This window comes from Symphalangus syndactylus, chromosome 2 (genome assembly GCF_028878055.3).
Source record: "Symphalangus syndactylus isolate Jambi chromosome 2, NHGRI_mSymSyn1-v2.1_pri, whole genome shotgun sequence".
Taxonomy (NCBI): domain Eukaryota; kingdom Metazoa; phylum Chordata; class Mammalia; order Primates; family Hylobatidae; genus Symphalangus; species Symphalangus syndactylus.
In genome coordinates this window covers 145,553,890-145,625,291 of record NC_072424.2, presented here as the reverse complement: position 1 = coordinate 145,625,291, position 71,402 = coordinate 145,553,890, and the positions used below count along the sequence as shown (strand labels likewise).

At 48.1% G+C, this 71,402-nt stretch overlaps 1 protein-coding gene and 1 pseudogene across 2 annotated transcripts; both read left to right on the top strand.

Moving 5' to 3' along the window:
• The first annotated feature begins 29,745 nt into the window (after positions 1 to 29,745).
• DACT2 (dishevelled binding antagonist of beta catenin 2) lies at positions 29,746 to 52,007 on the top strand. 2 transcript variants are annotated; one of them, XM_063623871.1, is made up of 5 exons: positions 29,746 to 29,997; positions 36,416 to 36,548; positions 37,263 to 37,541; positions 51,737 to 51,808; positions 51,970 to 52,007. In XM_063623871.1, the coding sequence occupies exons 1-5, from the start codon at positions 29,746 to 29,748 to the stop codon at positions 52,005 to 52,007; spliced, it is 774 nt and encodes a 257-aa protein (XP_063479941.1). The 2 variants fall into 2 exon arrangements, with proteins under 2 accessions (XP_063479941.1, XP_055125655.2); XM_055269680.2 differs by lacking the exons at positions 51,737 to 51,808; positions 51,970 to 52,007 and adding an exon at positions 38,548 to 40,742.
• A 3,269-nt stretch (positions 52,008 to 55,276) lies between these two features.
• Positions 55,277 to 57,889, top strand: LOC134733950 (cTAGE family member 2-like; annotated as a pseudogene).
• The last annotated feature ends 13,513 nt before the right edge of the window (positions 57,890 to 71,402 follow it).

The following is a 71,402-nucleotide window of genomic DNA, read 5'->3' as shown; positions in this document are numbered from 1 at the left end:
AACAATTGCTCTAGGAAAACTATCCAACGACAGATGGCAAAAGCTACAGAAATACTATGTCCTTTACCTGTTAAATCCACACAGAGGAATCTCAGCTAAGAAAAAATCCTAAGTATGGAACGTCATTACACATAAAATATGTTCATCAAAATCCCATTTCTAATAAAAGTTCTTCAAAAATTCTTTGAAAGCCTTAAAGTAGGGGTAATGCAACTCTACTGAGTACCTCCACTCAGTGGAATATGGTCCAGGCCTTAAGATCTGGGTTCATCATTGTATACAACATAGAAAATGCCCTTTACTGCATTTGTGACTATGTAAAATATAGGCATAGGAAAACAAAGCTAGAAGAAACCGAGCCAAAATCTTAGTGTATTTGTGTTCCAATAATGAGATTCTAGCTCTTCTATTCTGGGCTTTTGAAATTGTATGTGATATGGATTTATTTTAATTGACAATTGGAAAATAAATAAAATGTATTTCTTTTCTAAAATAGATTTTAAATTGTACTATTATGAGAATATTGACTGTTGCTCAATAGAAAGCCAAGATCTACCGTGACCAAGTCTACACCTACAAGAGTGCATGAGACAGAGTGCTCCCCAGAGTGACGACGTGCAGGGCTGGCAGTAAAATAATGGCAGCCAAGGCTGGGGAGAGCCTGTGGTCCCACTCCGCAGCCCAGGGGAGGGAGGCGGCATCAGGGTCGGTAGGGAGCAGAGGACTCCTGGGCAAGCTACTTCCCTCTGCTCTGCATCAGTTTATCCGCCTGTAAAAGGGGTGTGAGAATATGCCACACCTTGTGAGCTTTTTGCAAAGATTCAAATGAAATAATTCATACTGGGCCAGGTGCAGTGGCTCACACCTGTAATCGCAACACTTTGGGAAGCCAAGGCAGGTGGATCACGAGGTCAGGAATTCAAGACCAGCCTGACCAACATGGTGAAACCCCAGCTCTACTAAAAGATACAAAGAAATTAGCCAGGCATGGTGGTGCGTGCCTGCAATCCCAGCTACTCCAGTGGCTGAGGCAGGATAATCGCTTGAACCCGGGAGGCAGAGGTTGCAGGGAGCCAAGATCACGCCATTGCACTCCAGCCAGGGTGACAGGGCGAGACTCCATCTCAAAATAAATAAATAATAAAAAAAGAAAGAATTCATATTAAAACTCTTGTATAAAAGATGATTACAACAAAAAAATATCCATAGCAATAGATGCACATCAGGTTTCCTCTTCCAGGTGACACAATACTAATTCATTCATTCACCAAAAATGTCTTTGTCTTATCTAACATGCAAAGCATCCGCCAACGTGCTCGGCACTGAGGACCTGAAGATGTCTCAGTCTCATCTAACATGCAAAGCATCCGCCAACGTGCTCGGCACTGAGGACCTGAAGATGTCTCGGTCTCATCTAACATGCAAAGCATCCGCCAACGTGCTCGGGACTGAGGACCTGAAGACGGAGGAGACGTGATTTCTTCCCTTGAGCATTTTACAAAATCCATATGGAAAAGCCAAGAGGATCTTCGACAACTAAGTCTAACGCCGTGCTTCTCTGGTTGGGGATGTGCCCGTGCTTCTCTGGTTGGGGATGTGCTCTACATGTTTGCATCAGCGGAAGCAACCTCGAAGTAACTTTATGTCACCCCATACTGCGGTAATTTCTTGATTTTTAAATTAGTGTGAATTTTTGTTTCTTCCTGGATTGTTCTGTAATCACCCTTGTTCTCTGAGAAAAGAAGCACTTTCCATTTTAAAGAGGAAAACAATTTTTAAATTTTGTTTATGTGGTTAACATGGTTATGTGGTTAAGTGGCAAATAAAAAAGACAAATGAATTTCCTTATTTCCAGATAACCTCAAGTAAAGGTGAAATGCTTGAGGGTCATTCCTCCTCCAGTGTGGTTAGTCTGTGGATATAATTTGCCTCTGTCTGCCTTGACTAGATGCTCCCAGGGGCCCCACCCATTCTCTGGTGTCCGAAGGGTTTTTTCCCCTGCTCTTCATTCATTTTGGCATATTAAGAAATTGGGTTTCATGTTCCACCTAAAACCACAGGCAAGGTAGTTCTCTCGCACAGGCGTGTAGCTCTCTCGCCTTGCAAAGCAGCACACACTAGCACACTCCCCAGGAGCCCGGCCGGGTTCGGGTTTGAATTGCACTCTGGGTTTCTCTCCAGAGTAAAGATGACTTCATGGTGGCAGCAGGGGCTTCACAGTCACTTGGAAAATCCTACCAAGAAAATTGTTCTATTCATTCTGTGAACCTCGTTATTCCATTTTTAAGTGCATTACCCTCTTCTGAAACCTCACAGTTGCCCCTAAGAATCCACACAAAAAGCCTCGTGTGTGTGTGCTTGGTCATCGGGCAGTCATGCCAGTTCTATCAGTGATAAGTAGAGGCGTGTATTCCCACTTTAGAAGGCTTTGCTCTCTGTGTACCCGATGACAAAAACAGAAAAGCAAAGAGCTTGTTTCTGTCGTTTATTATAGCAGAAGAAAAGCATTCAGCCAACATTTGCTATCTTTCGACTTCCAGGTAACAGCCCTTCTAAGGGATGTGAGGTGATATCTCATAGTGGTTTTGATTTGCAACTCCCTGATGGCCACTGATGTTGAACACCTCTTCCTATACCTGTTGGATATTTTTATGTCTTCTTGGGAGAAAATGGCTATTCAGATCATTTGCCCATTTTTTAATGGGGTTTTCTACTATTGAGTTGTATGAGTTCTTTATACATTTTGGATATTAACCCTTGATATGGTTCAGCTCTGTGTCCCACCCAAATCTCATGTTAAATTGTAATCCCCGATATTGGAGGTGATTAGATCATGGGGGCAGAGTTCTCATGAATGGGTAGTGTCATCCCTCAGTGCTGTTCTGGTGATGGTGAGTGAGTGAGTTATCATGAGATCTGGTTGTTTAAAAATGTGCGGCACCTCCCCCCACCTCTTTCTCCTGCTCCAGACATGACACGTGCTGGCTCCCTGTTGGCCTTCCGCCATGACTGTAAGTTTCCTGAGGCCTCCCCAGAAGCTGAGCAGATGCCAGCACTGCTCCAGCCATGCCATGTGCTAGCTCCCCGTTGGCCTTCTGCCATGACTGTAAATTTCCTGAGGCCTCCCCAGAAGCTGAGCAGATGCCAGCACCATGCCTCCTGCACAGCCTGCAGAACCGGGAGCCAATTAAATCTCTTTTCTTTATGAATTAAGCAGTCTCAGGTGTTTCTTTATAGCCATGTGAGAATGGACTCATACAGCCCTTAATCAGGTCTATGGTTTCCCAGTCCATGGGCTGCCATTTTATTTTGTTGATTATTTCCCTTGCTTTGCAGAAGCTTTTTAGTTTGATATAGTCCCATTTATTCATTTATTTATTTATTGCTTTGTAGCCTGAGCTTTTGATGTGACATCCAAGAATCACTGCCAAGGCCAATGTTAAAGAGCTTTTAGCTTCTGTTTTTTTCTTGTATTTTTATGGTTTCAGGTTTTACATCAAAGCCTTTAATCCATTTTGAGTTGATTTTTGTGTTTGATGGAAGATAAGTGTCCAATTTCATTCTTTTTCACATGGAAATCCAGTTTTCCCATTACCATTTGTTGAAGAGACTGACTTTTCTCCACTGTGTCCTCTTGGTGCTCTTGTCAAAAACTAGTGGACCATCCATGTTTGGATTTATTCCTGGGCTCTCTGTTCTGTATCATTGGTATATGAGCCTGTTTTTATGAAAGTACTGTACTCTTTTGATTACTATAGCTTTGTAATATAATTTTAAATCAGGAAGTGTGATGCCTCCAACTTCATTTTTCTTTCTCATTCTTGTTTTGGCTATTTGGAGTCTCTTATGTTCCATATACATTGTAGTTTTTTTTTTTCTATTTCTGTAAAGAATGCCACTAGGATTTTGATAGGGGCTGAATTAAATCTGTCCATTGCCTTGGGCAGTGAGGACATTTTTGCAATATTCATCATTTCAAGTCATGAACACAAGATCCTTCAATTTATTTGTGTCTTCTTCAAATTTCTTTCATCAATGTTTCATAGTTTTCTGCATACAGATCTTTCACCCCTTTGGTTAAATTTATTCCTTGGCATTTTATTTTTTTCTATGCATTGTAAATGGGATTGTTTTCTTGATTTATTTTTCAGTTAGGTTATTATTTATATATCCTACAACTTAACTGGATTCATTTATTAGTTCTAACACTGGTTTCATTTTGTGGAACTCTGGGGTGTTTTACACATATGATCATGTTCTCTACAGATGGAAATAATGTTACTTCCTCGTTTCTGTGGATGCCTTTTATTTCTTTTTCTTGTTTGATTGCCCTTGCTAGGACTTCCATGCTGTGTTGAACAGAGTGGCGAGAGTGGGCATCCCTGCCTCATAGCAGATCTTGGTGGAAAAGCTTTTAATTTTCCCTGTTGTACACAGTTGGTGGATATGTAGATTGGTACAGCTATTATGAAAAACAGTATAAGCTTCCTCAAAAAATTCAAAATAAGAACTACCATATGACTCAGCCTTTCCTCTGCCGGATATAGATTCAAAATCCATGAAGCCAGTATCTCAAAGAGACGTCTGCACCTGCATGTTTATTGCAGCACTGTTCACAACAGCCAAGATGTGGGGGGGAGAAAAACCTTAAGTGTCTATTGGCAGACAAATGGTTAAAAAAATCTGTGGTACATACACATCATGAAATATTATTTAGCTCTAAAAAGGAGTGAGATCTTGTCATTTTGCCACAGCATGGCTGAACCTACAGAGCATCCTTCTGCTGAGTGAAATAAGCCAGATACAGAAGGAAACATACTGCATAATCTCACATGTGGAAACTAAACAAATATTTTAAATCAAATATACAGAAAGAACAAAACAGTGGTTTACAGGGATGTGGTGGGCAAGGGGAATGGGGAGATGTAGCAAACGTGTAGGTGTCTGGAGTTCTGGTGTACAACATGGAGAGATGTAGACGTGTAGGTGTCTGGAGATCTCGTGTACAACATGGAGAGATGTAGATGTGTAGGTGTCTGGAGGTCTCGTGTACATCATGGAGAGATGTAGATGTGTAGGTATCTGGAGATCTCGTGTACATCATGGAGAGACGTAGACGTGTAGGTGTCTGGAGATCTTACGTACAACGAGAGATGTAGATGTGTAGGTGTCTGGAGATCTCACGTACATCATGGAGAGATGTAGATGTGTAGGTGTCTGGAGGTCTCGTGTACCTCATGGAGAGATGTAGATGTGTAGGTGTCTGGAGATCTCATGTACCTCATGGAGAGATGTAGATGTGTAGGTGTCTGGAGATTTCGTGTACAACATGAGGACTGCAGGGAAGGAAGAATTTGGAATTCATGCTGAGTAGAGTCTAGCCACTGCTGTGGTCAGGCCGTGTGTCCCCACCCAAACCTCATCTGGAAATGTAATCTCCAGGTGTTCAGGGAGGGACCTGGTGGGAAGTGATTGGATTACGGGGCTGTTTCCCCCGTGCTGCTCCTGCGATAGTGAGTGAGTTCTCATGAGATCCCGAGGTTGTATAAGGCAGTTTGCTCTGCTCTTGCTCTCTCTCTTTCCTGCTGCCGTGTGAAGAAGGTCTTTGCTTCTTCTTCAGCTTCCGCCATGACTGTAAGTTTCCTGAAGCCTCACCAGCCATGCAAAACTGTGAGTCAATTAAACCTCCTTTGTTTATAAATTACCCAGTCTCAGGTAGTATCTTTATAGCAGTGTGCAAACAGACTAATACAGCCACCTTGTCACAAAATCAAACAAACAAAATGAGTAACTAGGTGAGATAATGGATATGTACTTTGGTTCACCATAGTAACCTTTTTACTGTCTATCTGTACCCCATAATATCATGTTGTATACTTTAAATATACACAATACACACACACACATATACACACACACATATATATATAATTACTTTTTTAAAAAAGAAGCATCTGCACACAGATATTCACAGTAGGTTTATTTGTAATAGCTAAAAACTAGAAACAACTCAAATTGCCATCAGTAAGGTCGTAGGTAGTAAGCAAATTGTGGTATATTGACAAAATGGAATACTACTCAGCAATGAAAAGGAAGGCACTATTGATCCATAAAGCAGCACAGGCAGGTCCAGAATCATGACAGAGCAAAAGGAGCCGGACCTCTCTACGGAATTTGCTGCGTGATTCCCTGAGCATAAAACTCTGGAAAATGCAGAGTCATCTGTTGTGGCAGGAGGCAGAGCAGCAGCAGTCCTGCATTGAGGGGCCCAGGGAGGAAGGGGCAGCTGGGAGAGACACCATGGCCATGGCTGGACACATGGGCCTGGAATGCACACCTACCGCCTGGAAACTTCGAGGTCCCCAGAGCCAGAGCAACCCAGTGTTTTTCACGTCTTGCCTAGTCTCGCCCCTATAAATGCTCCTCCCTGTTGGCGGTCCGAGGAGCGCCCTTCCCTGGGGAATGGCCTCCCTTCCCTGTGCAGGGCTCCCAGGCACCTGGATGCGGCAGTATCCACCAGGTCAACAAACAGCCAGGCAAGGAGCGCTCTGTCCATCTGGCTCCAGAGGATGCGGTTTGTTCCTTCCGCCTCTGAAGCCAGTGTCAGTTTCAGACGGGGTGTTCTGGCCCTCTGGGGTCGCGTCCTTCTCTGCATCCCTGACAGCTGCCCAGGCATGGACTGGAGCCACAGCAGGACTCACCCAGTCCCCCTGCGCCTCCTTCACACGCTGCTGGTTCCCGTGGAAGTGAATGCGTACACAGGCACCTCTGCATCCAGCTCTAAAGCGCTTGGTTACTCCATGCCCTCCCTCTCCGGCCTGGCTCTGGGGCTGAGCCTGGGCAGCAGGCACCCTCCACACCCACACTCCCTCCTCTCCTGAGGGGACCCCTGGCTCCTCATGCTCATAGCTTCCCCCGGCTGCCCCCCAGCTTCCCCCAGCTGTCCCCTGGCTTCCCCCGGCTGCCCCCAGCTGCCCCCGGCTGCCCCCAAGCTTCCCCCGGCTGCCCTGCCTGCCGGGGGGCCGCGCTCACTCCTCCCACAAGGCCCAGCACAGACATGCAGGGAAGGGGTGAGGTCCTCACCCCAGTGGTCAGTGCCCAAGGTGTCCACGCTCAGAGCTTCCCCACAGGAACGGGGACTCAGCCCAGGCTTCTTCCTCCCCCTGGGCGTGAGGGTCCTGAGGGTCCCTGCAACCCCACCCCCAGGGGAGGCGGCGCAGCCCAGAATGTTCCATGGACAGGACGAGACGCCCGCGCTGGTGACTGACTCGCTGGAAGTCCTGCTTAGGAAGCCACATCGCTGGCATGGGCCTCTCCTCGCCAAGGTTTTCACACAAGCCCAGACCACCCCCTGCAGGGACTGCTGCAGTGGTTCCTGATCCCTACCTCTAAAAATCCGGCCTGACAGAGGAAGCTCAGTAAAGATTTCACTCCCTCCCCTCCTTGCCAGCAGGTTCACACCGCGCGCCCCTCTCCCCGCAGGGTGGGAATCAATTCTGCTTTAAAGGACACCTAGGAAAGGGGAGTCCCACATTCTCAGCGGAAACGTCCTCTGCTGTTGTTTGCAATCGGCTCTCGGCTCCTCCGCGGCGCCCACCTGCTTGTCTGAGCTCTGCCGTCTCTTCCCGCAACAGGTCCAACTGGGCTCTCGGGGAAGCTTCACCGACAACCCTGTGTTCTGAGCGTGTAGATCCGGCCTCTCCTGGCTGCACAGTTTCTGTCACAGGTTCCTTCTCTGTTTCCACCTGGATTTGTATTTACTTGAGATGTTTACTCAGCATGCTAGTCTGCTGCGCGGCATACAGGGAAAATTCAAATGATGGCTGCTGTTATTATTTCTCATTCCATCTAGATTCCAGTCCTCTCAGGGACAAAACACTGCCCTTTACTATTGTAGCCTGATCCTAATATTGCTATAATAACTGATATTTATTGAGTGCTGGCAAAGGGGAAAGTCTAAGAACTTCATGCATATGAGTCATTAACTCCTTACAACCACTCCATGACGGTCAGCACCATTTAGAGACCCAGTGTACAGATGTGGAAACTGAGGCACTGAGGGCCTAGGACTCCTCACCCAGGCAGTGTCAGAGCTGGGCTCACAAAGCACTGAGGGCCTAGCACTCCACACGCAGGTACTGTCAGAGTTGGGCTCACGGATGTCGAAACTCAGGCACTGGGGGCCTAGGACTCCTCACCCAGGCAGTGTCAGAGCTGGGCTCACAGATTCAGAAACTGAGGCACTGGGGGCCTAGCATCCCTCACCCAGGCAGTGTCAGAGCTGGGCTCACAGATGCAGAAATTCAGGCACTGGGGGCCTAGCATCCCTCACCCAGGCAGTGTCAGAGCTGGGCTGATAGCCAGCAAGAACTACTTAACCTGTCGTTTAATGCCTAGGGCTGTTCATGGTAAATTGTGGGCTTGGCCATTTTGGTTCTTAATGTATTCGTATTCTTGGAGACGGAGGAAGAAGATGGCCATTATTTAACTGGAACACTTCTCTCCCTGAAGGACCAACACTCTACCCAATTGTATGCAGTTTCCTGGAAATGTAAGTTTTCCCACAACGGGTAGGCGTAGCACTAAGTTGGTGGGGCCAGGACTTGCTGTAGGTGGAAATGCAGAAATCTCTGTTTCTTGTTACTCACGGGAACTCAATCAACAGCTTCACCACCAGATTAAGCTGCAACAACGGGAAACACCCTCTGAAGAGCAGCTGCCAGGACTTAAGATTTTATGTGATTAAGAAAATAGCACTCTCTTTGCTAGGAAGCCTCTGGTGCTTGCACAACACTTTAAGAACAAAACTCATAAGTAACATCGGCAGTTTAATTACCCAGGCCAGCCTGAGAAGCTAAATCGCATCTCCCCACCTCAAGATCTCAGACATCCGTCAATGACGCCCAAAGTTAACACGTGGTCTAAATGCATCAAATTCCTGTTAACACTTTCCACAGGCAAACAAGGGTCCCTCCCTGTGCCCCGGGTTTCTGATGTTCACCAGGGTGTGCTGGACGTAGGACCAGGTGTCTGACCTCGACAAGCACCAGGTCTCCAACTGAGGGGCTCTGCAGGGGCAGGTTCTCTGGGCAAGCACATTTGGTCACCTGCAGAGCTGCACGTAGACCAACCATGGAGAGGATGGCTACACCATGTGGGGAGGGATGGGGAGGGCTGGCACGAGTGACTTCTCACAGTTGCCCTGTAGTTCTCTAACAGGCAGCCAGGGTGAAGGCAAGCGCAGAGGGAGGCTGTCCTCATGGTGGCCGGAGACCACGCGGGACACCTGGCAAGCACGTTCATGTCAGGCACAGAATCCGCACGTGGTCCTCCCGTCTCCACAGGTGGGCTCCCCGCACCCTTCCTGGTCTCCACCCATCATCCCGTTTTCTCCACAGCGCTTCCCCTTCAGTATGTTAAGGTTGAAATGGGGTGCGATGTAAAGGAAGTCACCACACCATGTGATCCGTCTTGAGTCTTGCTCTGCTGCAATTTTTATCCTGTGTCTGGGGTGGCAAGTTGGTCCTGCCCCCTTGTGGAGAACTTTGCAGGCACGCAGCACCAGGGCCACTTGAGCCACTGGGAGCTTCCCCTGCTGAGCACAGAGCATTAAGAAGCATGCTGGGGTTCACCTGCAGCGAGCTGTCAGCTGGGGCAGCCACACTCCCTTTAGGAACCTTCATCTGCAGTGAGCTCTCAGCTGGGGCAGCCACACTCCCTTTAGGAACCCGTATCAGCGACAAATCAGACCCTTCTCACAGCCACTCACAGCACGGCTGAAAACACACCTTTTTCCTGGAAAGTCTGTCTGATTTCTTAGCATCTGAGATTCTAACTCAGGCCAATTCCTAAAAGACATATTTCTTCTGACGGAAGAGTAAGTTTTCCTGAGCTGTCAACACACACAGCAATTCAGGTCCCCCAGCGCACTCCCCAGCCGTCCCCAGAAGGAGGAAGTGGGCGCCTCGTTCCTCACCACAGGCTGCTTCTCCACCAAACACGGAAGGCGTGTGCACCGCCCGCCCAGAAACAGGACGAGCCCGTCCAGCCAAGGTGCCATGCCTTTCCGTCAATCTGTCACTCCTTACACCTCTTCTGGATGCATGCCCAGCAGAGAATTAGTCTCTGAAACCTGCAGACTTCCTGACAAAGAGGAGGTCTTCTGGCTCCAGCCAGGGGAGCCAAGCAGGGTCCCGCTGCCGCTGGGGCGTGTCTGGACTCAGTGCGTCCCTTGCGCCAACTCATTGTATCCAGACGTCAATTCAAATGCGTGGCATTAAAATGTGAGGAGAAAATAATAAACCCACACGTCAAGAATGCCCCCTTGATCGAGAGGAAAGTGGCCCAAACCACCCGCTAGAGACCCAACTTTCAGAAGGCTTTTTGATGAATGATGAATTAGGCAGCCAGTGGCACCTGCCAGAGCTCTGCAATCTGATGGATCCGTTCTGAAATCAATCAACAGCAAAGTACTGGGTGCTTACTGCAGCCTTCCACAGATGATGTCCTACAAGTGAAGTCCAGGCATGTGGCCACTTCCCAGCGCCTTGCAGTTTAATACGGCACATAAACAACTCACAGGAAGAAAGGTTTAGAAAATAACCACACAGATGTTTTCCACCTATATACCGACACACACCGTTACTGTTTTCTAGCAAACGTCCACCGCTCTGCCACCTACAACACTCCCCACTGCCTTAGACACTCTTTCCAAATTCGAAAACAAAACAAAACAGCCAAAGTTGCTGGAGTGAACATCCGAGCTGAGTATGAGAGTGGACATGAGAGACTGGAGGCAATAAGGGTTCATGGGACCAAGTTCTGTTGGGGAAGGTGAATAGGGTCTGGAGGTGGCTGGTGGTGATGCCCACACTGCAGTGTGAATGCGCTTAATGCCACTGAACTGCACACTTAAAAATGGGTATGACATTGAATTTTATGTTACATATGTGTTAGCAAAATAAAAGTATATATTAGTTGGAAACAGGGAGAGGATGAGAAATCAGTTATAATTTTTTGCCAAATAAAGTGATCTCAGTCAATTCATTCGACTGCTGCTAAAGAGAAAAAGCAACAAAATATTATTTCTCTCATTAAGAATTTTCTTTTGGAAATAGACATCAAAGTCCTGCTTGTTTCAAATCTTTGGCAATGCAAGAGAAACTGACGCACAATTTATTCAGGGACACTCGCGAGGCAACCACAGACTTCATGACAACCTAGAATTCCTTCCTTCCATGTTCTAGCTGGACACACTGCTGACAAAATGTCCCTATGTCTTACTGCACTTACTCAAGCTCAGAGAACCCTCAGTTTCGTAAATGGATGCCATCAGTTTCTGGACACATTGCCTAGAAGGCTGAAGCGGTCCTACCACTTGCTTGCATCTGGTCTGAGCACCTGACCTGAGTGCCTGCTTGCTGAGTGCATTCCTGACATGGGCTAGACACAAACAGAATGAAACGGCAGTCTGGGAATTCAAGCAGAAAACATCCCGAAGTTGTCTGGATTCTGTAAGGGTGAAGAATGGGCAAAATTCGCCTCCAAACCCCGCCAGCTCCCCTCTACCGTGAAACCAGTCGTTAAGGAGGAGCCAGTGGTGGGACGCATCCTCCACAAAGGAAGACATGGATGTGTCTTCACACCAATTCTAAGACAGGTGACCCGAGCCCACAAAGGGAGACAAGGCCCTGGGTGGCGTCAGGGAGGGCGCATGGTAGGATGGGACACGGGAGAGGCCTGAGGGGAGGGGAGGGCAGGTGCATGTCCTGGCACCTCAGGGGAGGCGTTCACAGCCAAGGGCACCCTGCGAGCAAAGGGGCAGCATGGCTGAGCGAAGGCCCAGACTGGACCTCAGCAGGCCATGAGCTTGAGAACAGGAGGGACCAGACCAGGTAGATCCCTCCAGGGACCATCTGGATTTCCTCCATGGAGCCTGCCAGGACCACATGGATGTACCTGCATCCACCGGGGGACCCGGGGACCACACTGGGCACCAGTGCTTTATCACCGGCCGCAGATGGCAAAGGCAGAGGCAGGGTACCGTGGGAGAGGTGTTTTTCCAGAGAATCTTGCCGAGCAGCAGAGGCATTCCATGTGATTCCTGTGCGCCATGTCCTCGCAGACAATGGGAGCCACAGTGTGGCAGCCTTGAGGTCCCTAGGAGGTCTGAGACCACAGGATCCTCTCCTCCCATGGTTCACTATGAAGTCGGACATCCTGAGGCCACAGGCTGGCCTAATACGGGCCTCGAGACAGTTACTGTGATCCAGTTTCTCCATTGTATAATGGGAAGACTAATGAATATTCATAGGTTACTTATGAGGAATAAACAGACCAATGTTTCTAAAACACAGTGCCTTATATAGTAAATGCCTTATAAGAGAAAAACGGTCTAAAAGTTAGATTATACATAGAATTTAATTCCCTTTAATTCCTTGCCTTTCAGTATTATCTAATTAGTTATATTTATATTTTGTTGATTCCATTTTATTTAAATAGGTTATACTTATTTTAAATTAATGCAATTAAAAAATAATAATCAGTCTAGCAAGGTTGTGTGAGAACACGGTGCCTAGTCGTGGCTGTTGAAAGCGTGAATCAGTACAACTTTCTGAGGGGCAACCTTTTCAATGTATATAAGCCGTTCACCTTTTGTGTCTTGTTTTCTGAAGATATAAAATGGAGATAAACACATATTTAGCTGCCAGTGGACGTGTAGTAGCAAGTGTGTCCATCGAGGTCGAGCTGGGAGATGACACAGACCCAACGACTCAACAAAGAGAATTTGACATAAATAATCACTAGCCGTGTATTCAAGGACTGAAAAGAAAACACCGAGGTGCTCACTGGGTGAGCTGCAGGAAGTGGAAGGAGCAGGCTGGTGCTCCCAGGGACTTCCTGGCAGGAAAGACACAGTGGCCAAGTGCAGGCCCAGACCTGCAGAGCCAGCACTGTGGGCGATGGGGGTTGAGCGAGGAGTCGCCCCGTAGACAGCACAGCAGGGATCGGGGACCTGCATCCAAGCTGCAGATTCATAAACTGTTACATGCACCAACAAAGACTGAACATCCATGTACCCACGAGCCAGGGCAGGTGACAGAGACAGAGGACAGCACTCACCCAATGCCAAGAGAAGAGCGCAGGTTACCCGTGTGATGTGGTGTGGCTCTGTGTCCCCACCCAATCTCATCTCCAATTGTAATCCCTGTGTGCTCGTCTGCAATGCACTCTTGTATGGACACGTCTCATACAAGAAGAATCAGGGAAGTTTGTCTATAATAGCCACAGACTAGAAATAACCCAAATGTCCATCCACTGGTCAACAGACAAAAGAGGTTGCAGTTATCACCATCAAAAGGAGGGCAGGATGATTCCTGTAAGATGGACAAATGTCAAAAGTTCTGGGACAGGCAGGGCTAACTTAGGGTGCTAGAAATCCCAACAGTGAATGCTTGTGGACCGGGCCAAAGAAAACGCATGAGCTATAGAAATGCTCTTCCCTGACTCCATATGTGTGTGAATTAAACACAGGTGTATACAACAGTCAAAACTCATTAGACTGTATCCTTATGATCTGTCCATTTCGCCATATGCTTAAATAAACAAATCACAAATATGCGTAATCTATGATCCAGCAATTCCACTTCCATGTATATCCAACTAAAAGAAATGCACAAGTGTCAGGGCAGCAACAGCTGAAAGAGGAAACAACTGGATCCTATGCTAGTAGCAGAGTGGATAAACTGTAACTATGTTCACGGATATATTATTATTCATTCTGCTACTAAACTTAACTATATCTCCAGGCATATAGTTACATTCTGCTACCACATGCAGCAGTAAAAATGAAGGAACTGGCCAGGCACGCTGGCTCACCCCTGTAATCCCAGCACTTTGGGAGGCCGAGGCAGGTGGATCACAAGGTCAGGAGTTCAAGACCAGCCTGGCCAACATAGTGAAACCCTGTCTCTACTAAAAATACAAAAAGTTAGCCGGGCATGGTGGCATCCGCCTGTAATCCAGCTACTCAGGAAGCTGAGGCAGGAGAATAACTTGAACCCGGGAGGTGGAGGTTGCTGTGAGCCGAGATCTCACCACTGCACTCCAGCCTGGGTGACAGAGCAAGACTCTGTCACACACACACACAAAATGAATGAACTGTTGCTACGTGGCATACCATGGGTGTGTCTCAAACATAATATTGAACAAAAGAAGCTAGACACAAAAGACAGCATGGTGTCATTTATAGAAAACTCACCAAGAGGCCAACTAACCTATGACATTGCATGGCGGGACATGTTAGGAGGTGGTGGGGGTGGTGACAGGAAGGAATGCACCAGAAACGTGGGTGACGGGTCTGTGCCTACTTGCTAACGGGTGTCTCCACGTGTCAGAATTCTGTCTGCAGCCTGGTAAAAGCAGGTTGTGGAAAGACACGATACCCTTCCCCTCCCTCTTGTTATTCTTGGAACTGACGTATCCTGAACAGAGCCTAGCAAATGGTAATAATCAGACGGGTCGGGTCAGTGTACAACATCAACCTGCTGTTTTCTGTTTGTTTGCCTGTTTTGTTTGTGCTTGTGAGTTCTCTGTCAAGGCCATACCTTGGACATTTGGGGACTCACTGCTGGGGCAAATGAAGAGGTGAAAACGCTCTCAGTCTTCCTTTGCTATCACGTCAAGAACTAAATTACAGAAAGATCCCAAGAAAATCAATGTCATCCATGCTCGTTTGAATAGTTTGCCCCATAGGATAAGTAAAAAACAAACATAAAAAGACCCACAAGTCCTCTTTTGAAGTCTTTCTTTTCATTTTATATTATTTTTTTCCAGGTAATTTGCAGATTGCAATCTCACCTTTTCAAAGTAATTTGATGCATCTTCATACCAAATTTCACTCAAGGGAACCTGTGTGCACATCTGCAATGCACTCTGGGCAGGGAACCTGTGTGCTCGTCTGCAATGCACTCTGGGCAGGGAACCTGTGTGCACATCTGCAATGCACTCTGGGTAGGGAACCTGTGTGCACGTCTGCAATGCACTCTGGGCAGGGAACCTGTGTGCACGTCTGCAATGCACTCTGGGCAGGGAAGCTGTGTGCACGTCTGCAATGCACTCTGGGCAGGGAACCTGTGTGCTCGTCTGCAATGCACTCTGGGCAGGGAACCTGTGTGCTCGTCTGCAATGCACTCTGGGTAGGGAACCTGTGTGCACATCTGCAATGCACTCTGGGCAGGGAACCTGTGTGTTCCTCTGCAATGCACTCTGGGCAGGGAAACTGTGTGCTCGTCTGCAATGCACTCTGGGCAGGGAACCTGTGTGCTCGTCTGCAATGCACTCTGGGCAGGGAACCTGTGTGCTCGTCTGCAACGCACTCTGGGCAGGGAAACGGTGTGCTCGTCTGCAATGCACTCTGGGCAGGGAACCTGTGTGCTCATCTGCAATGCACTCTGGGCAGGGAACCTGTGTGCTCGTCTGCAATGCACTCTGGGCAGGGAAACGGTGTGCTCGTCTGCAATGCACTCTGGGTTTTATGTCTAAAGGTATGGTCCTTTGCTTTATTCTCTACCTTTGCCCTAAGAGATAAGCATTGGTTGGAGCAGTTCCATAGCAATTATCATTAGTCTTGTTGTGTAATTGTAGAAAGGTCTCCTAACCTCTAAATCATCTTATTTCTTCAGTCAATCAGCAGGGTTTGTTGCAAGTGGAATGCAGAAGCCATGTAAGGCCACAGCACAGTTACAAACGATGAGGAACAGTGAGCGTCCCCCTCCCATTCAGTGGGGGCCACCTGCGCAAGCCCACCCCACAGACCACAGTGAGGATGCGCACCTATGAATGGTGGTGGTTAGAGCTCAGGTATGAGGACTATACACCATAAATATTCCTGAATTACTTAGTCCAGAGGTAGAGAGTTAACATAACTGCTTCTTTTAATTATATGATCTAAAGCATACATGAGAATAATCACCAAACTCCCGTACTAGGCGATATGGTGTGGGTCTGTGTCCCTGCCCAAATCTCACATTCAGGTGTAACCCCCAGTGTGGGAGGTGGGGCTGGTGGGAGGAGCTGGATCACGGGGGTGGATCCTCCATGAATTCCTTAGCGCCCTCCCCTCCATGCTGTTCTCTTGAGGGAGCTCTCAGGAGATCTGGCTGTTTAAAGGGCGTGGCATCTCCTGCCTCCGTCTCTAGGTCCTGCTCCGGCTTTGCCTTCCAGCATGAATGAAAGCTCCCTAAAGCCTCCCCAGAAGCAGATGCCACCATGCCTCCTGCATAGCCTGTGGAAGAAACCTCTTCTTTTCCTTATAAACTAAACCTCTTTTCCTTAAAAATTACCCAGCCTCAGGTATTTCTTCATAGCAATGCAAGAATGGACTAATACACCAGGTATACGCCAACAGTAGAATATTCATTTAATCCGATACAAAATTATTTAACAGTTACACTTATACAATTACATATATTTCCCCAAAAGTTTATTATTTCTCAAAGATTAAGGTGTATCCTTACTTTGTAGTCATAACTGAGTGTCTACTTCTTAATGGTATTGCAGTTTATATAAAATAAAAATGGTGGAAACAGCGTGTGCTACTTTCCGGGACTTGCTGCCCCCTGTGGGGTGTGTGTGCATCTGCAGGTGAACCTGTGGTCTTTGTCTCTCCTGCAGCTGCTCAGACCACCAGAAGGCACTGCCCTCCCTGGCCTAAGCATCAACACTTGTTTTTATCTCCATGAACTTCAATAAGCTTCTTTCTAAAATACATAATTCACATGTAAAGAAATTATGCCTTCTGTAATTTAATTTCCTCTCAATCACTGAGGGTCCTCACAATGAACAAGATTTTGGTGCCAATTTTTTATTGCTAGTGACCTCACACATTACTGAGCTCTACCCTTTGCATTGAGTGGCCACAGATTTCCTCTATTTCATGTTATTTTTGACATCCTCTCCCGTAACTTTAATACAGAGCTCTTACATACCAATAATAAATATCTCGAGTAAATTTTTGATAAATATTTAAACAGATAATACAAGAGAAGGTGTACAAATATATAACACATGTTAAAAAGCTCAATCTTAATACTAATCCATGGGAGTGACCCCATCCTTTCTTGGGGGAAATTTCTTTGAAGTTCAGTGGAACTTCTTGTGCAAATGTCCCATCTTTTTGCTGCTCTCTAGAGACAGGACGATGGCAAGTTTTACTCCCAAATCTTTAAATCCACGGTTTATGCTGAAAAACCAAACTATGTAAAATTCATCAGTCACCTCATAAACATTAAGATACCTTGGGAAACGCATACAAAAGTAATGGTTTAAATACGACTTCAGACTTAGTAAATCATCCTTTTAGTTTTGCAAAACAAAGTAAAACATCCATTATGTTTAAAATCTCTATATATCAAATGTGGGGCACATCAGACAACTGAAATGTCCCCAGCCACAAGCAGCCCGTGAAGAAGTGCGGGTGCTGAGCATCTTGCTGGCAGAGGTGCCCGGCGGCTCCATCTCTGAGTACGTTTCACAGCTTGTACCATTTACATGTCACTGCCTTAAGGCAGAGCTCTCATTCCCCTTCTTAAGCAGGTAGTTGGAATCACGTGGAGCTGTGAATTACACAATCCATTAGCAGCTTCTCCTCGCCCTACAGGGAGGCGACTCCCATTGTTCTCAATGAACAGCTGCACGCAACAGAACTCCATGCCCAGGATCTAAACGAAGATGGAGCCAAATGACAGTAACCGCCACCACCTGAGCCATAGACACGCCGAGGTCCTACCAAGAAGTCTATGGAGGAGGGGGAAATTATAAGCTTCTGATAATATTTTATGAGATTCTTTTCTACATAAAGGAAAGTCATCTGCTGACTGATGAACTTAGGCAGCACCTACCAGCAAAATCCCAATGTGCCTTTAGCAGTAATATAATTATGAACTTCATATGGTTGCTTCGTCAGGCAGAGAAGTCAGATGTATTTGCTATAACTTTATTAACAGCCATTCCCTTTAATAAAACTAAATAAGCTGCTATAGTGTTTATCAAGTTTTAGATGAGGAGTACCTATAACTTCTCCCACTTTTAAATTTCTCTTGACTACTCACAGATGTGAGGCCTGAAGACCAGATGAAGTTGGTGGCTTTATTTTTATTTTATACTTCAAGGAGAGTCACTAAGTTTTAAACTTTTGATTTAATGACACAGGTAATTCTTATAGAAAAGTAAAAATACAATAAATAAGGAAGAATTTACCTCTAATTCCTTTACCCATATGTAACTAGTATTTACGTTGTAAATGTGTAAGGTTTCACACCTTTCTATGCACAAAATACCCACGTACACCACACGCGCACACACACACATGCACACACGCACAATTTTTAATTAAGCCCATGTTTTCTAATCTGGTTTTTTGTCCTAAAAAAAATTATGAGCAATTTTCCATGTCAACAATATCCGTGTACTTTAGTGAACGCCATCCTGAGATGCCAGAGTGAGTGACCAGTATGAGGAGAGATGAAACGGGCCAGCAGCAGAGGCTGCAGAATCCAAGGACGGTGCCAGGCACACAAGCGTCCTGCAATATTGAGAGCAGGTCAAGCAGCAGGGACGGGGAGTCCATTTAGCCAGACGGCCACGGTGCCAGAATAATCAACCACATGGGAAAGATGCTAGACTCCTACATCACACCACATGCAAAAAGAAATTCTGGGTGAATGAGAGATATACATTTAATATTAGAATGTGTGTAATAACAGAATAAAATGTACCAAAGTATTGCCTTCATGTTGAAATGGGAGAAAACTTTATGATGGCACAGGAGTCATGAAACACATTAAAAAAGGGAAAAGAATTACGTGCTGATAAGTCAAAGTTACCACAAAGCTGTGGAAAAAGATAGATTGGGGGAAAATATGTGTAACACATATGGCAGAAAACTGGTAGTAACCTGAATCTGTAACAAGATCGCACAAATTAATAAGATTTAAATAATGAAAAAAATGATATGTGTACACGATTCCCAGTGAAAGACACAGAACTTGCTGATGTACACACAGAAAGGTGCTCAAACTCACTGTAAGTCACGGCACCGCATGCTGAATAAATACTGAGATGCTGTTTATATACGACTCAAATCCAGGGGGAAAAAGTTGTAAAATGATGACATTGGTGTCAGCAACATATTGGGTGTGGAGTTAGCCCTATAACACATTGCTTGTTATGGCAACAATGAGAAATAATTGCACAATAATAAAATAAAACTACACATGCCCACTGACGTCAGGAATCCCATCTTAGAGAATACAGCCTATGGCAATAAAACCAAAGGCACCAAGGCGACGGGTATGAGCTTGGTAGCACTGCTATACACAGTGGGACAAAAACAACAACTGAATGTTCATCCGTAGAAAAATGATTGAAGTATATCCACATAAGGAAATGCTTTTTATTAAATGTTTATGATTTTTATTAAAAAGTTTTTTATTAAAAGATGAAACTATAGAGTTATATGTACAGTATGAGTGTATAGTGTGAGTACAGAAGTGATAGATGATAAGTAGGTAGATAGACAGATAGATTTGTGAAAGACTACACAATAAAATATGTGACGAAGGCTTAACTCAAGGACGATGGAGAGAAGACATTAAATTTTCCTTAATATCTATTGCATATTGTATATTATTTTGTAATAAAATACTTCATAATATTTAAAAAATTATACAACACAGGAGATGATTTAAAAGACCACGGTGCCGTTTATAAATGTTCTTTGAGCTCAATGATGAACCAATTACCATGTCTTTATGCAGCAAGTATTACTAGACAGCTACCACAAACCAGGTATATTGTTCTAAGTGTCTAAAATACACCAGTAAAAAACCAAAGGTCTCTAATCGCACCACTCTTACAGTCTAGTGGGGAAGAACAAACAAGTAATCATCATTTTAAAAAGGCAAACTATGAAGTATGCGAGGAGATAACGTGCTATGAAAACAACAGTGCAGGTGAGGGCTCAGGAGGCTGCAGGGTGGATGGGAACCCTCCCAGTAGAGGGCACAGCATGGAGGCCAGAGGGCACAGCATGGAGGCGAGAGGGCACAGCATGGGGGTGAAAGGGCACAGCATGGAGGTGAGAGGGCACAGCATGGAGGTGAGAGGGCACAGCATGGAGGTGAGTGGGCACAGCATGAGGGTGAGAGGGCACAGCATGGAGGGGAGTGGGCACAGCATGGAGGGAGGGCTCAGGAGGCTGCAGGGTGGATGGGAGCCCTCCCAGAAGAGGGCACAGCATGTGCAAAGGTCTTGGGCATCTGAGAAACAGCAGATGCAGGGAGTGAGATGAGACAAGGGGAGGAGAAGGGGTCCGAAGGAAGAGGGCCTCAAGGGCCATCATAACCTACAGCTTTTCTCTGCGTGAAGCTGGGGGCCATGCCAGGGTTTTGAGCAGATGAGTGACAAGGTCTGACACCCACTGTTGTGTTCAAAACAGGCCACATCGGGGAAAGCCCAGGAGCAGGAGGGCCTGTTGGTGATCCCTGCAGTGGAGCAGGCAGAACAAGCGTTCCTGGTGACCCAGGGCTGAGAGGTCATCAGAGGATTCCAGTCCATAGCACACTGCTTAGTTGGAGCTCTGTATTTTCAAGAAGTTTGCTATTGATGTGGTATTAGTCTGTTTTTACGCTGCTATAAAGATACTACCCAAGACTGGGTAATTTATAAACAAAAGAGGTTTAATTGACTCACAGTTCCACATGGCTGGGGAGGCCTCAGGAAACTTACGATCATGGTGGAAGGGGAAGCAGCACCTTCTTCACAAGGTGGCAGGGGAGAGAAGAGTGAATGAAGAAGGAACTTCCAGCCACTTAAAAAACCATCAGCTCTTGTGAGAACCCACTCATTATCACGAGAACAGCATGGGGGAAACCCCATGATCCAATCACCTCCCACCAACACCTGGGGACTGCAAGTCAAGATGAGGTTTGGGTGGGGACATAAAGCCTAAACATATCAGGTGTTTAATGGCTAATATTTAAACGCTGGCAATGTTTATTTATTTCTTTAATGAGGTTGCATCCTTATAAACAGTGGTTAAAGACCAAAAATCACTTTCTGGAGCATCAGTTTTAATAATCTCATTTATTCTACATATATATCATGATTTATTCAACCAAGTACTTACATAGATTGCTTCCAAATTTTGCAATTATAAAGAGTGTTCAAATAAGCAGCCTTACAGAGTCATCTTAGAATGTTCTGCTGATCAACTCTTTAGAATACATTGCTAGAAGTGAATCAAGGAGCATGTTCATTTTAAGGCTTTTGACCGTTCTGCCGAATTGCCCTCCAGGAATTTTCTCCTGATTTGCAGTCCCACTAGCAGTCTGTTGTAAGAGGGTACATTTCCTCCCGAGCAATGGGTGTTATTATTATGGTTATTCTTTTTGATCTCTGCCAATCTGATTGGGGAAAAGGAAGTTTTCTAATTTGATAAATGGTGTGTGTATTAATGTTGGCTTTTACTGCACGAGTAAACTGATCAACAAGAAAGTAAATTAACCCAATAGAGAAAGTGACTCACAGCCACAGCAAACTTACAAAAAAAAAGTTTTAATTCTCTTATGCCTCTAAATGGACACTGCTGACAGGCATGCATGCTTTACATGTACTTATAGTCATAATGTAGTTACGAGTTTACAGGCGGTTTTTTCTTCCTGGCACTTGGCATCTTATAAACACTTTCTTCATTGCTATGTAGTATTCCAAATTATAACTGTAACAGTTATGCGATACGTAATAATTGACTAAATTGTTTACTTTAGGAATCTCTAATGATGATAAAAGAAAAGGAGGGGAGAAGGCCTGTCCCTCGGAACTGGAACTTGCTGTCACCTCTGTGGAGTTTAGGAGGGGCTTGAGAAGGAGACGCACGCCTGACTATGTGAGCCTTGAAGAGAAAGTCAAAGGTAGAGAAACAGAAAAGCAGACATCACACAACATGGGTAATTTAGAAAATACAAACAGAAAACTAGTATTCAGAGAGAGATTCAAGAAGTGATTGCATCCACAAAATAAAAATTGTAAAATACGAACGTGACCCAGAGGCTAACAAAGACCTATTAAAAATTAAAAATATGATCAATAAAATAATAGAAGTGCTGGAAGATAAAATTGAACAAAATATTCAAAAACAAAAAGTAAGATAGGAAATACGACAGAAAAAATAAAATCAGAAAGGCTTAATCATGGAAGTCCAAATGAGAATTAAAATGTTGCAATAAGGAGACAGAAGAGATAAATAAAAAGGAGAAATTATCAAAGAAATAGAGAAGAATTTTTCTAGAGTCAAAGAACAAAGCTCCTTTCATGTTGAAGTTTACCAAATGCTGAGTGTGATGATTAATTTTATGTGTCAACTTAATGCCTCTGAGCCACAGGCATTTGGTTAAATGTTATTCCGGATGTTTCTGTGAGGGCGTTTTCAGATAAGATTAACATTTACATCGGTGGACTCTGAGTAAAGCAAATTGTCCTCCCTGATGTGGGAGGCCCTCATCCAATCAGCTGAAGTCGTGAAGAGGAAAAATCTGACCTCCCTTCACCAAGAGGGTTTCTTTATCGTTGTAGAGAGAGAAAAACAAAGCTCTGATAAAACGGGCAAGGATTCCAAGTTTATGGTAAGTAAATGGTAGGACCAGTGACACAGGAGGTGGGGTGAAGGAGTCGGAAAGCTGGTAAAATTGTAAAATTGCCACAATCTGGAAGTGAGGTGGGACCTTTGTACAAATCAGTGTGAAGACCCTTAGTCCTCCTTGTGGAAGCCTCAAAAATGTTCCCTGAGCCCAAACTCTTTCTCAGAAGCACCTGTGATAGTGCATGTCATCTTGTGTGTGTGTGACAGAGAGAAAAGGAAAGAGAGAGTGCAAAAAATCCAGCATATCCTACAATCAATATAAATTTCTATGACAAAAGGGGAGAGTACGATTGAGACAAATAAACCAAGTCTAACTTTTCCAGACCTGTTTTTTTGCCTGTGACCTTCTGAACAGGGGACACCGGCAGAACAAAGGACTATGCAATCACTGGAATTCCTGACCGAGCTCACATTCTAGGACTCAGACTGAGATTGCATCAGTGCCCTTCCTCTGGAGGCTACGCTAACAGAGCTAGTTACATCCTTCACCCCAGACAGCTCTGGAGGAGACACAGTTCATGCAGGCAGTGGTCCCACGGTTCTCCTCCAAATCAATGCTATGACCCAATCTAAGATACAGAGGACCAAATATTTACCCAGTAACAAGCTCCTGACGACCATCAATGAGGGCTGAGCTATGCCCACGTGGGGGAGAGAAGCCAGCAAGCCAAAAACTCATTTTAAGAACTTAGAGGAAATAATCCAGTGAAGCACACCCACAGAAAATAAGCAGAAGGAAGTTGAGAAGGAAAACAGCACGCGCGGATGAGTTAGAAAGCAGACACCAACACAGAGGACCACCAAAGCCAATAGCTCTTTCTTTGAGAAACTGATAATACTGTGAAACCATTGCCAAAATATAGAGAGAGCACAAATAACCAATGACAGAAAAAATGTGAGGAGGCATCACGGCAGATTACGAGACATCTGAAGATACTAGCTCAGGTCACGATGCCAGCACACTTGAAAACGTGGACAAAAGGAACAAAAACCTATGGAATAATGCATCTGCAACAAACTGACATGAAAACATAGAAAGTCTGAATAATTAAACAACTATTTAAAAGCTTGTATTCAAAATTAAAATTTTTACACACAAAAATCCCAGGTAGAGATGGCTTCATTAACAAATTCTGCCAAATATTTAAGAATAAAACGGCATGAGTCTTACACACATTCTCGCATAGACTATCAAAAGAGGGAATGCTTTCACTCTATGAGGTCAGCATACCATTGATTCCGAAAACTTGAAAAAGACAAGAAAGGAGAATGATGAGCTAATCTCCTTGGGAATATAGATGCAAAACTTTAAAACCAAATACTACCCAACTAAATCTAGCAACATATAAGTGGGACAATATGTCATAACCAGGTTGATTTATTCCAGAAATGCAGGGTTGGCTTTATATTTGCAAATCAATCAGCATAATTTATGAAATAAATAGGGAAAAAAGGAGAAAAATATTTTAATCCCCTCAATATCTTAGAAAATACCTTTGATAAAATTCAACATCATTCTAGGAACAGATGATTATTTTATTAATCTCATAAAGGGCATCTTCAAAGCACACACACCATCGTCTCAGTGATGAAATATTGAAAAGCTTCCCACTGTCCTTGAAAGTGACACATGGACAAGGAAGCTTGATAGCATCACTGTTCAACATTCTCTTTGGGGCGCTAGCCACTAAAATAAGGCAAGAAAAATGAATAAAAGATTTAAGGGTCAGAAATAAAGATGTAAAACTGCCATTAATCTCAGATGATATGAATGTAAATGGAAAAAAATCCCAAAGAATCTCTAGATAAATGATGCAAATGAATAAATGAGTTTAGCAAAGTTGTTAGATTCTTTGTTGGTATTTTTATCTATCATCAATCAAAATAAAATGAATTTTAAAAAGGTAACTGGCAATAGCATTAAGGAATCAGGAGCCCAGGAGAGCCAGTGTAACGCCATTTTAAAACCAACTCCCATCCTGCCTCACGGTCCTAAGATGTTTACAGCTAAGGAAACAGCTCGGTCATGCCTGCAAGACAAACTCCTACCACAACAGAAAGTCCAGGTGTCCCAATACCTGTAACAACATATGCCTTCAAGATAATTATAGTAATGCTCCGATGTACTTACACACTGAAATGTTAAGAATAGCTTTCTTTAAATCAACAGAATAATTCTGTCACGCTGTCAGCCCACCTACATATAGTCACAGCTTAGCATAGACTTTACATAGCAAGACCCCATATAAGAAAAACTTAAAATGAAGAGGTGCATTCCTCCACTTGCTTTATGAGGACATCAAACTCAAACTTTGCAATGGAGTAGTATCTAAGAAACTTGCTTCTTTCACTGCACTCTGCCACTCACCTTGAATTCCTTCCTGCATGGGATCCAAGAACTCTCTCTTGGGGTCCGAATCAAGACCACTTTTCTGGTAACAATAGCATCAGAAAAAAATAAAGAAGAAGAAGAAAAAGAAAGTAGGGACAAATCTAATGAGAGCTCTACAAGACTGCCACATCTTTCTATACAGAAAATTATAAAATAATAATTAGAGATATTAAAAGAAACCTCTATGTACATATATACCATGAAACACTACGCAGACATGAAAAAGATCTAGATCATGTCCTTCGCAGCAACATGGATAGAGCTGAAAGCCATTATCCTAAGTGAACTAATACAGGAACAGAAAACCAAATACCACATGTTCTCACTTATAAGTGGGAGCTAAACATCAGATACACACGCACATAAAGAAGAGAACAGGCCCCAAGGCTGATTTGAGAGTAGCGGGTGGGAGAAGGGTGAGGAAGGAAAAACTATATATCCAGTGTTATGCTTATTACCTGGGTGACAGAATAATCTGTATGCCAAATCCCTGTGGCATGCAATTTACCTATACAACAAATCTGCCTATGTATTAAGAAAAAGAAGAAAACTTTTATAAATAAAAGGGTATTCCTTGTCCGTGGATTAGTAGTAGAATGTTCAAGATGGTAAAGATGTAATTTCTCCCCGGATGGACTACAGAGTCAATGGAGTCCTATCAAAATACAGTAGACTTCTGGTATTTATTTCCTTGTTGATTCTAAAATTTATGTAATATAGCAAAATACCAAAGATATTCAAAACACCCTTGAAAAATATGGTGGGAGAACTTGCTCTACAAAATCTCAGCATTTCTTTTAAAGACAAAACAATTATGACAAGCGCAAGAATAGACAGATGCACTAGCCACATGGAGACGAAGACCAAGAACATTCCGGAATACACACAGACATTTTACTCAGGACAAAGGTGGCGGCCACATGCAAGAGTTCAAAAAGGACAAGATTTTTCAATAAATATTGCACTGGAATATGTGTTTGAAAACAAGTAAATTGTGACACCTCCTCCAAATACAGCACATGAAAAGCCATTCTGGGTGGATTATACATCTAGATAAGAAAGGCAAAATGATAAGGTTTCCAGAAGGTAGCATTAAGTAATGTCTTCAGTAACCAGGGTGAGTAAACATTTCTTCCAAAGGGCACAAAAAGATTAATAATAAATAAGACTATGTAAAAATTAAGACCTTCTGTTTACCAAAAGACACTATTCAGAGAGCTCACATACAGGGAGAAGACATAACTGATAAAGGGCTCACCTCCAGTCTGTCTCTCTTTCTCTGTCACTATCTTCATCTCTCTCTATCTTTAAAAGGCATCTAAGACAAACCCACAGCTGACGTCATACTTAACAGGAAAGATTGAAGGTTTTCTCTTGCCCTTTCTGTTCAACATGGTGTTAGATGTTGTAGCCAGAACAACTAGGCAGGTAAAAGAAATAAAAGGTACCCATCCTGGAAAGAAAGCAGTAAAACTATCTGTTTGCAGATGACATGAGCTTCTAGGTAGAAAATACAAATAAATTCACACACACACAAGAACAACTATTAGAACTAATAAACAAGTTCAGCAAAGTTGTAGGAATCAATATACAAGAATCTTTTCTTTCTTTTTGAGACAGGGTCTCACTCTATTGTCTGGCTGGAGTTCAGTGGTGCAAACACAGCTCACTGTAACCATGACCTCCTGGGTTCAATGGATCCTCTAGCCTCAGCCTCCCTCCTGAGTAGCTGAAACTCCAGGTGCATGCCACCATACCCTGCCTATTTTTTGTATTTTTGGTAGAGGCAGGGTTTCGCCATGTTGCCCAGGCTACTCTGGAATGCCTGAGCTCAAATGATCCACGTGCCTCAGCCTCCCAAAGTGCTGGGATTACAGGTGTGTGCCACTATGCCTGGCCTTCCAATCAATATTTCTGAAAATAAAACTAGAAAACAATTCCATGTACAATTGTGTCAAAAATAATAAAATGCTTAGAAATAAATTTAACAAGTACAAGACTTCTATGCTGAAAACTACAAAGCACTGTCGAAAGAAATTAATGAAGACCTAAATAAATGGAAAGCCATCCTATGTTTATGGTTCAGAAGATTTAACCTTAAGGTAGCAATACCTGAAATAAACAAATTTAGTTGCAATTCCCATCCAAATATCAGATGACTTCTTTGCTGAAATTGGCAAGCTGATCTTAAAATTCATATAGAAATCAAAAGACACTGGCCAGGAGTAGTGGCTCACATCTGTAATTTGGGAGGCCAGGCAGGCCTCCCACCTGAGGTCAGGAGTTAGAGACCAGCCTGGCCAACATGGCCAAGCCCCGTCTCTACTAAAAATACAAAAATTAGCCAGGCGTGGTGGCATGTACCTGTAATCACAGCTACTCGGTTGGCTGAGGCAGGAGAATTGCTTGAGCCCAGGAGATGGAGGTTGCAGTGAGCTGAGATCGCGCCACTGCACTCCAGCCTGGGCAAGAGAGCAAGGCCCTGTCTCAAAAAGAAGAAGAAGAAGAAGAAAAAAAAAAGAATAAAAAGACACAGATCAGCCAAAACAATCTTGGAAAAGAAAAAATTGGAGGACTCACATTTCCTGACTTCAAAACTTATTACAAGGCTACAGTGATTGAAACAGTGTGGTACTGGCATAAGAGTAGACATATATTCCAATGCAACAGAACTGAGAATCCAGAAACTGATTTCTGGATCAACTGATTTTCAACAAGGGTCCCAAGACCATTCAATAGGGAAAGAACTGTCTTTTCAACAAATGGTACTGGGACAACTGGGTATGTAAAAGAAGGGGCCCCTACCTCACACCATATACAGAAATTAATGCAAAATAGAACAAAGGCTTAAATGTAAGTGCTAGGTCTACAGCAAAATCTTAGAAATCATAGCTGTAAACTTTGTCTTTGGATTAGATAATGCTTATTAGATCACCCAAAGCATAAACAACAACAACAAAGTAGATAAACTGGAATTCATCAAAATTACAAACATTTTTTGCTGCAAAGGACACTAACAAGAACATGAAAAAAACTCACAACATGGAAAAATTATTTGCCAATCATGTATTTCATAAGGGAAGTGTAAATCATGTCTGATAAGGGAATTGTATAATGAATACTCACATCTCAATAACGAAAAGACAACCTAAATTTTAAAATGGGCCAAGGATCTGAATAGACAGTTCTCCAAAGGAAGTATACATGAAAAGATGCTCAACGTCCTCCTTAGCCATCAGGGAAACACAAATCAAAACCACAGGGGGATACCAATTCACATCTGCTGGACTAAAGACAGCGGCTGGTGTGCACAGGGAGAAAATGGAACCCTCATGCCCTGCTGGCTGCTGGGATTCCACTTGGAAAGCAGCCTGGCAGCTCCTCACAAGGTTGAGCACAGTAGTCACCTACGATCCAGCCATTCCACTCTTAGGTACAATGAAAACATATTGCCACACAAAAACTCGTACAGGAATGTCCTTGCAGCGTTATTCGTAATCGCTAAAAAATGGAACAACTCACATGTCATCAACAGATGAATGGATAAACAAAATTTGGCACAGTCATGCAATGGAATATTATTTAGCCACACAAAGGAATAAAGTTCTGACGCAATCTGCAGCACAGACGCACCTTGAAAACGCTCACCGAAAGGAGCCCCCACAGAGACCACCTGGCGTGTGACCCCATTTCCATGAACTTCCAGCACCCGCGGGGTGGTGGTTCTATGTGTGGGGGTGTGGGAGAGGGAATGGGGGTAGCTACCGATGAGAACAGGGTTTCTTTTGGGGGTGGTGAACAGAACTTCGTTAACATACTAAAAACTGGAACTGTACACCTCAAATTAGGTGAGTTTTATGGTATGCGAACTGCATCTTAAGCAATTATTTTAAAAATTTAAAAAGTTAGCTGAGCAGCCCGGCCAACATGGTGAAACACCATCTGTACTAAAAATACAAGAATTAGCCTGGTATGGTGGTAGGCGCCTGTAGTCCGAGTAGGCTGACTCGGGAGGCTGAGGCAGGAGAATCCCTTGAACCCGGGAGGCAGAGGTTGCAGTGAGAGATCGCGCCACTGCACTCCAGCCTGGGCGACAGAGCGAGACACTGTCTCAAAAAAAAAAACAAAAAAAACAAAAAAAGAAAACCCAAAACAAGGTGCGGTTTCCAAACTGCAGATACCCATTGGGAAACGTGAGTGATACGGTTTTGAAATCTCTACTGCGTCTGTAATGGTAACACGGTCCTTGCAATGTGATAATGTCCCAATAATTTATCTTTATAAACATTTTAAAACCTTAACAAGCCCTTTCTCCGCCTTTGTTCCACTTGCGCCTCTTTGCCCCTCTCCCCCGGGCTCCTCCTCCCGGCTGGCCCTCCCCGCTGAAGTCACGGGCGCGCTCAGCTGGCCCCGGGGTCTGGGTGCGCCCGCCCTGCCCGCAGCCGGCAAGGGGCCCTGGGGGGTCGGCGGGGCGGGTCCGGGGGCGGCCGCGGTGACCTCGGGGCGCGTGCAGACCCCGCCCTCCGCGCCCGGCCACAGATTCCAGCCCACCTTGGCGACCTGCGGAGCCGGGGGCGGAGAGAGGAGGCGCAGGAGGACCCGCGACACAGCTCGGGATCCGCGCGCGCTGGGCCTGCGGTGCCGCTCGTGGGAGATGTGGACGCCGGGAGGACCCCCGGGGCCCGCGGGCTGGGACCGGCGTAGGTTGGGCGCGAGGTTGCGCGCGGCGTTCGCGGGGCTGCAGGAGCTGCAGGGGCTGCGCGCCACGCAGCAGGAGCGGGTACGGGGCGCCCTGGCCCTGCAGCCCCCGCCCGCGCCCGCGCCCGCCGCGCCGTGCGGCCCCCACGGCCTCCACGGCCCCGAGCAGCAGCTGGAGGCGGCGCTGGCCGCGCTGCAGGAGCAGCTGGTAAGGACCAGGCGCCGGGACTCGGGGCTGCGAGGTGTGCGGGCCACAGGCGCTGCTCCTTCCTGGTGCCGGCCGCGACTGTGTGTTAGTGGGACGGGGGCGTCTGATGGATGGAGGGGTCGTCCTTTGGGATTTGATTGGAATGCACTTCGGTCTCCAAGGAGGGGGACACGGAGGCCCCGCGCGCAGGTGCCTAGAGGTGAAGCGCACAGGTGAGGACCTTGAAAACTGCCCCGGGCTGCAGCCCGCGCTCCGCCCTGCGTGGATGCGGCCCACCCACGCCAGCATCCCGAAGCTGGCAGATTTGGGAGAGACACCCTGTTCGTTAGTTATAGCATTTTTCTGACCTGCAGGTACTGACTGGCGTTCCCCTGGCGGAGGTCGGCTCGGGATCCTGGCATCACTTCCCGGGGGACCAGGTCCCCCCTGCTGTCTTGGGTTAGGGGCAACAGTGTCCACGTGGTAAAGCGCACCCCAACTTGTCCTCAGGAATGTGCTGATGTTTCTTAAGGTCGCGTCACTGTAATAAAGTATTGGGGGAAAGCATGTAACTGACAAAGGCCTCTTCAACTTTAAAATGTGACCTGACCTGTAAGGAGAGGCGTGTCCTCTGATCCAGAGGAGAGACTCTGATTTCCCTGCCACGGGCCCTCTTCAGCACTCCCTGGGCGCTCTGAACCCCTCCTTTCACACAATGAAAGGAACTCCAGTCTTTACCCCTCTGCTTATTATGTTTTTGTATGATTTTGTTAAACTTACTAGAAACAACTCACAAGCGTTTACGTAGTTGCTGTATTTTCTTAAAGACAAACTAAAAAGGCTGGAGAAAGATATCTGTTTACTTGTGTTACCTCTGTTACACTAAGTGAAATTTCTTTTACATTAGAAATTTAAGTCTGTCCTGTTAAAAGTCACTGCCTTTAAATGTTGCCCAGGTGAAGCTGCGGCATGACCGTCTGCCTCGCTCGCTCAGCCAGGTTGTTAACGTAGCAAACCCTTCTGGATTAAAGAATCAGGAAGTCCAGTGTCTGGGACGCCTCCCAAGATCCCCATTATCTCCTGACCTTGTGGAAGACGGAGGTGGCAGACTGTGTGGGATTAACCTGGGCCCCCAACTCTGCCCCGATGCCTCCTGAGAGGAAAGTAGCTGTGTACAGACTTTGTTTACTCACCCAGGGACCAAATCCTGGCTGTCTGTTTAGGTCGTTTGTGTGTTTGCACCATACACAATCGCAGCTTCTGTGTGACCTCAGCTCAGCACACGACAGCCACAGATGTGTTACACACATGTGATGGGAAGGGAGGTGCTGCTGAGATGCTGGCTTCAACTGTTCTGCCAAGGGGGTGAGAGTGCAGGTGCTGATTAGCTCGGCTTGAGAAATATACAAATCAAACTTGCAAGTGCTCAGCCTCTGATTACAAGTAGCCTTTTGGAAGAGAAGATCAAACAGGTTTTTTGTTTATTTTATTATTTTTTTTTAATGTGGGGACCAGAAGGAACATGCAGACTTTGTTTTTGAAACTTTGTTCTTGGGATGGATTATGTGATCAAAAGAGAAGAATAATTGAATTTGTGTGACATCAGCCCAGGGCTTAACACTTTTACATTTTTCCTACAGGGAAAAGCATTAGGAGTGATAGCAGTTCTATAGTGTTGAATACAATGAAAAGCCTTGCTTGCTGGAACGGTTACACACTCCAGCAGCTCCCGGCTAACTCAGAGTCCCCTCCGCCCACCCTGGTGCTCACCTGGCCATTGGTCATCATTCAGGTGTGAAGGCGGGAAGAACATTTATCAGGCTCTGAGGAGCTTTAGCCTACAGGAATTCTCAGGTGAGAATGATTGTTAGCATTTCCAGGGATTTAAGCAGTCAGGAAAATAGCACTCATCACTTCAAGGCTTGTCGTAATGTGCTGCATCTTTTCAATTGCTGTGCCACAAAACAGTGCAGTAGAGGATGCTTAGCAGGATTTTGTTGAATAAATAAATGAGTGACTTGTATTGTTGCAACAAAAGGGAAAATGATTTCAGAATTTGGGATCTCCCTGTTCTGGGTTTCTAAGGTGATGAGATCCCCGTGCCCTCCGACCCAAGTGGGTTTGCTGCTGCGTGGCCAATCCAGAGAGGGCTGACTCTGCATCCTCATGTGTGTCTGTGAGGCAACTTGTCGTTCCCAAGAAGTGCCAGCCATTCCCATATTCATAAGGGTTAGGTTACCCAACAAGCCCTAGATTGAAGGACTTCATCCACTCCCTGGAACTTAGGGCCCACAAGTAGACCAAAAACCGCATCCTTCACCAGTGGGCGCTCTCTCCACAAGGGGAAAGACACAGAAGGGCTCCGGGAGTCTGCAGTGAAATCTTATCCTGAAGAATTTCCCCGTCTTGACATTGCTGGTCATGACTTGTTCTGAAAGTGGCAGCTTGCGACAATCCCTTTTCCCTGGCAGCTTCCCACATTCCATGCTGCAGGAGCAAGCTGTACGTCTGATTCTGCCGCATCAACACGATGCCTGGCATTTTCCTTGGGCCGACTGTGCTTGCTTTGTGAGCACACGGGAACCAAAGGAGGCAGGGTGAGAACGTGCTCAAGGCCACACATTAGGGTCAGGCATCTCCAGAAACCTGCAAGGGGCTTCAGTGGTGCTTTTTATCCAGGAGTCCAGTCTGTGAACCAGGGACCCCTTTGCTGTTGTTTGATAGACCTCTTTTAAACTTAGGTAATAGTGTTTACCTCTCTCCAGAATGGAGGGGATAGCTAGCCTTGGAATTCAGGCATAGAATGTTTCCTTTGTGCATTCTAGCTCTCAGGGATAGAAAGGAGGTGTTTAAGATCCCATCTCCATATCCTGAACAGTAAGGCATTTTTCATGTTTATCCTCCACATGTGCCATAAAGGTGTTGCGATGGCTGGACTGTTGACCTGCCCACGGAAAAGGCATAGCACGTGGAAATCAGGTCATTCTCTTGCGGTGCATAAAGAATGCATTTCAAAGAAAGGGTTTAACCTATTTTTTTTTTTTTAACAGCACCCCCGGAATAGAAATCCTCAAACTTTTGTTGTCTTAAGGAACTTGTGTGGTCCCTGGGAAGCTTGTTAAAATGCAGGTTCCCAGGCTTACCTGGTAGAGTCTCGAGAAATGACTGGGGCCTGGAGCCGGGGTCTGCAGGTGCCGGCTGATCCCACTGCCTGGAGGGGCTTGGTGTGAGCGCCTTTATACCAGGCCCTCCTGCCCCTTCCCCAGGCCCAGGGGTTTGGCATAGATGCCCCCAGAGCACACCGTGAGCAAGGCCGCCCGGAGTTAGCCTGAACGCTTGCAGGGGGCCGCCTGGAGTTAGCCTGAACGCTTGCAGGGGGCCGCCTGGAGTTAGCCTGAACGCTTGCAGGGGGCCGCCTGGAGTTAGCCTGAACGCTTGCAGGGGGCCGCCTGGAGTTCGCCTGAACGCTTGCAGGGGGCCGCCTGGAGTTCGCCTGAACGCTTGCAGGGGGAAGTGGAGCATGGAGGCCATCCAGGGCTCGCTTGCTGCTGTGGACTGGGTCGGTCCAATCGTGGACATGCGTGGAGGTCACTGTTCTGGGGCTGGCCTTGCAGTGGACTCTCCTCCTTCCTGGCCACATATATTTTGTGACTGTGAGCACAATGTCTGACCCTAAGAAAGAGTTAATGAAAAGCACAGTCATACAAACCCCAAGTTAGCGACAGCAGTCGGGGTTAGGGACGGTGGTCAGGGTTACAAGCATGGTGTGAATCCTGAACGGTGGAGTCCTGCAGACGTAGACAGGACCTGAGGACGTAATAAATAACCTGTGAGTGCCTGAGAGCTCTGTGCGTCCTGCAGCCCCTCGACCATTAATCAGAAACCAGCAACTGAAGGCCTGGCTGGCCAAACATTAATCACAAAGCAATTAACCCAGCACAGACACGGGGGTGGGAACGGGGCTGGGGGAGGAGGACAAAGCTGGCTGGGATGTAGGGGCTCCCCTCCTTCAGAAGAAGGAGAGTGTGATTTGGAAGAGGAGAGAGCACGTAGATCCTTTTAAACATTGAGGTGTGGCCTCACAAAGGAACTTAATTTTCTGTCGGTACCATGGGTTTTGTTTTACGCCAGGAAAAAGAAAAATCCTGTGCTGTAAGGATCCACCCGGCCCCTTTGTTTGGATCCAGGCTTCCTCTTTGCATAGCTGGTGTGGGAGAGCCCACCTGCGTGTGCTGCTCAGGCTTGGCAGGTGGTGCTGTTCACTTGGATAGCGGTTTACCTGTGTAAAAATGTGCAGGGTAAGGAGCCAGTGTGTTTTCATGAAGCTGGGTGGTTCTGGAAGCATAACATTTTGATTAAATTTAGGATTGGTTTTTGTCATGTTCGCATTCCCAGATAATATTATGGCTTCAGAGGCCGGGCATAGTGGCTCACGCCTGTAATCCCAGCACTTTGGGAGGCCGAGGCGGGCGGATCACGAGGTCAGGAGATCGAGACCATCCTGGCTAACACGGTGAAACCCCATCTCTACTAAAAATCCAAAATCTTAGCCGGGCGTGGTGGCGGGCGCCTGTACCAGCTACTCGGGAGGCTGAGTCAAGAGAATGGCTTGAACCCGGGAGGTGGAGCTTGCAGTGAGCCGAGCTTGCGCCACTGCACTCCAGCCTGGGGATAGAGTGAGACTCTGTCTAAAAACAAAAATATTATGGCTTCAGATTCTGTCACTGTGCAAACTTTGGAGGTTGTTGGGAGGCCCCTGAGTTGGGTCCTGGAGGAGGAGGTCTGCTCCTGGCACAGAAGCTGTGTGCCGTGTGCTGGGTCGAGCCCGGCCTCTGTCCCCTCACCCGTGCTAATAGTAGGCACTTGCGTTTGGAAAATCTGAGAAGTCATTCTCTCATCAGAACAGGAAACCATTGCTACCTGCCTCTCTCTTGTAATGATTTCTTATATTGTGGAAATTACTGAAGTAATTTCCTGAGGCCCAGGTTATGGGGCTCAGGGGAACTCCTCATTTCCCACGTAAAATTTGAAATATAATTAATCATTTTCTTAAGAGAACCAACCACATAATTACATTCATTAATTATTTGCCTTAATCGTAGTTGTTCATCAAAACAAGAAATGTTTTAGAATGGAAAGAAAGACACACACACACACGCACACATGTATACACACACACATGCTCATCATAAGCCCTTTAGAGTTGGGGAAGCTGAGGCCGGGAGAAGGCGCAGCCTGTCAGGGCAGGGCTGTGTTGGAAACTTCTAAATACACAGTCCCTTGGCCAGGCACATGCCTATAATCCCAGCACACTGGGAGGCCAAAGAAGGCAGATCACTTAAGCCCAGGAGTTGGAGACCAGCCTGGGCAACATGGCAAGACCCTGTCTCTACAAAAAATACAAAAATTAGCAGGGCGTGGTGGTGGGTGCCTCTAGTCCCAGAGACTTGGGAGGCTGAGGTGGGAGGATCACCTGAGCCTGGGGAGGTGGATGCTGCAGTGAGCCGTGATCGCACCACTGCACTCCAGCCTGCGCAACAGAGCAAGACCCTGTCTCCAAAACAAAACAAAAGATCCTGAAGGCCGATTTTCAAGCTGCATTTATTCCAGGTAAAGCTGGCATTTTCCATGTTTTGCTGAGAACCTTCTCCCCTGGTAGCTCTGCCAAAGCCTGTAACGGTTCAAAATGTTACTTCTTCTATCAGAGGAGAAGGGACTTATTAGTGAAGGGCAGCTTTTCTTTCTTTCCAAGGGACTTTCTTACCTTCTTGAAGAGTCAAAAGGTTTGTGCTCCCCAGGCACCAGGGATCCGGAGGCGGCCGAGTGAAAGGACGCCACTGCAGCCACAGGCATAAGATGCGTAAAGCGTTAGCACAGGAGAGTAAACCCTTACGCAGGCTGAAAAACGCAGCAAAATAGATGGTGCAGGTAGTTACTGTCGCCAAAAGGAAGTGCTGTTTTTGATCCTGATTTCACTCATAAGCTGTAGTATTCTGTATCCTTATAAAGAAATGTAATTTGAAAAGTGAGGATAAGTAAAGCAGTCTGACCTGGAGAAAACCCGTGTGTGTGTGTGTGTGTATGTGTATGTGTGTGTACATGTGTGTATGTGTGTATATGTGTGTATGTGTGTGTACGTGTGTGTATGTGTGTGTATATGTGTGTATGTGTGTACGTGTGTGTGCGTGTGTGTGTGTGTGTGTACGTGTATGTGTGTATGTGTGTGGGGGGGTGGGTGTCAGTAGACCTTTCTTTTTGTGACAGTGGAGCATGGAAATTGCTTCAGAGTGAGCAGAGGCAGCTGCCGGATATAGAAGATGTATTTCATGTGGACTTTGGGAGTTGAAATTGCACTCACAATGCATGTTTCACCCCTTTGAGTCTTAAGTTTTGCTTTCCGTAGGTACCATAGTTGCCTTTCTCTTCTTTCCCTTCTCAGTCCCGGCTGAGACAGCAGGACATCGGCCTGAAGACCCACCTGGACCAGCTGGACCTGCAGATTAGCAAGCTGCAGCTGGATGTGGGCACAGCCTCAGGGGAGGCCCTGGACAGTGACAGCAGGCCCAGCTCAGGTACCAGGGCGCCCTGACCTCCCGGACACAGGGGCAGCCACGAAGCACAGGCAGAGGTGAAGCCTGTCCCACCAGCCCCTCTCGGGCTGAAATGCCATTCCAGGTCTCCCAGTGTCCGTGCAGGGAGGTGGCCGCTTCGTCAGGCTGATATGAAAGTTAGGAGGCAACACTGAAGCCTTTCTCAGGGCATATATATTAATTGGCTACCTCGCTCTTATTTTTTTAATTTGCAAAAATCACATTGTTTTCTAAGTGACGTTATTAGACTCAGGAGGCCTGGGGCTGAAGCACCTCCCCAGATTGGGCTCCTCCTCAATTTGGCAGGCACCAGGGAAGAGAGAGAGAGAGAGAGACAGGGGCCAGAGGCCTGTCCTAAAAGGGCTGAAATCCAGAGGAAGAGGCCAGCCCTTAGGCAGGCATCGACCACCCAGGGCTAAAGGGACCACTTGCCAGGAAGAGGGAGCGTCAGGGCTGCAGCGTGCAGGTGGAGCGGGCCCTGACCCACCCACTGACAGCTCCTGGGAAGAATCCTGAACATCCTCACCTGAGCCACTCTCTCCCAGGCCGGCCGTGTGGACGATGGTGCACAGCGTCCGGTAGCCTGAGCTCAGGGGCTCCCCGGGGCCCACCTGTGCTGTGACAAGCTCGGGAGGAGAGGGGTCCCTGGGCTCTTCTGGATGGGGGTCACTGACCCGCCTTGTCTGCTCTGTCCAGGCTTCTACGAGATGAGCGACGGTGGATCCTGCTCTCTGTCCACGTCCTGTGCCTCCGTCTGCAGTGACCACATCTCTCCCTCACTCGGCAGTTTGTTGCCTGTGGCCCAGGCCCACAAGGCCAGGCCCAGCATGGGGGACTGGAGGCCCCGGTCGGTTGATGAGACTACTGTGCCAGCGTGGAGACCCCAGGCTACCGAGGAGGGCGCCAGGCCCCCGGGCAGCGTGGAGGATGCAGGCCAGCCGTGGGGCACATTCTGGCCCAGGCCGGTGTCTACAGGTAAGAAACCGCCAGGGAAGGTGGGGGTCTCATCTCAGGCACAGGGGATGGTGGAGTGCAGTCCCCAGCTGCTGAGGGCAGAGCCGGGGACCCTACATGGAGCGCGCTCTCAGGCTCTAACGGACGCTGGAAGGCCTCCGTGGGCCATGTGGTGGTTTGGATGGAGGCAGGAATCAAACGCAGCCGTGTGCATCACCTCCAGCTCTTCTAACACACAGCACTTTTCCCTGTATTTAAAACGGACATCAGCAAGCTTAAAAAAGTCCTTCAAAAACCCTGGATCCACTGGTGTTTGGAGTGAGAGTGGGGTTGAAAGCGCTGGTGAGGAGAGAACCGGGCTCACGCCTGGATCCCACCCGCTGGCCCAGGAGGGGCTGTAGTTGTCTTCAGACTGTCTCCAAGGGCACAGATGTCATTTTTGGCCTCGTTTTACTTCTTGTACAAGGCCTGGTTTAGTAATAACCATTTGGTCTTTTCTTACTGAGAAGCCCCGTGGTTTCCTCCAGGGCATCTTCAGGGACCAGCTTCATGCCCCTGGCCTCCCTTGCGGCTCCAACCCGCCGCTGCGGGGCCTCTCCAGCCTCCAAGCCCTCAGGGAAATGAGGGCGCTGAACTGGCGATTCTCACTGCCCATGCGCTTTCCTGCAAGGGCAAGGGTCAGAACAGGCTGAGGGGGCTGCGCTGCAGGTGCAAATAGGGCCCCGCACCCTGTGTCTAAACGCAAACGGCCCCACGCGGTGTCTAGATGCAGATGGGCCCTGCGCCCTGTGTCTAAATGCAAATGGAACCCTGCGCCCTGTGTCTAAACGCATTCCCGTCTGCCCCGCGCCCTGTGTCTAAACGCTGACCCCAGTGACTGTGAGTCGCTGTCTCCCGTGGGACCCAGGAGTTCCCCAAAGCAGTGAATGAGCAGCGTTTCCTTCCCAGCTGCCACGCGTGAAACGAAATCAACAGTGCACTAAATCCTCTCCGTAGTTACGTGTTTGTTCATTTTTCTCGTTCCCAGGTGATCTTGACAGAGCCCTGCCGGCGGACACGGGGCTCCAGAAAGCCAGCACGGACGCTGAGCTCCTCCGGCTCCTCTGCCAGGGAGTGGACATCCCGCTGCACGTGCCAGACCCCAAGTATCGGCAGGACCTGGTGTCCCAGGGCGGCAGGGAGGTGTACCCGTACCCCAGCCCCCTGCACGCCGTGGCTCTACAGAGCCCCCTGTTTGTCCTGACTAAGGAAACCCCACAGAGAGGTGGCCCCTTGTCCCCTAGGGAGAGTCCCCTGGGCCCCGCAGGTCTGAACACCATCCAGACTGGGCCGGTCCTCGAGGCTGGCCCAGCCAGGGCCAGAGCCTATATCGACAGGCTGCTGCATCTGTGGGGCCGGGAGACCCCAGCAAAGGGTAGCGGGGGAGAACAGGGACCTCTAAGGCATGCAGTGTCCCCATCCCCACAGAGGCAGGGTGGCTGGAGTACAGACGGTGGAGGGCGACTGCTGGTCTTCGCCCCAGGGAGGGAGGACGAGGGAGGGTCAGCTCAGAGCAGGGGTACCGGCAGGGGCGGGCCCCAGCAGCAGGGATCCATGCCCCTTGAGGGTCCCCAGCACCCTCGCAGCCTTCCAGAGGAGGGTTCCAAGCCCTCGAACAGCTGCGTCCTCGGGGAGACCATGGTGCGGCCCTCTCCCAGCTCGAAGGCCCAGCAGTCACCCTCAGCTCAGGAGTATGGACGAGGCAACATCATATCCCCATCTAGGATGCTGAACAAGAGCCCCTCACCGGCCTCTGGGCACTTTGCCCACCCATCCTTTGCTGCCAGTCTGAAAATGGGTCCCCCCAAGAGCAAGGCTGAAAAAATCAAGAGAAGGCCCACGGACAAGGTGCTGAGGTTAGCAAGGCAACCGCCGCTTCTACTGGACAGGCCTGAGGGAGCCCGTGCAGCCCCCCGGCCATCCCTGGAGTGGGACCCTGCCCACTGGCCCCCAGGGAGGGGCGGGCTCCAGAAGAGGCCAGCCCTGGCATGGGAGGCACCTGGGCGCTCCTGTTCCGAGTCCACCCTCTACCCCATGCCTGTCCTCGTCCCCCTGGCGGTGGCCCCGCAGGAGAGCCCCCGGACCTCAGCCCAAGCCCTGTTCCCCTTTGAGGCGTCACTGTTCACCTCAGTGGCCAGGAGGAAGCATCGCCGCTGGCAGTCCACTGTGGAGATCTCGGCCCAAACCCACCTGGCCGGCTGTCCGGAGTCTAACCTGGAGCCCCCCAGGCCCGTGGCCAGGAGAGCAGGTGGCCCACAGGCCCGGGGCCGGCCCTCGCTAGTCCGCCAGGACGCCCACACCAGGAGCGACTCAGAGCCCTCCAAGCACTTGGCCGAGTGTGACCCGCGGTTCCCGTCAGTCATCCCAGAGACCAGTGAGGGAGAGTCCAGCGACCACACCACCAACCGATTCGGAGACCATGAGTCCAGCAGCAGCGACGAGGAGGGCGGCACCCAGAGCAGGGACTGTGGCCCGGCCCTGGGCTATGTGGCGGCCAGGCACGTGGAGCTGGCCTGGACCCAGGAGGTCCCGGTCAGCTCGGGGCCACTCCTGTCCCCCGTGCCCAAGCTGTGCCGTATTAAGGCCTCCAAGGCCCTGAAGAAGAAGATCCGCAGGTTCCAGCCGACGGCCCTGAAGGTCATGACCATGGTGTGAGGCGCAGTGACTACGTCAGGAGAAGCCTGCTGCACGCCGGGGCCCTTTCCACGCAGTGTCCCATGCATGTCTGGGTGTCAGTGTCATCTTGCCAAGTCGCTTTATCTTCCGAGGCCACCGTTTAACAGGAGTCCCCGCAGATGGGCTCTGCCCTGTGGAGTACGGCCGTGAGTCCCCGCCCCAGCAAAGACTTCCACGCAGAGCTCTGGTTTCAGATGCCAGCAGCCTCCCCGGCCGACCCAGCATCTCTTTTCAAGGTCTGCCCAGGATGCTGCTTCCCGGCAGGTGCCTCGTTTCCATGTTGTCATCCTCCCATGGCCTTCCCCTGCCCTCCCTCCTCTCTGGCTGGGGAAGCATTTCCCAATCCTTTGGCCATTCCTCCCCAAAAGCATTTTAAAGAGGCGGTTGCAGGACTCTGTGCTGGAAATTGAATTTGAGTTTAAACTCCACGTTAAGCTGTCAGCATACACAAACACCCAAATTACGCCGTGATCTCAAATAAAAGTTACTTTTTTCCCCCTCTTTTAACCTCTTCCTCCCTGATTCCTTGCGTGGCACATGGTAGGGGCACCATAATCCTCATGCCTGCCCTTCACAGAGCACGCGCCAGCTTTGGGTGGGGAAGGCGCCTTATAAGTGAGTAGAGACTAAACTCTGGTTTTAGTGTAAAAAGTAGGGCATAGGCCAGGCGCGGTAGCTCACGCCTGTAATCCCAGCACTTTGGGAGGCCAAGGCGGGTGGATCACAAGGTCAGAAGATCAAGACCATCCTGGCCAACATGGTGAAACCCCGTCTCTGCTAAAAATACAAAAAAAAAAAAAAAAAAAAAAAAAAAAAAGCTGGGTTTGGTGGCACGCACCTGTAATCCCAGCTACTCAGGAGGCTGAGGCAGGAGAATTGTTTGAACCCGGGAGGCGGAGGCTGCAGTGAGCCGAGATTGCGCCACTGCACTCCAGCCTGGACAACAGAGCGAAACTCCCTCTCAAAAAAAAAAAAAAAAAAAAAAAAAAAAGAAAAAAGAAAAAAAGGGGCATAAAAGTGTTTTGGGGGAAAAAAAAATTTTTTTTTTTTGGTGTTTACTTTTCCAAAGAGAATTTTCCTCAATTTTTCAAGAAGAAAGATAGCGGTGTTTTCAGGTAAGCTGCCTGGTGAGGGCCACAGCATTTTCAATTCAGAAAGCAGCTTTCTCCTGAAAGATTAAAAGAATTTTACATGAAGGTGGAGAAGGCCGTTGAAGTCCCCTCAGACATCCTGGGCCCCTCAGGGCTGATGCAGCTGGGCAAGATAGTTGGGAGGAAGCCAGTCAGAAAACCAGAGGAAGATGGGTAGATTTGGAAGGAGGCGTGAAATATTCCTCGAACAAGGAGTTGGTTTTGGATGCCTGTGAGGAACTTCATATCTCGAACAAAGCGTAGGTGAGGGGAGGCTGCTGCTGTGCTCCTGACAGTGAAGATGGTGGAGGCAGGGTCTGTTCTCTGTGCACACCACGAGAAAATGCAAGCATTTCCCAGGGGTCAGAGCAGATTCCAACACCCATTGAGCTCGTCTGTGTGCAATTTCACCTGCCCTTCCTGAAATCTGCTTCCTAACAGAAGGCCAGAATCTTCCTCAAGCTTTCTAAAAACTTGCATTGAAATTTAAAAGGATGATTCAAACCCACTCATGGATGGGGGTTTTATTGTAAAAGTTAATTCACAGGGTATTTTATAAAAATGGCAACATTTTTATAATGAAGTATGGCTTCTCCAGGACCACTTAGCAGGTGAGGCTGTGACGACAGCCCTGTGGCCTGAGTCCCCGTCCTCACTGAGGACTGTGGGCCCAGCCTCAGTCCATGCATTTCTTTGTAGCTGACCATGCTGAAGACACGGCCAGGAAGTTCTATTAAGTCATACATTCTGCTCATTCATTGGTGCTTTTCACAGGAGCTTTGAGTGCACTATCCAGAAAGTGCAAACTTCCCTTTCGTCCTCTGGTGACCTAGCTTGTATCACAGCTCTAGGGAGCTCAGACTCCATGTTGCAGGCCAAGATCACAGGGAATCAGCCCAGAAGGGGAGTGAGTGCAGTGGGTCTGGGCTCCTCAGGGTTTTCTGACAGTGCCCGTCTTTTAGAAAGCTAGGCGTGGTTTCCTAAACATTCAGGTTCCAACCTGCAGCCTGGAGGGATGCATTCCAGCCGAGCGAATCCCGGCCTGCTCTGCACAGCCCTGCAAGCTGACCAGGAGAACCATGCAGACCCCAGACAAAATGCAGCCGTCGCATTGGGGGCAGGAAGGGTCCTCAGTGATCTGACAGTCCAAGTCAATCAATTAATCAATAGTTCTCCTTCCCTTGTCTCTCCATCCTCTCTCTCTTCCTCAGTAATGTGCTCTCTGGCTCTTGCTTTCTCTCTCTCTCCCTCTCTCATGCTCTCTCTTTCTCCCCCTTTTTACCTGTGGAGGCCCAAACGTGCATTTCAGTTTGCCCGAGGCCCAAGGCCTTGCCAATGCTCTTCTACTCTCCAGTAGCTTTGGAGTAAAGAAGTAATTCTCACAGATTCCATGGGGGTCCTCGGAGGGTCCCCTGCCCTCCTGCCCCGTCTACCCGGCACCCTGACTCCTTGGCTGCGCTCAGTGTTCTGCGGGACCAGGCAGCCCAGGACAGGAGGACAGCTCCGGCTCCAGCTCCCATCCCACCTGGCCCCCCTCATAGCCTGGCTGAGTCTGCTTCCTCCTTCATCGAATGGAGCTGACAGCTCCTCAGGGTTTGGAAGGAGGCGTAAGCTGACAGTTTTAAAATGGGACCCACGTCTGCCTGTGCTCCCCACAGTAGGGGCAAGGGGTGAGTCGGCCCAGGTTGTGGCCTCCCTATAGCGTGTAGAGTTGGTGAGCCTCCCTGACCCCTCTGCAAACATCGACCAGGCACCACCAGGAAGAGCGGGCAGATGCCACGTGCAGGCCCAGGGCAGATAGCAGCCTGGGGAAATGCTTTAAAACACAGAGCTAACAATTAGAACGCCAGTCATAAGAAACCCGTTTTTGAGAGGGCTGACAACAGGGCGCTGATGGGCGTGGCAGACTCTTAAGCACTGTGAATTCAGAGAACGGGGATATTGCAAGAAGGCCGGGTGGCCCAGGCAGGCGCGCAGAAAGAGGATGGATGGAGATGCCCTGTGGTGAACATTCGTCTCCTGAATGTCTTATGTTCTGTGCATATTTTTCCTCTAAACAGACATAATTGTAACCACTCACACTGAAGCAGAAATGAACCAGGAAGCCCACTAAGGCGGAGCGTGGCCTGTCATATGAGGGTGTGATTGATTAGATGACGGGGGCAGCCTTCAAGTGCGTTGGAAGACAGAGGAGCTGTTTCCCTCTCTCTCAAGGGATTAAAAAGTAGACAATGTAGAATTTGACTTCCGGGGTCTTTGGAACTAACTTCTAGCACGTTTACAATAAACATACTTCAACAAAAATAAAAATGACAGGATAAAGTTTCTCCTTCTCCTTTCTATCCTAAAATATCCTATCCTCTTCTACCCTAAAATAAAAGGATAAAGAATTAAAGTTAAGCTAAGGTAAAAAATATGTCAGGAATTCTAAATTATAAGAATTTGTGAAAGATTTAATTATAATATCAGGGAAAATGTCCCAACCTACTTTAGCAAATCATACGTTATCACTGAAGAAAACAGAGTGTATCATTACTAATCAAATTCAGGAATATAAGTGGGCACCCTAGCAAAGTTTTCTCTCTACATCCTCTTGCTCCAGCTTGTAGAATAATTAAAGCCTGTCTTGGTCCATTTTGTGTTGCTGTAACAGAACTGGGTAATTGAAAAAGAAAAAGGGCTTATTTGGCTCATGATATGGGTGGCTGGAAAGTTCAAGACAGGCAGTGGCATCTGATAAGGCCTTTATGCTGCTTCTACCCATGGCAGAAAGCAGAAGGGGACTGGGTGTGTGTTAAGAGACACATGGTGAGAGAAGAAGCAAGAGAGAGAAGCTGAGGAAGCCATTCTTTTAAGCACCTGCTCTCTTGGGAACTAGGCCATTCCCCCAGAGCAAGAACTCACTTAGCTCTGAAGGACCGTGTTGGTCTATTCATGAGGGTTCTGCCCCCATGACCCAGAGACCTCCAGGCCCCACCTCCCAATACCACCACATTGGGCATCAAATTTCAAATTTCGGCAGAGGTTTTGGTGGGGACAAATCACATGCAAACCATAGCGGAACCCTCTTATGATAGAATCCAAGGTTCTGTACAATTACTGAATCCTAAACATTAAATACATAAAGTCTGATGAAAAACGGTAGCGCATCTGGAATGGATTTAACGCAGTCCCACTTTACAGGTCAAGGATGTATTTAATATCTGCAAATAAATGAAAGATCAGTGAAAAAAGGGCAAAATTATTATATAATACAGATTTCATGTGGCTTTAATGTGATGGTGCCTAGTTTATAAATGGTTGATAAAAAATATATTTATTTTTAAAGATTAAAGTCCACAAGAATTTGTTGACTGTCTTTTTCAATCACTCGCATAGTTGGCCCTGCTGGGCTTTGAAATGCTACTGTAAACTGGGCATGTTCAAACACCGAGGCCCTGAATCATGTCACATGGGCCCTGCCACTATCCAGCAGACACAGCCCTTTTCAGAGGGGGCTTGGCCGGTGAAAGCCATACACAGGGTGTGTTCTTTCATTCACTCAGTTACCAAATGTGCTGAGCTCACTGGGTGGCTGCCTGTGCAGTCAAGGTTGGGAGGTGCAGACAGGAAGGGGCTCCTCCCCTCCTCTCCCGAGCACTGGGGCTCCTCCCCTCCTCTCCAAGCACTGGGGTCCTCCCCTCCTCTCCAAGCACTGGGCTCCTCCCCTCCTCTCCCGAGCACTGGGGTCCTCCCCTCCTCTCCAAGCACTGGGCTCCTCCCCTCCTCTCCGGAGCACTGGGGCTCCTCCCCTCCTCTCCGAGCACTGGGGTCCTCCCCTCCTCTCCCGAGCACTGGGGCTCCTTAAGGCAGACTTATCTCTCCCTCCTGCTGCAAACCCTTCCCTCACATAGCCATGGGCTCCTGAATCCCACTAAATAAAATCAAGCTATTGCATAGTTGAAATGTTTGCTGGTGCAACTATCCAAATTATTTTTACCTCAATTGAGTTAAATGCTGCTGCAGCTTTTATGGCCTGGAGTAGAAAATGCAATCACATCAAAAGGTGCCCTGGAAATGATAAAGAATTATGAAAACAGTCCTGTCTGAAAACAGGTTATGCATATAGCAAGAGCAGTGGTGGGTAAATGGTCCCAAAAATATGGCTAAGACGACAGGACCACAATTCAACATTCCTTACACATTTGGGGACAGCATTGCATTTGGAGGCCCAGCTGGAGCAGAATTTTAGCTCTCTGCTCATGGAAGTAGAGCATGGCTGTAATACCACAGCTGCTGACTCAGCCCCTGCTGCCAACCGCTGGGAGACCAGACCCAGGAAAGGATAGACAAGCTGACTAATCAATAACCCAAGGACAGCAGAGTCCTACCTGACACTGGGCCTTCCTAAGGAGACGGAAAGCAGTGAACCTCTAAAAGCTTAGAGGTAAGCGGCGGTGAAGCTGGGCAGTGAGGGGCTGGATGGGGGTCTGGGAAGAGGCAGGCGGAGGGAGTGGGGAGAGGAAGATAGGCGAGTGGAGGGAAGAAGAGAGAGAGATGGTGCAGGAGCAATTCAGGGAGGAGAGCGGGCCCAGAGCCAGGAGTGACGCTGGACAGTCACCAGGTGTGGGCTTGTGGGTCATCCCATAGCTCCCAGGTCCACCTGGGACAAGGGGAACAGCCGCTGCAGGCTTTGAAGTGTGGAATAAACAAAGGCCACCGGGTGTGGACAAACAAAGGTTGTTTATTCAGGGCTTGCTGCAGTGAGTGGGCTGGGCAGGCAGAGATGCTCACGACAGGGAAGCTTCCTGTGAACACACAGAGCCCCAGCTGTACCCTGTTGGAGGCCAGACTCCGGGGACACCAGAGCTCTAATGAGAAGCGGGCATCCTGGGGGCGTATCTCGCCTTCTCTGGTTGGTCCCAAGTTGGAAGCAGGGACAAAAATTAGGAAGCTGTCAGGACTGATCAAGTCTTGGCCCTCCGGAGCTGATTGTCACGGAAGTTACTGTTGAGCTTCCTGGGCTGTCACTAAAGACGGCAATCTGGCTCCCTGAAAGCCTGACCAGGCCACTGGCCTCCTGGGCTGTGTATTGCAGAAAAGGAGTTGGCTTTCTGGGCAGGTGTGGGTCAGTTCTGCTCTTAGATACGATCCAGCCTTGGACCCTTGTGTGTTCAGTTCCTCAGAAGCAGAGGTGTAAGGGGAGAATGTAATCACATTTGTGTTTTAGAAAGACCCGTTCTCTGGGAGGCTGAAGTTCCAGAGAAGGGGCCTGGCCCAGGGTCTGGGCATGGGGACTCCATGCCTGGGAGAGAGACCCACGCAGGTGGCTGCCGCAGGAGGAGGCAGAACTCAGGGCTGCTCGGCCCCTGGAGACCCCGGCCGCTGGCCGCTGTCACAGGCAACAGCAACAATGGGCTCCAAGAGAACCAGAGACTCTTCCACGGCGTTGCTTCTCCATCGCCAGCAAGAAATGAGAGGTTTTATTTTGTTTTGTTTTTTGAGACAGAGTCAATCTGTCACCCAGGCTGCAGTGCAGTGGCACGATCTCGGCTCACTGCAACCTCTGCCTCCCAGGTTCAAGCGATTCTCCAGCCTCAGCCTCCCAAGTAGCTGGGACTACAGGCACATGCCACCACGCCCGGCTAATTTTTTGTATTTTTAGTAGAGACGAGGTTTCACCATGTTGGCCAGGATGGTCCCAATCTCCTGATCTCATAATCCACCTGCCTTGGCCTCCCAAAGTGCTGAGATTACAGGTGTGAGCCACCACACCAGGCCGAGAGTTCTTATTGAAATCAGAATATTCTTACAGAAATAATGCTCTAGTCAGTCTTTTAATTTCTATTTTTGAATTTTTAATTACATTTTATTTCTATTTTTCTTTTGGCTACAGTCTCCTAAGCAAGGGCAGGGCGCACAGCAGGACAGAACAGCAAATCAATGACTTTAGTTGCTAAACTAAAGCTTCATTCTCCTTAAGAATGACTCTCCTCCATCGCCACCCCTCACCCTACTTGAGGACTTATCTGGAATTTCAAATGTTTGTTCCTGCAATGCATCTTCCATCCTGGGTGACAGGAAGTGTCTGGTTCTGTGTCAAGGCCTCTCTGTGTCAGCACTGGAGAGAGAGAGCTTCCTTCCTCCTGTCCTGGACCCCTCCTGGAGGGACGCTCCCAAGGCTGAGATGACACAGTCATTTCCCACATGCTGCCCAGCACTGACCCACCCGTCGCACTTGTCCTGGTGCTGGTCTGCAGCAGCAGTGAGGGGGACCCCTTTGTGCGAGGGCTGCACTGGCCATCGTTAGGAAAAAGCAATAGAGCCTCTGCAGTCTTTGAAGGCCCTCGGTGCCTCCAGCGCATTGGCCTTAGGAAAACACTCCTCTCGGGGGGTCTCTGAGGTCTGCCCAGAAGACATTCTTTCAGCCCACTGGGTCCTGCAGCCAAAGTGCATGGTGTCCCCTGGCCCTGGAAGGAGTCTCTGTGTGACCCTGAGGGTCCCTGTAGAAACAGCCACGTGGCCCCTTCTTCACGGAGCCCGGCGTTCCTTGTTGATTTTCGGCTTTCTTACTGTCAATCCTTGAGGTGGGCTGGTGCTCTAGGGACTTCCTGCAATGACGGGTTTGTGTTGGGTATAGAAAGAAGCTATTGTAGAACCGTCCGACGATGGAGCCTTCAGGGGCACGGCGGCCCCGGAGCACACGGCGGCATGCTGGAGAAGCTGGGCAGTGCCCAGGAGTTGGCATGTGGGGACTCGGTTCGCTGAGTTCGCTGAAAGCGAATCCGTGTTTTGCATGAGCAGCCTGTGTGTCTGCTGGCCCTAAACCTGCCTTGTTTTGCCCAGCTGTGGCCGGGATCTGCGAGTCCTCGGAAGGCATTTCACGTCACTCAGAGTCACAAAATTCAAGCAATGACAAGAACAGTGCCTGGAGTAGAATACCATTTAAATTTTATTTATATTTATTTATTCACTGTCAAATATCCTTTTTATTTAACCAAATTTCAAACTGTTAGAAACAGTGGAGATTATGGAACCCAGAGTCAGGCAGATCCTCAGAGTTTGTCTTTATTTGCAACTGTGAACACAGAACTCACGTATGTTCGTCTCAGAAAGATCACAGAAGCACAGGTGCTTAGGAGAGCTGACACCAAGCATGTGGAAGGAATTTAACTTCTTCATGTACTGGTACAACTGAAACAAATTATGCCTAAGCTGGGTAGACCTGCACCAGCTACTGGATTGTTGAGGAAGATGAGGTAATATGAGACCCTATTTAATACGAAGATTATTTTACATATAATTTTCCACAAATAATTTAGGGAAAATAGTAATTTATTAAAGGACTCTCAGGGACTTGTAGTTGAGAAAATGTTAACTATTTATAGCATTGTTGTGAGTGCCTGGCATTTACTATCTACTATTTATTTTTAACAAGTATATATGATTAATAATTAATATTTACAAAGTATTTCCACACAAATCTTCTTCTGGTGCTCATGACAATCCTGTGAGGTAGATATTGTGGGTATTTTATATCTACACTGTATTTTAAAGCTAAAAGAACTAAAGCCGAAATGAATAGTTGGCTTGCTCAGGGCACCCACCCAGCCAGCATGTGGAGGTGTCTAAAATTAACCTCAGGCCTCTGATTTCCAAAACCAATCTGTTGCGCAAGGTCCCAGCTCACAATTAGAGTGTAAGCCTCTTCGAACAGATCACAGTTTATGTATGTATTCACATGTAATCTCCACAGTAGCTATGCTAGGCCATTGCATGCACATGAAGGTACGCGAAGGAATGGATGGAATTCTCTTACATTAGGGAAGAAGCTAACCTCCAGCTGAATTTTGGTGCTAGCACGACACTTAGCATCTTTCTTGGCTGTTACAATAAACATAAGAGGGTGGCAGGAGAGGATGATATACCACCACTAAATACAGTCGGATCCCAAAGGTGTGTACTTGGCCTCTCTTTTCTATTGGTTCATTGCTGCTGATTCCAGGTGTCTGTCTTCCATGACCATCTCCTCACCGCTGTGGATGGATCTGCTCTTTCCCTGATTCCGGGTGTCTGTCCTCCATGACCATCTCCTCACCGCTGTGGATGGATCTGCTCTTTCCCTGATTCCGGGTGCCTGTCTTCCATGACCATCTCCTCACCGCTGTGGATGGATCTGCTCTTTCCCTGATTCCGGGTGCCTGTCCTCCATGACCATCTCCTCACCGCTGTGGATGGATCTGCTCTTTCCCTGATTCCGGGTGTCTGTCCTCCATGACCATCTCCTCACCGCTGTGGATGGATCTGCTCTTTCCCTGATTCCGGGTGTCTGTCCTCCATGACCATCTTCTCACCGCTGTGGATGGATCTGCTCTTTCCCTGATTCCGGGTGCCTGTCTTCCATGACCATCTCCTCACCGCTGTGGATGGATCTGCTCTTTCCCTGATTCCGGGTGCCTGTCTTCCATGACCATCTTCTCACCGCTGTGGATGGATCTGCTCTTTCCTGATTCTGGGTGTCTGTCTTCCATGACCATCTCCTCACCGCTGTGGATGGATCTGCTCTTTCCCACTGGCCTGTGCTGGCTCTGGCTCTCTGGGCGTCATGTACGTGAGGTCTCCTCCTGGGGACACAACTATTCTCTTTCACAGTTTATTTCTTCATCTTCCAGTGACAAATAAGTCAATTCTGCAGCTTTTGAATAAGGCTTGATAACGACTCTCGGCCAAATATCGCAGCTTTTCTTCTTCAATGCTGTCTTGGCCATTTGGGCTCTTTATACCTGTGTGTGAATCACAGGATCATCTTGTCAGGTGAAAAGCCTCTGTTGGGTTTTAATGGAATTGCATTTAAATTTATAGGTTGACTTGGGGGATTACGACTATCTTCATAACAAGTCTTCATGTCAGTTAACCTAGTTCTATTCTATGCACCTCAGTAAATTTTTAAATTTTTTTCTTAGAATTATGCCCATATTTTCTTACATGTATCCCTATATGCCTTTTCTGTATAATACATAAAATTGGAATTTTAAGTTAGGTGCATGCACCTGTATGTATGTTACTGTGTTTATTTTGTATCCTGCAGCCTTATTAAACCCTCTCATTAGTTTTAGGAATTTGCCTGTGGGTTCTGTTGGATTTTCAGTGGCTGCAGTCAAACCAGGCAGAGTGTCTGTTTGAACCCAGTAAATAACACTCCACTTTCCTACCCAGGTTCTGAAGCAAAAGCAAAGTCAGAATTTAAGCAGCCAAAGGTTATATTATCAATTCTATTTGAGAAAATACTGGTATTATATCTGCAAAAAAGTGGGCTACCCAATATTAAGCCGTGAATTCACAGATCTGCCCACCTGATCCTCAGAAGATCCTGTTGGGATGAGGGCCTTGTCACTCAGCTGCCCACGCGGCTCAGGAGAACAGTTGGAGTGGCTCCCAACAGCAGAGGAGGAGGAAAGGGCAGGGCTGCTGCCAGGGCCCCGGCATATGCTTGGGACTCAGCACCAAAGGGCAGATGCCGAGCCCCTCGTTCCACAAGCAGGACGCAGTGCTGTGAAAGGCACTTGAGTATAAAGCATCTTCCTTTCATGCCACGGTTTCTTCCTCAACTTGTCAGGATGTGTATTTGCTATTTAATGTCATTCCAAGTATAGAAAATTAAAATTTTAAATTATGGGCATGAATTTTGTTGTTTGTCTTTATACTGCAGGCCAGTGTTATAAAATCTAAGTTGCGGCCGGGCGTGGTGGCTCACGCTTGTAATCCCAGCACTTTGGGAGGTCGAGGCGGGCGGATCACGAGGTCAGGAGATCGAGACCACGGTGAAACCCCGTCTCTACTAAAAATACAAAAAAATTAGCCGGGCATGGTGGCAGGCGCCTGTAGTCCCAGCTACTCGGAGAGGCTGAGGCAGGAGAATGGCGTGAACCCGGGAGGCGGAGCTTGCAGTGAGCCGAGATTGCGCCACTGCACTCCAGCCTGGGAGACAGAGCGAGACTCCATCTCAAAAAAAAAAAAAAAAAAAAAAAAAATCTAAGTTGCATGCAGAATCGTTGAAGCTGCAGAATCACAGAATCGTTGAAGCTGCGGAATCGCAGAATCATTGACGCTGCATGGTGTGTTCTGTAACTCGTACGCACATTTGCATTTTGTTCTTACCAGAGCTGTGCAATGCTCCAGGTGAATCCGATTTGCACGCTCTGCCTACAGGCTGCACCTCCAGTTCACTGACAGGTAGGGAAGGATGTTCTTCTTTATATATATATATATTTTTTTTTTAAAATTATACTTTAAGTTCTAGGGTACACAGGAAGGGGAACATCACACACCCGGGCCTGTTGTGGGGTAGGGGGAGGGGTGAGGGATAGCACTGGGGGAGGACATTCTTAGCAGAGCCTTGCAATGCTCCAGGTGAACCCGACGTGCACGCTCCGCCCACAGGCTGCACCTCCAGCTCGCTGACAGGTAGCGAAGGACTAGGAGGGGAGGAGCGTGGCCGTCCTCTTCCCCTTTCCTCTGTGTCCTCACACCCAGCCCAAGTGAAATGGCAAGCATTCGGGGACAGATGTGACTGGGCTCCTGGCACTCAAGTTTCTCAGGATGGCATTGCCTTCTGTCTGTGTTAGATGTAGGTTCTGGTTTGCGAGGAGAGTGTGGCCTCTGAGGCTGTCAGCTCCCGTTCTGCTCAATGGTAAACGCTGCATGCTCGCTGTGTGTGTGCTTCAGGTCTGGCTGCACAGCTGCCATCGCAGGTCTGTGCTCATGGGCATCGTGGGTGCTCTGTGGGGACGGGGAGGCAAGAAGCAGTAGCAGACGTGCGTGTTGGATGGACCTCCTCTACTCACAAGCAATCTCTGTCATCCCTGGGGATGTTACTTACAGAACACAAGTTCAAAGACAAAATTATCAAGAATTTCAAGACAGCAATGACAGAGCACTACACCAAGCTGGGGGCCGCATTGACTGACCAGTCACAGGCTGGAAGTCAGGTCCTGGCCACAGGCCCAGCTTCTTCTCCCGACATCCTTGGCCCCCTTCTGCCCCCCGAGTCACTCTGCTTTCCCCACAGTGAGCCGGTGGGAGCCATAGAGAAGTGTCCAGAAAGGACTGCTGGTCAGTGGAATTTCCTTTATGTGGAAAGTCGAAGGGAGGGAGTAATGGACGTAAGCGAGAATGGTTTCTCCCTAACGAACAGACTGGAAATTCCAATCCTACTTTCTGTGTGTTTTTCTAGAATGACTGGAAGTGCTGGAGCCATCAGCATCATGTTCAGCGGCACCCAGGAAGTAAGAGCAGTTGACAGAATGCTAGTGAGGGTTCCTTCTTGTTTTTATATTTTTTAAAGCCCCTTCTAATTTCATAATTTTTGTGATTTGGGGTAAATACACTATTATCATAAGTTAAGGAAAAGTTACCCTTTTTAGGTTAGGAAAAGTTCTAATTTACATGCATATATATTATCGCAAAATGGTGTGAAAATTTAATATTTTTTGAGATAATTGATATTTTTCATTTACTATGTTAATAAGATGAATCACATTAGCAAAATGTCCATTGTAAACCAATCGTGCGTTCACAGGATGAACAATGTTTGGTTATGGTGTTTTTGTTTGTACTTTTAAAGGTACTTAGACGTAACTGGGAGAAGATGAGCTCCAGAGCTCCAGCAGGCTCAGCCAATGGCCCGTCTTCTCATTTCCCAAACCCACGTGGCCACCCCCACCTCACATGGATTTTTTTTTTTGCAAAGTCCAGACATTCAATTATTTACAATGTGTCTTTTTAGGACATTGCCAGAATTAGGCTGTAAATTTTTTTTTAGGATTGTATTTTATGGTCATAGAAGAAATTGGCCTATGAAATTTCCTTCATATAATACTCACATCTGGTTTTCATCCTAAAGCTAAACCAGCCCATAAAAGCTGCTGTGATGGTTTTCTTCTTCTTATATTTCAATAAATGGTATGTAAAAGACAGGAATCATATGTTCACTCAAAATTTGTGGACCTGATTGTATAACCGTCTGGGCCTCGGAGGGTTTTTGTGAATTTTTGAACATTTACTCTCTTAAATGCTTAAGTCTCACCAAGTTTCTCTCTGTATTTTCAAGTCGGCTTGCAAATGTATGCTTTACTAGGAAATCTTCTATTTCATCTAAATTTTTAAGTTTAGTAACATAAAGTTGCACATGCGTTTTTCTTAAGGTTTGAAACGTCATTATCACGGATGTGGCTATATTGTTTTCATCTGTAGCATTGCTTTTTTTTCCTGCTTTCCCCATTTGCTGCCTCTGATCCATCTTGCCCAGGGTGTACCAATATTATCTCTTTCACAAAAGGAATTGTTTTTGTCTTTTTCTAACTTTATTTTTTTAGATGGTCTTGCCAGCGATGTGTTAATATTGCCCATTTTTCTAAAGAAGCAGGTCTTACTTGCACTGGTGTCTGTATTTTTCCTTCATATTCTATTTCATTAATTTCTGCTCTTGCTTTCATTATCCCCTTCTTTTGGCTTTCTTTGGAGTTGTTCTGTGTTTCCAAACTGTTTGCTCAGCTAATGGGTTTTCAGTCTCGTTACCATGTTAGCTAGCTTCGACAACTTTGGTATAGCGTGTTTTTGTTGGTATTAATTACTATTTTTTTGGTACTTTCATTATTCTTTCTAATTTGACCATAAATTATTTAAAAGGTCTTTGTAAACTTCCAAACTGAAGGGATTTTGGTGAATTGTCTTTTTGTTATTATTTTCTAATTTATTGTGAGGTCAAACACTCTAGACTAGACGCTGATGATTCTTGTAGTTTTGTGGTTCTTGTGTTTGTTGAGACTTCCCTTGTAATCTCCTGGGGTAAGTTTTCAGAGACTCTCCCTGTTGTTGCTGTTGCTGGCAGGGTTTCAACCGCATTTATGAAAAAGTGAGCCCTTCACTTCCTTTGTGTGTGTACATTTTTATTGTCTGCTTGCAGGTATGATGAAATATGTGGTTATGATTCTAGATTTGTGCATTTTTCTTTGAATGTTATCCTTTTTTGCTTTATATAGTTGAATACTGTCTTGTTAGGTCTGTACTTTAGAAGTGCTTTTTTTTTTTTTTTTCCCTGAATGGCTCTTTTTATCATTACACGTTGGCGGTTTATGTCCCTAATAATGCTTCTTTCTCTAAATTCAGTCCAGCCTGTCATGTTGTTATAACGCCCTCTCTTTGGCTTTTGTATTTTCCTGTTAGCTCTGCTCATATCCCTTTACATTCAGCCTTTCCGTGATACTGTGTTTTAAGTGTGTCTCTCTCTCACACTTTAATAACTAGTTAGATTCATTAACAATCATTGCATTTATTTAAATTTATTTCTAATACCTATTTTATGTTTGCTCATTATCATACTTTTTCTTCGTTTTGCCCATGTGAGTTTGATTGTAATTTCTTAAATTCTTTTTATTCTCTCTACTAGTTGGAGAAGTATATATTTTATTTCTTTTATTTCAGGAGTTGTTTTTACATATTTTGAAACACATATTTGTCTTAAGAAAGTTTAAATTTATAACAATTTTTTTCTTCTTTCATGCAATGCAAATACCACAGAATGCTGTCAATCCATAGACACCTTGTCCAGCCTCCCCTGCTATTACTTACCGTGCTTTAGTTCCATCCTGCCCCATCACCTCCATGGAGGGCATCACTCTTGGAGTGATCGCTCAGTCTTCCCTGGATCAGCCCTCAATGGATGGCATCACTCTTGGAGTGATCGCTCAGTCTTCCCTGGATCAGCCCTCCATGGGTGGTTCACTCTTGGAGTGATCGTTCAGTCTTCCCTGGATCAGCCCTCCATGGATGGTATCACTCTTGGAGTGATCGCTCAGTCTTCCCTGGATCAGCCCTGCATGGATGGCGTCACTCTTGGAGTGATCGTTCAGTCTTCCCTAGAATCAGCCCTCCATGGAGGGCATTGCTGTTGAAGTGATCGCTCAGTCTTCCCTGGATCAGCCCTCCATGGATGGTATCACTCTTGGAGTGATTGCTCAGTCTTCCCTGGATCAGCCCTCAATGGATGACATTGCTCTTGGAGTGGTTGCTCAGTCTTCCCTAGAATCAGCTCTTTAATCGGCATTTGCTGATTTACCAGATGGTCAAAAACAAGGATATAGGAAGTGAAAATTAGATTAAGATGAACAGGCATGTTATAACTAAAATGAAGAAGAAAATAAATAAGAGGAGAAAAAGAAAAACTTAGAAGCAAATTATCCTATCTATCTATCTATCTATTTATCTATCTATCTATCATCTATCTATCCATCTATCTTTCTATCAGCTTTGGATAGAAAGGGGAGAACTTTAATGCTTCATTTGAGACCCTTCTTGGGGTTAACTAGCACTGATCCCCTCAGTTCAAAGGTCAACATCAGTGAGTTGCTGGATTCAGAACCCCCACTGCTGAGTCGGGACAATTTGTGCTTAATGCAAACACAGAGGGGCGAAGCCCGGCGTCTGCAGAGCTGCGATGGGGTCACAGTGGCCGGGGAGGAGTGACAGTTGTGCTCCCAGTCCAGCAAGCGGACAATCTCCTGTCCCTGAGGAATCATAAGCCACAGCTGCGGACTGGGTTTCTAAGGCCCTTCCTTCCAGATGAGCACTCCTCTCCGTTCCCCACCCATGTCACGTCATCTCCTGGCGCTGTTTGTGCTGAGAAATCTCTCAGGGCCAAGCATGTGGTAAGGCCAGAGGTTTTGGACATTCATCCATGCTCAAGGTCACAGTGGTGTCATCAGGTCTCAGGCTGTGGGCACAGGGCAATCCTCTCCTGTCAGCTGCTGAAATATGGCCAGAGATAAAGCAGGCATGAGTTTCTGCCTTCAAGAATAAATGTCCCTGGGCAGGAGTGGGCAGTCAAAGGAGAAAGGCCAAGCACCCAAATTAATGATTTCAGACCACAGATACTGAAACACCAAAGTGATAAGGGGGCAGGTGTTTCAGTTAGCCATTGCTGCATAACAAATGACCCCAAAGCTTAGTGACTTAAAATGGTGATTTGTTATTCTTTATCATTCTGTCAGCTGGGAGGTTCTTCTGCTGGTCTCACCTGGGCTCATGCACAAGGCTACATTTAGCTAGGGTGTCAGCTTGGGGGTGGGCATAGCTGGGATGCTGGGTCACCTTAGTCTTTCTCTCCCTGTGGTATTGTTTTAAAATATAGATTTTAGTGCTGCCTCAGGATGTAAAGCGTAACAAGGGGGCCGGGGTGGGCAACGTGGGCCTGTGAGACCTGTGGGTGCCCACGTTCCCCAGCTCCCCCGCAGCTGGCACCGCAGTGGTTCGCTCCACTTGCCAGGTGGGGATCTGGGTTCCGGATGGAATGCTGCGTGTTCTCCGCCGCTTGTTGTGGCTGGGGTTACTGCAGCACCGCCAGAGCAGCCTTGGCGCTACAGAGGACCCTAGGGCTACCCCTCAGCCATGCTTGGGGCTGGTCCTGGAGTTGCGACGCAGGGTTGTGGCAGCACCGCCTGACGGTACGAGACCGGATTCTCATCCTTACGGTTTTCCATGGGAATTGGTGATACACGCAGCTGTTGTTGGATTTTTTGCTGTTCCCTTTTTTTGGGGGAGAAGTTTTAGATCGGTTAGGAGTCGGCTTTATGTGAGAAGAGAAAAAGCTTGCTGTAGCGCTTTCTGGACTAATTGAAGAAAAATGTAAACTACTTGAAAAATTTAGCCTCGTTCAAAAAGAGTATGAAGGCTATGAGGTAGAGTCATCCTTAGAGGATGCCAGCTTTGAGAAGGCGGCAGCAGAAGCACAAAGTTTGCAGGCAACCTGTGAAAAGCTGAACAGGTCAAATGCTGAGCTTGAGCATGAAATACTCTGTCTAGAAAAAGAGTTAAAGAAGAGAAATCTAAACGTTCTGAACGAGATGAATTGATAGCAGATATTTCCAAAAGGATACAGTCGCTGGAAGATGAGTCAAAACCCCTCAAATCACAAATAGCTGAAGCCAAAATGACCTTCAAGACATTTCAAATGAACGGAGAACGATTGAAGATAGCAATAAAAGATGCTTTGAATGAAAATTCTCAACTTCAGGAAAACCAGAAACAGCTTTTGCAAGAAGCTGAAGTATGGAAAGAAGAAGTGAGTGAACTTAATAAACAGAAAAGAACATTTGAAGACTCCAAAGTACACGCAGAACAAGTTCTAAATGATAAAGAAAATCACATGAAGACTCTGACTGAACACTTGCTAAAGATGAAAGATTGGGCTGTGAGGCTTGGAGAAGACAATGGATGATGGTAACTTAAAATTAGAAGTGAACAGTGAATGGGAAGATGATGCTCACTTAGATGATCCCTCAAAAGGAGCTTCGAAGAAGCTGATTCATGCTGCTAAGTTAAATGCTTCTTTAAAAACCTTAGAAGGAGAAAGAAACCAAATTTATAGTCAGTTATCTGAAGTTGATAAAACAAAGTAAGAGCTTACAGAGCATATTAAAAATCTTCAGACTGAACAAGCATCTTTGCAGTCAGAAAACACACATTTTGAAAGTGAGAATCAGAAGCTTCAACAGAAACTTAAAGTAATGACTGAATTATATAAAGAAAATGAAATGAAACTCTACAGGAAATTAATAGTAGAGGAAAATTACCGGTTAGAGAAAGAAGAGAAACTTTCTACAGTAGACGAAATGATCAGCCATGCCACTAAGGAGCTGGAGACCTACAGACAGCGAGCCAAAATCTTGAAGAATTTGAGAGAACTATTCATTTTTATCAAAGGAAGATTATTTCCCATGAGAAAAAAGCACATCATAACTGGTTGGCAGCTTGGGCTGCTGAAAGAAACCTGGACGATTTAAGTAAAGAAAATGCTCACAACAGACAAAAATTAGCTGAAACAGAGTATAAAATAAAACTTCCAAAAAAAGATCCTTATGCGCTTGATGTTCCAAATACGGCCTTTGGCAGAGGGCATTCCCCACATGGTCCCTCACCATTGGGTCGGCCTTCACCTGAAACGAGAGCTTTTCTCTCTCCCGCAACTCTGTTGGAGGGTCCACTCAGACTCTCACCTTTGCCTCCTGGGGGAGAAGGAAGAGGCTCAAGAGGCCCAGGGAATCCTCTGGACCATCAGATTACCAAGGAAAGGGGAGAATCAAGCTGTGAGAGGTTAACCCATCCTCACAGGTCTCCTTCTGACACTGGATCCCTGTCACCTCCGTGGGAACAGGACTGTAGGATGACGTTTCCACCACCAGGACAGTCATATCCTGATTCAGCTCTTCCTCCACAAAGGCAAGACAGATTTTATTCTAACTCTGCTAGACTCTCTGGACCAGCAGAACTCAGAAGTTTTAATATGCCTCCTTTGGATAAAATGGGTGGGTCAATGCCTTCAGAAATGCAATCCAGTAGAAATGACACCAAAGATGATCTTGGTAATTTAAATATGCCTAATTCTTCTCTCCCTGCTGAAAATGAAGCAACTGGCCCTGGCTTTATTCCTCCACCTCTTGCCCCAATCAGAGGCCCATTGTTTCAAGTGGATACAAGGGACCGGTTCATGAGAAGAGGACCTCCTTTCCCCCACCTCCTCCAGGAACCAGGTTTGGAGCTTCTCCAGTTATTTTCCACCAAGGGATTTCCCAGTTCGACGACATGCTTCATTTGCAATGAGAAACGTCTATCCACCGAGTGGTTTTCCTCCTTACCCTCCCCCAAGACCTGGATTTCCCCCCACACCCACATTCTGAAGGTTGAAGTGAGTTCCCTTCAGGGCTCAGTCCGCCTTCAAATGAGCCTGCTACTGAACATCCAGAACCACAGCAAGACATCTGACAATATTTTCGCTCTCTTCAAAAGTCATCTTGACTGATCTCATTTTCAGTTTAAGTAACTGCTGTTACTTAAGTGATTACACTTTTGCTCAAATTGAAACTTAATGGAATTATAATTCTTAGGATAGTATTTTGTAAATAAGGATGATTTAAATGTGAATCTTATGAATAAATTGTTTCCATTTTATTTTATTCTAGATAGTATAACTATTTTAATTTCATTAACTCATCCACTATGATATAAAAATAGTAGGAGTTTTATATATGTAATCTTGCAGGTAGGGAGGCTTTAAATCCTAAAGGCCTTATCTTTATGCCAAGAACTGTATTTACTGTGGCTGTAGGCAAATGTGTAAGTAACTTTGTGCTTAATTAACTAAATTTTAGTTGATTTAAGAAATAAAAAGAAGAAAGAAAAGGGAGGTGAGAACACAGAGGCCAAGCACTGTGTGGACTTAGATGCTAGACGCACAGCGTGCTCGTGCTCAGGTCCGGGGTCACCCTCTCATTCTTGTGCCCCGGGTTGATGCACACAGCAAGGGCAGACCCAGATACCAGGCAACGAGTCAGTTCAAGGGAGGGGCCGACCGTTCCGAGCTCAGGCTGTGCTGAAGGTCCCCAGAGTCCTGGGCACTTTTGTCCTCCGCCTCATCAGTGTGAGCTCTTGGCTTCAGTTCCCACACAATCATAGATGCCGACAGCAGCGTTGTGTGGGATCCCGGAAAACGGGCCCAGCTTGCGCATCTGTAGAAGAAGACTCAGCAAATTCTGGGTTGTTGCAACTTAGAATATAGTGCAGACATTAGGATAATTGTTTTGGATATCTCAACAAGAAAGGGATTTTATAAGATGGCAAATACTATAAAAATGTGTAAAATAGCAGAGTACAAAGGCTGAATAGAGAATAGGAGATTGAGATTAGAAAAGAATGGGGAATAGCGGTTATAGGAGGCTCCAGCCATATAAAAATGCGAGCACATGAGAAGCCGTCAGAACTTTATTCTTTTCATCATTGAAGGGAAGTGCATTTTGTCCAGTTTTCCTATCAAGTTTTCATACCATTTTTATAAACGAACAGAGTTTTCCAGTCACGGAAGGAAACATTTCCCATGCCAGTCCCAGGCGGCGGCGTCTTGCGTGGTTAATCCTGAGCGGGGCAGCTTGGGTGGATCCCGGTTTTAGGCTGACGCGCTGCATGAATCCAGGTGACCCCCTGGCTCCTGGCGGTCTGGCCTGCTCCGTGTGGATTGGGGGTGTCATTACCTGGCCCGCCCGCGTTAATGCCAAGGTGTCTGCACTAGCAGACGTAGAGGACGTGCTCCATAAATGGTCGCCATCGTTATGAACATGATCAGGTGCTGGGGTTGCTGGCAGCGTTAGTTCTGTGGGTGTACTCCTTATTTGAGGTGCATCATTTTTTTTGTTAAGTTAAAATATGCTGTCTTTGTATAAGTTTTCGAGGGCTGCCATAATTAAGAACCACAGCCTGGGTGACCTAAACAGCAGGAATTTGTTGTCTCTCGGGCCTGGAGGTCTGACGTCTGAGATTAAGGTGCCGCAGGGCTGTGGGTTCTCTGAAGGAGCCGGGGAAGGGTGTGCTCCGGGCCTCTCTCCGTAGCCTGCAGGCGGCCGTCTTCCCCTCTGTGTCTGTCTGTCTCTATGTCCAGATTGCTCCTTCTTATGAGAACACCAGTCATATCGGTTTAGGGCCACCCTAATGATCACTCTCTAACATAATCACCACTGTAGCAACCCTATTTTCAAGTAGAGTCACATTCCAAGATACTGGGGGTTAGGACGCCAACATATGCTTTTTGGGGGCAGACACAGTTCAAACCATAACAGTCATTTATCTAAAGACTTTGAAAATTCTTGCAAATGAGGAAAAGGCACATCGAGTTCCCTGTTGTAATATGTATTTGTGGATGATGAAGGCAGCAGGTGAGAATGGAAATGGATACTGGTTGGGAGGCCACCGCACTAGTCCAAGCACAAGGTGGTGACAGTGTCGATGAGGGCGTTTGGGATGGAGGTAGAGCCGGTGGCCTAAATTAGGGTATGTTTTGCAGGTGGGCAGAGCCCATGAAACTCGTGATGGGGTGTGAAGCGGCAACTCAAAGAGGACTCCAAAACTTTGTCCTGCATGTTTGGAAGGACGGAGTTGCTGCCTCCTGAAATAGGGAAGGGGAATGGGAATGTTCAGCAGAAAGATCATGGGTCCATTTTCAGGCTCATTTTGAGGGCCCAGACATGCACATGAGCATTCCAGGACACACGGGGACAGGAGATGCCCTTCCATCCAAGCCAGCCCCTCCTCTTCTCCACAAAGGCATGGCCACAGGCAGTGGGTTGGGCAAGATGGTGGCCAGAGTGGGAGCATGGGGGAGGAAACAGCTGGTAAGGAAGATGGAGTTCATGGTGACTGTCATCCAGGAAGCCTTGGAATTGTGCCTCAAGGAATGTGAGTCAAAGGCAGAGACAGAGAGAATGAGTTGGGCGGGACCAGAGGGAGAAGGAGGAACATGAGCCGGAATGGAAGGTGCCAGAGATGCCTGCCTGGGAGGCTGTGGCTCTGCGAGGAAGCAGGGCTGGCTGCATCTGCAAGACTCTAGACCTCACCCCGGTTCTCCCCAGCCGTGCCCCTCCGGTGAGCATGGAGCACCCTGCACCCGGCACGCGCTCCTACCTTCCATGCTCAGAGCCGTGCCCCTCGGGTGAGCATGGAGCACCCTGCACCCAGCACATGCTCCTACCTTCCATGCTCAGAGCCGTGCCCCTCGGGTGAGCATGGAGCACCCTGCACCCGGCACGCGCTCCTACCTTCCATGCTCAGAGCCGTGCCCCTCGGGTGAGCATGGAGCACCCTGCACCCAGCACATGCTCCTACCTTCCATGCTCAGAGCCGTGCCCCTCGGGTGAGCATGGAGCACCCTGCACCCGGCACGCGCTCCTACCTTCCATGCTCAGAGCCGTGCCCCTCGGGTGAGCATGGAGCACCCTGCACCCGGCACGCGCTCCTACCTTCCATGCTCAGAGCCGTGCCCCTCGGGTGAGCATGGAGCACCCTGCACCCGGCACGCGCTCCTACCTTCCATGCTCAGAGCCGTGCCCCTCGGGTGAGCATGGAGCACCCTGCACCCGGCACGCGCTCCTACCTTCCATGCTCAGAGCCGTGCCCCTCGGGTGAGCATGGAGCACCCTGCACCCGGCACGCGCTCCTACCTTCCATGCTCAGGCTTGCTGCTCAGGTGTCCACATGCACACCACTGGCGCCACTGGGATCTGGGATTGCCGAGCGGCTGGGTGAGCTGGTGGGTCTCCGTGGTGACTTGTTCATCTGGCACCTGCTGTCTCCTTCATGCAGGCTTGCAGGTGTATCTTCAGTGATGGATTTCCAAACCCCAAACCAAGGACCAGGCCGTAGCCAATTGTCATGAGTAGCCAAGGGTCTAGCAAGCATCTGTGGGTTCCTCTGTCCACACACGCTAGGTTCACCTCTACCAGCCCCTGCAGAGCCCTGGAGGGCCCCTCACTGCAGCCTTGCAGGAGCCCCAACTCCCGGGACTTCATGGGCCTGTCTGTCCTTCAGAACATGTGTGTTCCCAGCTGTGTGTCCTGGGCTGCTGCAGAGGACACGACCTGGGGCTTCAAGCAAGAGACTCATTGCCTGCGGCGCTGGAGCTAGAAGTTCAGAACCCAGGTGGCGGCCGAACTTTCTCTCTCATCTTCTGGGATACAATATGCTGAGAGTTTGTGTCCCTCCAAATTACCGTGTTGAAGTTCTCCCCTTCCCAAGGTGACGGCATTAGGAGGGGCCTTTGGGAAGGGCTGGTTTCTTGAGGGTGGAGCCTCATGGGCAGGGTGAGTGCCCTTATGTAATGTCCTACATGAGGCCCAGAGGGCTCCTCACCCCTTCTACCATGTAAGGGCACTGTGGGAAGATGACACTAGGAAGCAGCGCTCACCACACACTGAACCTGCCCTGACCTTGGACTGCCAGCCTCCGGCCCTGACCTTGGAGTGCCAGCCTCCGGCCCTGACCTTGGAGTGCCAGCCTCCGGCCCTGACCTTGGACTGCCAGCCTCCGGCCCTGACCTTGGAGTGCCAGCCTCCAGAACCGTGGTGGGTAAATGTCTGCTGCTGATTGGCCGCAGAGTCTATTTTCAGAGCTGCCTGAGCAGTCTGAGACGTGGTGGTCTCCAGCTCTTCGTGGCATTTCTGGCTTCTATGGAGACAGGGCCTGCACTCTCTGCTCCCATCAGGACCTGGCTGTTCTCCCTCTGTGTGTCCCACAGTGCTCCCCTCTCAGGTCAGCCCTCTTATTATAAGGACACTCTCATATTGCACTAAGGGCCACCTACCCCACTGTGACCTCATCTTAACTTACATCATTTTTTTTTGTTGAGACAGAGTCTTGCTCTGTCACCCAGGCTGAAGTTTGGTGGCACAATCTCTGCTCACTGCAACCTCCACCTCCCGGGTTCAAGCGATTCTCCTGCCTCAGCCTTCTGAGTAGCTGGGATCACAGGTGCCTGCCACCATGCCTGGCTAATTTTTGGATTTTTAGTAGCAACAGGGTTTCACCATGTTGGCCAGGCTGGTCTCAAACTCCTGACCTCAGGTGATCCACCCACCTCGGCCTCCCAAAGTGCTGGGATTACAGGTGTGAGCCACCATGCTGGACATAATTTGCATCTTAATTGTAATTGCAATGACCATATTTACAAATAAGAACAGATTCACAGGTTTCAGGGGCTAGGACTTCAGCATATGGATGGTATGAGGAACAATTCATTCCACTGCACCAGGCAAGGCTTTCTGGCCCTCTGGGCTGGACACACGTGCAGTCCCTGCCACCTCTGCCCTCCTCATTCCTGATGTCACACCATCCATGGATAAACCTCCTGCCTGGACCATGAGCACCTGTCATTTAAGAGTGTACAAATCTGAGGGAGTTCTATGTAGGGCACTGAAGTACTGAGCCTTGTTTCTAGGGGAATGCCAGGGAAGACACATTCTAGAACTTTCTGAGCACTTAGGATTTGCAGTCAAATGGGAGCCTCATAGTGTTTTCATGTAGAGAAGAGAAAATCAATGCTAAGAAAGTATTGATCTTAAATACACAGCCACACAAAAAGCCCTGCTAGATGCGATGGAGTGGTCCCCATGAACGTACCCTGTGCTCTGTGTGGGTTGACTCATGCCTGGGTGCACTGACGTCCACACCCCGACCACAGCACACACTGACCCACAGAGCCCTTCAATGGAGCTTCACTGAAGGTACCTCCAAAGAGGAGAACACCACACAGTCACGATTTATGTCAGCAGAAGAAAAATAAAGTGCAAAGTTGAGGCCAACATACTAAGTTAAAAAGTAGATTAGAAAACAGATTTTATGGAGTCAAATGTGTGATGTATTCAGAAAAACATTCGTGGCTGTGATGATGTGATATATTAAGATGACTGGTGTCCACACATTGTGGCAGTGACGATGCAATGTGCTAAGATGATGGGTGTCCCACACATTCGCAGCAGTGACAGTGTGATTTGGTAAGATGATTGGTGTCTTGTCCCACACATTCACGCAGTGACGATGTGATATGGTAAGAGGATTGGTGTCCCACACATTCGCGGCAGTGATGATGTGATGTGCTGAGATGATTGATGTCCCACACATTCGCAGCAGTGACGATGTGGTGTGGTAAGATGATTGATGTCCCACACATTCACAGCAGTGATGATGTGATGTACTAAGATGACTGGTGTCCCACCTGCTTTCACATTTCCCAGCATAGGGAGGTGTTTCTCAGAGAGATGAGTGTGCTTTTCCTTTTCAAACTTCCCTTAGGACCAGCTGCAACCTAGCCTGAGGCATTCCTTGAAACTTCCAAAATAGGATTTTTATAACTTACAGAGAAACAATGATATTGCAGGTCAGGCTTTGCTAAGGAAGAAAAGTGACTTCTAAACCCCAGAAGGCCTAGAAGAATGGAAGCCGGGACTCAGGCCCCAGCACACAGCTCCAGCTCGGCAGGGGATGGTTAGGGAGCTCTTGCTGCTGAGAGAAAGCTTTGGAATGGCTGAGCAAGGGTTGACCAGGCTTTGCAGTGGCAGAGCGTCATTTCCCATGAGACCGCCTTCCCTCCCCACCTGTGGATGACAGAGAGGCAAGGAAGTGAGCACACACAGAGAGGGTGGAGAGGTGAGGCCCCAGGGCTCGACCTGCCGGGCTGGACAGGACCGCCTGCAGCCAATTGACCCTGCATTGACCCTCCCTGACACCTGTGTTCCTGGTTCATAAATGACAGCAACGGTCGTGTTCATGTGACTTGAAGAGGAAACTTGGGGATCCGGTGTTGTGCCTGCTGCTCTGAAAATGAGGTGCTGCTGTTGGGAGGCTTGTTCTGCATGTGCAACCCCTCGAGTTTCCAGCTCTGAGTGTGGACTTGCTTCGCCTGTTTCTCATGTGTACACCAAATGATGAAATGCTTGCCACTGGCTTATGCTTCAGAGGAAAGGTGTTTCCCAACACGGAGTCAATGATGTTGACGAGGCTTTCAGAAACTCCACATCGACCATCGACATCAAACGACGAGGTGATGCTCGCGTTTTCAGTGCAAGGCGCCCCCTGTGTGTCTTGTGCTGAGCTCGGTGTTGCTTGTGTGCCACTGTCAAAGGCATCAGTCGGCAGCCCACGAGGCGTCTGTTCTGCTTTTACAATTAGTGCTGGGACTCTCTGAAGCTGCAGAAGATGCCTCCGAGGGCTTCTCTGAAAGGCCCAGTTGTATTCAGGGTGGTTATTTTTGGAGCTGGCTGGAAGAAAGATCTGTCCAGATGCCATGCCCAGAAATCGGCATAGACCACAGCTCTAGCTTATTCATTAATTCCAAATGAATTAATTCACATTTCCATCAGCACGAGGCGCTCAGTGAAGGATGATTGATGCGAGGTCCCAGCTGCAGCCCCCACAGGAGCACACAGCGGCCTTGAGCACGCCCTCCCCGTCCCCCAACCTCGGTAGGAGGGACGTGGACAGGACAGGGCTGGGCCAGGGGCCGAGGACTCTGAAGTGGGGACAGGAGTGACACTGGATGCTGGCGGAGTCTCTACATCCTGGTGCTGCTCCACAGCTGGGCTTCACCCTCTGTGACATTCCCCACCCCAAGCACCCAGCCTGGGAGGAGAGGAGGAGCAAGCCCAGGAACCTCTGACCCCACCCGAGCCCAGGGACCCTCTGACCCCGCCCAAGCCCCTGGTGCCGGTTTTCGCTATTGCCCTGGACAAGGGAGCCCAGTTCTCAAGCTTCCTTCTCCGCGGCAGTAGAATAAGGGGCCAAGTGTGACCGATGGGATTGAGGCCAGGGGAGCCCAGCCTGGGACCGGTGGGGCATGGAGACTCCACCCAGTGCAACCTCAGCCGTGTGTACAACAGACAGTGCAGCCCAGATTCCGAGGCTCGTTCAGCACGATGGGTCAAGGATTGTAGACCCTGCTCAGGCTAGGAGGCAGGAGGCCGGGCGGCGAGTTCGCACAACCTCAGCAGATGATGAGCTTGTGGGGGGAGAGGCTGCCCCGTGGGGAGGGTCCTGTCCTCGCAGGTGGACACCCTAGGGGCTCACGGCACCATCCTCTCTCTCCTTGGTGGCTGTGGCAACACCACGGGGGCTGCTGCCCTCACAAGCTCCTGCTCCCTACAGCGAGCTCAGAAGCGGACACGCACCATTCTCCTCCTTCCCGTTCTCTCTGGGGAGTACACGGGAGGGTGTGGTCTGGATGGGCGGTGCCCATGTACCACTTGCGGAAAGCAGGAACTGACAGGTGACCTGGGCTTGCTAGTTAGATGCTCCTCACCAGGACAAGAGCAAGTGCCCCAAGAGACATGAAATCACTCTAGTGTGTGTGGTGACTGGGGAGAAACCCCATGCAGGAGAGGAGCAGGGCCACTCCGTGGCTCACCCTGTCTTAGATAAACCACAGTTCCTCTGCCTCCACTTCTGGGCTAACGAACAACAAACAAATAAAACAGACAAGGACATTTGGTCACAATAAGTATTACTGAGATTTTAAATGAGGTGGGATGACAGCAAGTGACCAGACACCTGGCCCCTCCTGCTGGAGAGGGGCGTGGGGTCCCCCACTCCTGCCTGGTTCACAATGCAGCTGCGGGAGCAGCACCCCCGGAGCCGCCATCTATCACCTGCGCAGCCTGGGTCCTGCACAGCCCTGTATCACGCGGTTTTGCAAGATGGTGCTAGGGGTTTGGTTTTATTCTCTGTCAAGAAATCAATGGACAGATTTTGAGCAGAGAGAGGCATCATCTAATTTAATTTTGCTTTTCAGATGCTCCTATCTTATGTGTACAGGACAGATTATCACCGAGAAGAGTGGAATCAGGGAAACTAAGATGCAGCTCTGACCATGGTCCAGGTGACAGGTGATGGAGACGTGGGCCAGAGGGGAAGGAGCAGGGACGAGAGAACTGGATGGGCATGGTGCACGTGATGCCATAGAATAAGGTGGTGCATGCAATGCAGAATAATATGGGTGTCGACAGAGAAGAGCATGGTGCATGTGGCGTGGGGTGAACGTGGCCAATATGATGTTGTAGAATAGCGTGGCTCATGTGGTGTAGAATAACGTGGCTCATGTGGTGTAGAATAATGTGGCTCACGTGGTGTAGAAAAGCGTGGCCCATGTGATGTAGAATAACATGTATTTTTTGGAATCTCATTAAGTTTACATTGACTGTAAGTCTACCCATTGGAAATGCTGAGTAGGCAGTTGGAATTCTTAACTGGAAGCTCCTTGGAATACGGAGCACTAGAGAGAGAGTTTGGGGAGTCACTGGCACTTGGGCAGAACTGGTTGAGGTCGCCCAGGGAGATGGCATAAAGAGGGGAAACAGGGACCCAGGACTAAGCCCTGAGTCACTCCACTCTCTGTGGGTTTAACAGAGAAGGAAATACTGCTGATAAGCGCGAGGAGCCAAGAGTGAAGGGGCAGGAACCCCGGACACTGTGCTATCAGAGACAGGAGAAAGATGCTGCTGTCCGGAAGGGAGCTGCTGCTGGTGAAATGCTGCTGGAATGCAGCACAACTAAGGCCACGCATGGGCTCCTGAGGAAGGATGCTCCTGAGGAAGGATGCTGCTAGACTGGGCTGGGGAGGAAGTGGGAACCCTCACACCTGCTAGCTCTCCCAAGGGCTACTGCTGCTCAGGCTGGGGAGAAGGGAACATTGTGTGGCGCGCGGTTTGGAGTCCAGCTAGCGGCCTGTTTTCGCAGGTGCTGGCTCCTGGCGCCAACACATGCTGGTGGCCGTCATGATCCAGCCCTACAGGGAACCCTGAGCAGAAGACAGGCCAGGTCCGCGGAGCAGGGTCTTTGCTTTGTGGACGCCGTACAGCAGCCGCAGAGCTGTGCTTGACGGCCCTCGCCCTCATCCAGCGAGGAAGAGACGAGGAGCTCCCCTCCAGTGGCCCTGTTTGTCGAGACGTGTGGGGTTAGAGTATCAGCTAAAAGTGAGGAGGGGAAAGGTCTGTGTCTGAGGGCAGAGGAGAGCTGTGCAGGGATTGTCCTGGGAAGGGGAAGACGCTGGCGGTGATTGCCGCTTTCTCTGCAGCTGCATGCCCGGACCCAGAGTGCGAGGCTTGCTGCTCTTGGATGAGTGGAGACTTAGAACGAAATGTCTCCAAATGGCAGCCGGCACACATTGTAGCCAAAATTACAAGATATTAGAAGTTTAAATTCACAAAATTGAAGACAATAAAATGTTCTGCGGATGGTCCTGTGTCACGCACATGCTAATAGGTGCGGCCTCGCGGGCCCTGGAGCCCCTTGCACTCTGCTGGGATATTGCAAACCAATCCACGGAGCAGAGCAAAGGACCCAGGGCAGACGTGGGCCGTCACAGTGAAGTAACAGGCACGCATCACGGAGCATGAACTGCCGCTTCCCGTGGCTCCAGCACATGTCAACCTTGAGTCGTCCTTGTGGTTTTAAAAGCAAATTTAATAATCATCTTACAGACTTTGGTGGGATATATGTGAGTCCAAGCTTCGGCAGTAGTTCTTTGTTCAAGAGCAGAGAAAACTTGGAGCGAATAATTCATATACAGCAGGAACTCAGTTCTCCACTGGAATTAATTACAGCGAATAATTCAAATACAGCAGGAACTCAGTTCTCCACTGGAATCATATTTCATCCTTTCAGTGAGGGTTAATCCTGATTACGTAATCTTTCAGAATTAGGATTCAGTCTATTGTGATAAAAGAAGGCTTTGGAATCACTCTGAGCTTCCCGTCACTGAACACGGGAGAGCCAGCCCTCGGCTTGGTCCACCTCCCCCAGCTCACGTCCCACCCATTCACGTCTCCCTCCTCCTGTCCCCTCAGCCCTGGGCCTCTCTGAGCTAAAGGAAAATGTCCCTCATTGTTTTCCTGTGGTGTGACTCTCAGGCCTTGCAGAGAACAAGACGGAGTCCAAGGCGCTATGGAGGAACCTGGGGCCTGTAGGGGATCCTGGGGACAGTCAGGCACACCAGAAACTTTAGGGGACACTGTAGGCTCTAGGGGGCCCAGTGACTATAGGGGACCTCCAGACTTTAGGGAACCCTGGTGATTGTAGGGGGCCCTGCAGACTATAGGAGACCCAGGTCTACAGGGGACCCCCGGACTGTAGGGACGTGGGAGACTGGAGCAACCAAGAGGGGCCCCTTCTCCCTGAGACTCGTGCTGTCACAGAGTTGCTCCCTCCAGGCTTGAGAGCGTGGCAGAGCCAGGTCCCAGCACACAGATGAGCTCTCCTGGCTCTCAGAGGGAGTCTGGTTAGTACCGTCGTGGCATCTCTAGAAGAAGGAATCAGGCAGGAGTGCAGAGACGAGAGGAAGGACACTGTTCCAGAAAGGCTCTGGAGGAAAGACACTCTGAACATCAGAGAGAAGCTCTTAACTCTAACAGGAGCTGCAGTTACACAGAGAACAGAGACTCCTCCGCCCCAAGCTGAAACGCCGCCTGCACTTCCCAACACCACCTGGAGAAAGTTACCATCCCTGGAACCACAGGTGTCCCCCTGTAAGTACAGCTGAGGCTGCCTTGGCCCACTGAGGGCCAGGCTGAGATGGGAGGATGCTGGCCCAGGCGGCCCTGCAGGCAGCACCTCTGGAGTCTGAAGCCCTGAGTTTAAATCCACACCTCCACATGCTTGTCTCGGGCAAAGGATGTTAGCCTCTCTGCCCCCAGTTCCTTCTCTGAAACAGGATGTTCACCATGTCTTGAAAGCAGGGCTTGGAGAGGAGGGAATGCCAGCGTGGGCGGGATGCAAGGAGGGAATGCCAGCGTGGGCGGGATGCTGTGTTCCGGGCATGCAGGATGCCCTCAGAAAGCAGTTATAGGGCCAGGAAGCCCAGCTGCTAATCTGATGCAAACTCCCTTTGCCTTAGTTTCCCTGCACACAAAATGAGGGATCTGGACAAGTGGATCCATGCGATCCTCCCCACTGTGGGGAGGTCCCTAAGCTGTGCAGCTCAAGCCCAGGATATGTTTTTAAAGAGAAAATGCAACTGAAGCAGCACAACTATGCAGAAAGGAAGAGAAAGAAGAAAGAAAGAAAGGGAAGAGAGAAGGGAGGGAGGGAGGGAGGATTAGAAAGCAAGTTTATTAATGAAATCAGCAATTGCCATCCTGCAGTGGCGATTTGCAGCGCCTGCCTGTGCAAACCATCTGCGGCTTCAGCCTTGCCTTTCCTCTTGGAGCTGCACTGTTCCCTGCTGCTCCTCCATTGCCTGGGGTGCAAGGGATGTGGGAAGCTAAGATTCATGCTTTCTCGTGGTCTCTGAGGTGCAAATGCTGCCCTATCCTGCAGGCCTCAGGCTGGAGAGGCCACACAGAGGCCATTGCAGGGAGGGAAGGGGCGTGTGTCCCTGGGAGGGGCGTGTGCAAAGGGCAGCTTCAGCTTCAGCTTCAGGCACCAGAACCTAACTTTCTGCCCCTGTTTGCAGACCTGTGCAATTCAGACCCTTGCCGAGATTAAGATTTCTCAAGTTAAACAGTCAATTAAACAGGATTGTGTTTAGCCAGTCCTGTGGGTTAAACATTAAACCAGGCCAGAGGAAAAGCAATCCACAATGACATTCTTCCCCCGTCAGGACCTGCCCCAGCTGTACCATGTCCTGTGGGAGCTGTGGACACATTTATAGGAGAAGACAGAGACCTGGTGGCCATCCTGTCCATCCAGACTGGGACAT

Bases quoted from the DNA above. Each gene is read 5' to 3' on its own strand.
- DACT2 (XM_055269680.2), top strand. From the start codon at position 29,746: ATGTGGACGCCGGGAGGACCCCCGGGGCCCGCGGGCTGGGACCGGCGT. The intron at 29,998-36,415 runs GTAAGGACCAGG...TTCCCTTCTCAG, and splicing joins CCGCGCTGCAGGAGCAGCTG to TCCCGGCTGAGACAGCAGGA. The intron at 36,549-37,262 runs GTACCAGGGCGC...TGCTCTGTCCAG, and splicing joins TGACAGCAGGCCCAGCTCAG to GCTTCTACGAGATGAGCGAC.